We start from the raw sequence: 72,089 nt of genomic DNA, 5'->3' as shown, positions 1-72,089 counted from the left end.
AAAGGGTAATATTGGTAAATTAATTATGTGATTGTAATACGTGGCGAAAGCCCTTTATGATCTGAATAATTGATGCATTGATGATTGATTATTATGTTTTACCCTAGAATGTTATTTATTGGTGAACCTATGCCCTAGGTCTTTTATTCATTGATTTTCTCTATTCTTATTCTTGTCTACTTTTATTCTTAGTAGTTTAGTTTCCTTTCACCAATATATTATTTTGTTACTTAATAATTTATATTTCTTTAATTAATTAGGAATAGAAAGACTAGTTTCCCTGTGGATTCGACCCTATTTCCTTATCTTCATTAGTTAGAGGATTTAGGCATTACTTTTGATTGGGTGATATGACTTTGGCCTGTATAAATTTGGCGCCATTGCCAGGAAAACGGTTTTATTTTTATTTTTGATTGTTTTCTGTAATCTAGGTTATTTCTTCTTGTCTCATATTTGCTTTTAGTTCTTTGTTCATGCACAGGTGTTCCAGATCAGGCTATATCCCATTCAATCCTGAGATCGAACGATCTTTCCATAGACAAAAGAATCTTTATAGGAAAATCCTGGCGGGTTCTGGTGATAACAATAATCGCCGAGACCCTCTAACTGATACTAGCAATTCAAAGGTATCTTCAGATCCAGAATCAGAGATGGCGGTACCTAAGAAGCCTAGTGATTATTCACAGCCAAAGCTTACGGATTTTCCACATCTTACTCTCGCTCCGGCTCTTGATGGGGTACAATTCGAGGTTAAACCCCAATTTATCACGATAATAGAAAGGAAGCAATTCAGTGGAGCTAAGGGTGAAGACCCAAATCTTCATATTGCAGATTATTGTCAATATTGTAATTCCATCAGGCAAGCTGGGGTCACACAAGACCAAATAAGGGAGATTCTCTTTCCTTTCTCTTTTTGTGGTAAAGCCAAATTATGGTATAATAGATTGAATAGAACTGCACTTGCTATGACAGACTAAAGACTCTTGTTTTAATTTTTTATAATAAATATTATCCAGCAGAGAGAACAGATGTACTAAGGAGTGTTATTCAGAACTTTTCCCAAGAGGACAATGAATATCTATATGAGGCTTGGAAAAGGTTTAAGGATCTACAGAGAGAATGCCCCCACCATAATCTGGCACAATGGCAGTTGATTCAAGCCTTTTACAATGGGATTGGAAATTCATCTAGAATAATATTGGATTCTGCAGCTAATGGGAGGTTTATGAACCTTAATGTTGATGATGCAGATCAAGTTATTGAAGATATGTCAAAACATAATTCCCAATATGGGAATCCTAGAGGCTTTTCTTGTTGAGGTTTGGTAAGTCCAACTTACCGCGGAAATGACCCCGAACCAAAGAACCACTTGCAATTAATAAAACCATAAAGAAAAAACATAAAGCATAAGAAATAAACATAAAAGGGTGGAATCGTAATTTTAACTTTGACGCGTGCTTCGCCCTCAAAGACGGGATCTTACTTGAAAGCTTTAGACCCTCTCACACGAGAGCCTCCAATGGTATCCACCCACAAAGGACGAACACCGACTTTTTAGGTCCGCTACCTTGGGGTTAGCAAGGTCCGACCAAAACCGGAGTGATTAAATGAGTTCAAAGGTTTTCACAATGGTGATGCCTTTTCAACTCTCACTAAAGCGATTTTCCCAATACCCCAACTTGGGTAAGAGAGTGAAAAATCTCTCCCACCAAAGGGAGAATTTGATTTTTCCATTTTATTTAAAAGCTAAAATAAAATAAATAATCAAACTAGTAATAAATCAATAAGTGGCAAGCTCATGAGAGAGGTTAGGTGAGGACCATTTAAAGGAGGGGGGGGGACCAAAATTGTTCCCTACTCCCTCTCTAAAAACCGCCACCTCATGCCTTAAGCTACCCCTCACAACGCTCCACATGGCACCACACTTGGGCACCAAGGAAACCCAAGGTAGGCTGCCATGTGCGGCTGCCAGCAGGCCCATCACAAGCGTGTGGGCTGCTTGGCGCTGCTGGCCTAGCACGCCCAGCACTTGCTTGTGCAGGCTTCTTGGCGCTGCTGGCCTAGCACGCCCAACACTTGCTTTGTGCGGGTTGCTTGGCGCACTCAGCCAGCAAGCCGCACATAAATGATGCGGGCTGCTAGCTGAGTGCCTTGCACTTTGCGCGCGTTAGCCCAACATAGCTAGCATGATGTGTTAGCACGCACCAGCCAGCCTAGGATCGATTTGGTGCGCATGCTAGCCACCATGCTATACCAAATGCCCCTAGCATTCGGTTTGCTCGGGGCATTCCGATGCTAGGGGTATTTTGGTCTTGTTGATTTATTATTTTCATGTCTCGTCTTTTATTATTTTGACTCGACTTCCGACGCTCGGTTTTGACGCTCTAAGCTTGAATTTGCGACGTCTTAATATTTAATACTCAGGCGACGAATTAATTTCTTCCGAATTAATTCGTCGAGTCGGTTCGTATATTTTCTAGGGTGTGACATGAAGGGTTCAGTCAAGATTAAGTTGTAATATTAATTATACATTAATATTACTGATCGGAAGCGGCCTCCACCCAAGCATTCCGATCACTTGACCTTGCTGAATATGTTATCTTTCTAATAATTCTAAACCCGCTATTAGAATAATACACTTTTTCGAAGGACACCATTCCTTTCAATCTCCTAATTGTCCTTCCAGACAAGTGCGCATTTAGTGTACAATCTTTTTCCTATGTCTCTTAATGTCTCTCATGAACTATACGTTAAGATTATTATGTCATCCTTATTACGTCCAGAAGTGTTTCTCGATTCTAAGTCCGACCGTCAATAAAAAGATGATTTCTAAAATCCATCCGAGCACGGCCATGCATTTTACAGTCTCGCTCTACGAGAGACCTTGTATACAACAAAGACATCTTCCCTATTTTAGTAGGGGGACATTCCCAGTCTTGTAATGTAGCTCCTCTTACTGAGAGTACCTAGCCGCCCGAGTGTTGCCGTTATAATCTCCTATTACGGCAGACGATTGACAACATCAAAACGGACTAGTACTCAAACAAGAGAACTCACGATACTCATGGTTAAGGAAATAGGTTTCGATAGCCATAATGAGAAGTATACTTATGACGATTTTCAATCTCTTAATGTATTCTCATAGGTCAATCCAGTATGGTTCTAAACCAATACATGTGCAAATTATTTATGACAATCATGTCATCGTAGCACAAGCAACAGTGTTATAAATCAAACTACACACTAATCTCAATTGGTCATTAATCGTCCATCGTTTAAATGACCTCGATTAGGGACTATTTTCGATTATAATATTCAATGTTCACTTAATAGGTGTTTCCTTATCAAGACTGGTCTTGATACTCTATTTTGAATATTTCAAGAATCGAATGGACTCATTATTTAATCCTAAACCACAATTAAATAGCAAAAGGAGTAATAAAATATTGCATGAAATTTATATTACTTCAAAACTTGAATGATTTTTCTTAGTGTCTTACATTAAGAGTTCAAAATTTAACTAAAACACTGAACAGGGAAATCAAAGCCAGTCTCCTACATGCCTGATTCCCATTGCCTCAATGTGCTTGTTGTGCTTCACTTGAGGCAAAGGTTTAATAAGTGGATTGGCTACGTTGTCATCCTTTCCAACTTTGCAAATTCTAATTTCACTTTCTGATTTCCATTCTGGAATCATGTGAAACCGCCGTTTGACATGTTTGACTTTCTGATGTTCCCTTGGCTCTCTGGCCTGAGCAATAGCTCCGTTGTTGTCACAATAGAGAGCTATTAGACCCTTTATGGAGGGTACAACATCAAGTTCACCAATGAACTTACGAACCCAAACAACCTCCTTAGCCGCTTCAGCAGCTACTAAGTACTCGGCTTCAGTCATAGAATCTGCAGTTGTACTCTGCTTGGCACTTTTTCAATTGAACGCTCCTTCATTCAGACAGAACACATATCCAGATTGCGATTTGAAATCCTCTATGTATGTCTGAAAGCTTGTGTCGGTATAACCTTCAACAATTAATTCTTCTGAACCACCATATACCAGAAATTTATCCTTGTTCCTTTTCAGGTACTTTAGGATATTCTTGGCCGCAGTCCAATGGGCCTCTCCTAGATCTGATTGGTAACGGCTCGTAGCACTCAAGGCATACGATACACTGGCCTAGTAAATATCATGGCATACATGATTGATCCAATAAGCAAAGCATATGGAATCAGATTCATTTTTTCCCGCTCATCAGTTGTCTGTGGACACTACTTCTTGCTCAGGGTTATGCATGTGACATTGGCAAGTGACCTCTTTTGGCCCCTTCCATGCCAAATCGAGCAAGTACCTTATCAATATAAGTACATTGACTTAATTCAATCATCCTTTTTTATCTATCCCTATAGATCTTGATGCCTAGTATGTACTGAACCTCTCCTAAGTCTTTCATTGTGAAGCATTTTCCAAGCCAGGCCTTTACAGACTCTAACAACAAAATGCTGTTTCTAATGAGCAATATGTCATCGACATATAAGACTAAGAAGGCGATGTCACTCCCACAGACCTTCTTGTAAACACAAGATTCATCTGGATTTTTGATAAAACCAAACTTACCAATGGCTTCATTGAATCTCATATTCCAACTTATGCTAGCTTGTTTTAGTCCATAAATAGACTTCTTAAGCTTACAAACCTTCCCAGCATTGTCTTGGTCGACAAAACCTTCTGGCTGTGTCATGTACACAGTTTCTTCCAAAATACCATTTAAGAAGGCGGTTTTGATGTCCATATGCCATATTTCATAGTTGTAATATGTAGCAATCTCTAGGAGGATCCGAACGGATTTAAGCATTGCGACTGGTGAAAAGGTTTCATCGTAATCAATACCATGAACTTGTCTATAACCTTTTGCCACCAATCTAGCTTTGTAAATGAATACATTTCCATCTTTGTCGGTTTTCATCTTAAAAATTCATTTGCATCCGATAGGTGTATAACCTTCGGGTAAGTCAACCAAGTCCCATACTTGATTTTCAAACATGGAATCCATTTTAGATCTCATGGCCTCATGCCATTTAGCAGATTCGGTGCTTGCCATCGCTAGCTTGTAGGTTGCCGGTTCATCTCCATCCATAATCAGGATGTCCTCTGATATCCCGGTTAACACTAAACCAAGATATCTATCTGGTTGAGATCTCCGCCTCTGAGACCTACGTAGGGTAATGGATTGAGAATTTTCATTGTCAGTTTGACTTTGCACATTTTGATCATTTTGACCTGCGTCAACAGATGCTGTTTGAGCACTTTGACTGTCATTCTTATTTTGTTGCTCATCCTCACGAACTTTGTTGAGTTCGATTTTCCTCCCACTTGTCATTTTGGAAAGGTGTTCCTTCTCCAAAAAGACACTATCCCGAGCAACAAACACTTTGTTCTCCGATTTGTTGTAGAAGTAATACCCTTTGGTTTCTTTTGGGTAGCCCATAAAGTAAACCTTGTCAGATTTGGGATGAAGTTTGTCAAAGATCACTTTCTTGACATATGCTTTGCATCCCCATATCTTTAGAAAAGACAACCTAGGAGGTTTCTTTGTCCATAATTCAAATGGAGTCTTTTCTACAGCTTTTGATGGTGCATGGTTCAGTGTTAGTGTCGCAGTTAGAAGTTCCTGTCCCCAGAAAGAAATAGGAAGATCACTAAGACCCATTGTTGATCGTACCATGTCCAACAAGGTTCGATTTCTCCTTTCGGATACTCCTTTCCATTGAAGAGTTCTCGGAGGTGTTAATTCTGAAAGTATACCTTTTTATTTCAGATGGTCATCGAATTCTTGGCTCAAGTATTCACCACCTCGATCCGATCGAAGGGCTTTAATTTTCTTGCCAAGTTGATTTTCAACTTCACTCTGAAATTATTTGAACTTTTCAAATGATTCAGATTTATGTGACATTAGGTAGACATAACAATATCCACTATAGTCATCTGTGAAGGTGATAAAATATCGGTGTCCATTTCTTGTGGTTGAGCTCATTGGTCCACACACATCAGTGTGTATTAGACCTAATAAGTCTCCGGCCCTTTCTCGTAGCTTGGAGAATGGATGTTTAATCATCTTGCCTAATAAACATCCCTCGCAATTCTCTAACGATTTTAAATCGAATGAGTTAAGAACACCTTCTTGTAGAAGTCTTTTGATGCGTTTGATGTTAATGTGGCCAAGACGACAATGCCACAAGTAAGTTTTGCTTGACTCCATGGTCTTAGCTCTTTTGGTATTATTATTCACATTATAAACTTATTTGTCCTGATCAAGCACATAATGACCATTTTCAGAATGTGCAATACCATATAAAACATTATCGAGATAAAACGAACATTCATTGCCTTTTACTTGAAATTCAAAACCCTTGGCGTCCAACGCCGAAATTGAAATGGTGTTTTTGGTAATGTTGGGAACATAATAAACATTATCTAGTTCCAAAACAAGCCCAGTGGGCAAAGAAAAATTGAGAGTTCCTACGGATACGACACTAATTTTAGCTCTATTGCCGACCCGGAGTTCAAACTCTCCTTTCTCTAGCCTTCTAGTGTTCCTTAGTCCCTGAGAATTGGAACAAAGGTGTGAGACACATCCGGTATCTAATACCCATGATGCTAAGCTAGTGAAGTTAAAGTCTATAACGAATATACCTGATTCAGATGCAACGGTTCCGTTCTTCTTATCTTCCTTAAACTTGAAGCAATCTCTATTCCAATGTCCCTTCTTCTTACATTAGAAGCATTCGGAATCAGATTTAGAAGATGCTACCTTCTTCCTCTCTTTGTTATCCATGGTAGCTTTAGGCTAGGAGGAAAGGTTTTCTTCTTGCCCTTCCCCTTCAAGCATTTCTTCTTTTTGCCTGAGAATTTGAACAGCTTGCCCTTTTTGATCATGAGCATATCATGCTTCCCCTCATCCTTGAGCGTTTTCTCTGCTTTCTTTAACATACCATGAAGCTCGGTGAGGGTTTTCTCCATGCTGTTCATGTTATAGTTCATCTTGAACTGATCATAGCCTTTGTGCAGCGAGTGGGGAATGATGTCAATTGCCATATCGGTTGAATACCCTGCATCAAGCCTTCCCATGTTCTCAAACAATCCTATCATTTTGAGTACACGTGGGATGACTGGATCTCCTTTCTTGAGATTTCTCTCAAGGATCTGCCTGTGAGTTTCAAACCTTTCGGTTCGGGCCTGCTCTTGAAACATATTTTGCAATTCAGAAATGATCTCAAAAGCTCTCTCCTTCTCAAAGAAAGTCTTTTGAAGCTCTAGAGACATTGTGGCCAACATGATGCATTTGACATCTCGATTGGCACTTTGCCATCGATTTAGGGAAGCCTGAGTCACCTCCTCATTGGGAGCCTCGGGAATTTCCTTATCAAGGACATATTCCTTTTGCTCTTGCATGTGAACAATACTCAAGTTCCTTTTCCAATCAAGAAAATTTGTTCCACTCAACTTCTCCTTGTCGAGAATTGAGCATAATGAGAATTGGTTGTTTGAGTTATTTGAAGACTTGATTCTACAATTGAAAGAATTTTAATGAAAAACCATTCATGAAATTTATATAAGATTGAATTCATGCATTTTAATCAAACTTATTTAAAACGTCGTATTCACACATTTATAGTTGTCCCCAATTTGGTGAGAATAAGTCAATTCCAAGATCCTCCCAATATTGAAAAACATAAATATAGATGCATTTGGAAACTAGCATGACCCCTTGAGATCTTCAAATCTTCAGAAGGTCTTCATTTGCAACTTCATGGCTATGTCTTCCAAGAAACTCCATCTTCAAGACTTGACCATAATTAAATGCAACTACTAGTATCTACGATTAGGACTAATCTAAGTATTAAGGTACATAAATACTCAACGGTACGCAGACCATATTTAGATTTACAAAAAATACATTACGGATCGCAGTCCGTATTTTCTATTCTAATCGGGCCCCACTAGTTTCCATTTCATAAAACCTGTGAGAGAATATACATTGCATTCATCCATTCACTATTTGTGAATGGCCCATGCATTTTACAACGGTAAACAAGTAACAATGCAAAAACACGCGTGAACTAGTAACTAATCTAGGTGGTTAATCCAATTAACACGCCTAATTAAAACTAGTCAAAGTTGTTTTAACCGGTTATGTAAATAAGCGCATTTTAATATTTGAAGCTCCCACTAAATTCCGCATCTAACTTAATTAATCCAATTAATTAAGCCGGTAATTCCCAAAAAATTGTCAAAATATATTTTTCCAATGCCGCTCAAAACCGAGGCCTAGCCTCCAAAATTTATTAAAATAATTGAAACAAATTAGATTAATAAAATAATTAAAACGACAATTTTTAAGCAAAATTACGTAGTCCAAAGTGTATAAGTGCCTAGCACTAAGACACGTAGTGCTCACATTATGCACAACCGTTAGATGCTCAATGAACGTGGGAGTGGGCCCGATGTCGCTAAGCGTTACACCGTCCGCATCAGCGAACTTTCACACATAAAAAACGTGGCCCTTGATGGCCATGTTGAACGAATTCATTGCAGTACATTACTTCGCGAGTAACGTCTACGCATACCCCTAAATACATAATACATGCACCAAGTTTAAACGATGAACCATGTGCTCGTGCCCCGCATCACCGCGCCACAACAGCCCCAAGTGCATGCAACACAGCACACACGCACGCACATGGCATCGTGTTGCTGTGCTGCTTGTGCTGCTGCTGCTATGCGGCCGCGCGCACCAGCCACACAATGGCTGCACGCATAGGGCATTGTAGCCCCTTGGCAGCCACATGCGGGCTGCTATGCAGCCCGGCTAGCCAAGGGTATTCATGCCTTGTTTTGCGTGCCATTAGCATCAGGATTTGATCCCCAAAAAAGATTTTTTTGCGTGACTTTCGAAATTAATTCTAAATTAATTTTAGTACTAATTTTAATGAGCAAAATTAAAATTTAAATAAGTCTAACTCAAATAAAATTTTTAAAGTACATGCAACCAAAATAATTGCCAAGAACCATTCTTTAATTAAATTGGTTTAACTTGGTGCAATAAAAATAATAGGGCAAATACTCACTATTAATTTAATTAATTTAAATTAACTTTGAGTTTTGACAAAATAAAAGAAATTTGGAAAAATTAACATAAACCCAATAAAGATTCAAACTTTAATACTTGTGAATCCTTGAAAAATTATATCTTCCAAAATGAAGATAAACAATTTTTCTATAACAAAGTTTCAAACTTTATGATTCCAATCATCTAAAAAATGATTAAATCAATAAAGTTTAACACAAAATTCATGGAATTTAGTAATCTAAAGTTTCAATCACTTAACATAATTAAAGATTGAATCTTTAATACTTGGAAGCCTCAAAGAACAACGATTTCACGCTTAATGCAATTAGTTTGCAATTATGTGAAAAATAAAATCAAGCATTCAAGCACAAATTACTACAAAGTAACCATGCTTAAAGAGGTTTAAAATTGCATATAAAATATGTATCGAACCAATTACATTACCACCATAAATATGCAATTACTTTTCAAGGTTAGAAAGACTTCAATTATTTCGTAAAAAACGAAAAAAACCCTCGAAAATAGCATTTCTGGTCGTTTTTTGGCTAACAACCGCATCCTAGATGGATAAAACCATTTCTAGAACACATTTCCACCCAAAATTCACTATTTTTGAGTCGAAATCTGGGTTCGGGGCTGAAGGTAGCTTAAATACGAGGTTAAAATAGATAATACGAGCTGCTAATCTCATTAGCAACTTAAACCAGAAAAATAAGCCATAAAAATCACCAAGAAAAAATATTATGATTTAAAAAATAAACGAGCGTGGCTCCGATACCGCTGTTGGGGTTTGGTAAGTCCTACTTACCGTGGAAACGACCCCGACCCAAAGAACCACTCGCAATTAATAACACCATAAAGTAAAAACATAAAGCATTACAAATAAACATAAAAGGGTAGAATCGTAATTTTACCTTTGACGCGTGCTTCGCCCTCAAAGACGGGCTCTTACTTGAAAGCTTTAGCCCCGCTCACACGAGAATCTCCAACGGTATCCAACCACAAAGGACGAACACCGACTTTTTAGGTCTGCTACCTTGGGGTTAGCAAGGTCCGACCAAAACCCGAGTGATTAAGTGAGTTCAAAGGTTTTAATAATGGTGATGCCTTTTTCAACTCTCACTCAAGTGATTTTCTCAATACCCCAACTTGGGTATTTACAGGGAAATCAAGAGAGTGAAAAAGCTCTCCCACCAATGTGGGAGAATTTGATTTTTCCATTTTATTTTAAAGCTAAAATAAAATAAATAATCAAACTAGTAATAAATCAACAAGTGGCACGCTCATGAGAGAGGTTAGGTGAGGACCATTTGGAGGAGGGGGGACCAAACTTGCTCCCCACTCCCTCTCAAAAAACTGCCACCTCATGCCTCAAGCTACCCCTCACAACGCTCCACATGGCACCGCACTTGGGCACCAAGGCAACCCAAGGTGGGCTGCCATGTGCGGCTGCCAGCAGACCCAGCACAAGCGTGTGGGCTGTTTGGCGCTGCTGGCCTAACACGCCCAGCACTTGCTTGTGCGAGCTGCTTAGCGCACTGAACCAGCAAGCCGCGCATCAATGATGCGGGCTGCTAGCTGAGTGACTTGCACCTTGCGCGCGTTGGCCCAGCATAGCTAGCATGCTGTGCTAGCACGGTGCGCTAGCACGCACCTGCCAGCCTAGGCTCGGCTTGGTGCGCATGCTAGCCACCATGCTACACCAAATGCCCCTAGCATTCGGTTTGCTCGAGGCATTCCGATGCTAGGGGTATTTTGGTCTTGTTGATTTATTATTTTCGTGTCTCGTCTTTTATTATTTTGACTCGACTTCCGACGCTCGGTTTCGACGCTTTAAGCTCGAATTTTTGATGTCTAAATATTTAATACTCAGGCGACGAATTTATTTCTTTCGATTTCATTCGTCGAGTCGGTTCGTATATTTGCTAGGGTGTGACCCGAAGGGTTCAGTCAAGATTAAGTTGTAATATTAATTATACATTAATATTACTGGTCGGAAGCGGCCTCCACCCAGGCATTCCGATCACTTGACCTTGCTGAATATATTAGCTTGCTAATAATTTTGAACCCGCTATCAAAATAATACACTTGTTCGAAGGACACCATTCCTTTCATTTCTAATAAAGGGAAACATAGTGTCGACTCTGTATCCTTTTTACAAGCTCAATTAACCTCTATTTGCCAGAAATAAGATAATCTTAGTACTGCAAATGGAGCTAATGTTTTTGCAATTAATAATAATGCTAATGAGGCTTTCTGTGAAAATTGTGGAATTGTAGGTCATTGGGAGTAAGATTGCAGGAGTTTTGTGGAACAAATCAATGCCTTTCAAGCTTATATATAGAATGATCCATACTCCAATATCTACAATCCTGGGTACCGGAATCATCCATATCTTTCCTACCGGAGCACCAATGTTCAAAATCCTCCACCTCCACAAGAATCACAGGCGCCACAACAAACTCAACAGAAATATTACCACCCCAATGTTGGCCAGAAGAACCAACCACAACAACCCTCCTCATCTTCCGACCCTACTTTGGCATAAATTAGAGCGATGCTGGCTAGTATGCAGAAGCACATAGAGAGTAGAGATGCCAAAATTGATTCGATCATAGCACATAAAAAATTGTAGATAATCAAATTGCGCAGATTTCTGCTACTCCACAAGCCCGTCAATAGGGGGCCCTGCCAGCACAGCCAACCAGGCCTACGGATCAAGCTTATGCAATTACTCTAAGGAGTGGTTCATACTATGAAGGGCCCCCTATGCCCAGAGATGATGAACCTGTTTTAATGAATAATGCTAATCTTGATTCTTTTAAACCTGACAATGTGGCTAATAGCCCTGCAAGGCTAAAGAGTAGTACTAATATTTCCGATAATACATTGCAAGGTACGACCTCATGGAAGGCAACAACTCCAGATAAGAGAAGTAATGCTCCAAAGCCAGTTATCAAACTTCCATTCCCCAATCGTCAATTTAAAACAAATTTGGATAATTAGTTTGGTAAGTTTCTGGAGATGGTTAAAGATTTGCAGGTAACAGTTCCCTTCACTGAATTAATTACACAAATTCCTGCATATGCGAAATTCATGAAGGAAATATTAACTAGAAAAAGGTCTATTAGTGAGGTAGAGACAGTCGCTTTCACTGCAGAATGTAGTGCCGTTCTACAAAATAAATCTCCACCTAAATTGAAAGATCCGGGTAGTTTTTCTATCCCTTGTCATATTGGAAATCTAATGATTGATAATGCATTATGTGATTTGAGTGCTAGAGTTAGTTTTATGCCATTGTCTGTGTGTCCAAGCTAAATATGAGTAAATTAAAAGCTACTAATATTACTCTACAAATGGCCGATCGTTCTTTTAAATACCCCTTAGGTGTTTTAGAGGATGTTCCTGTTAGAGCAGGTAAATTTTATATACCTGTTGATTTTGTTGTTCTTGATATGGCTGAGGATATGAAAACCCCAATTTTTTTATGTAGACCGTTCCTTAATACTGCAAGAGTAATTATAGATGTGAAATGTGGCAAATTGACACTATCAGTAGGGGACGATAAAATTACTTTTAATCTGAATAATACCCCTAAAAGTCCAATGACAGAGGAGAAGTGTTTTAGTGTTAATGTGGTTCATAATTATTCTAACAAGCCCTAAGCTCTTGTAAAAGATCCCTTAGAGGCGGTATCTTGTGTTGCATCTTCTACAGATGAGATAGACAAATGGCAACATGAAGTTGATGCAATAGAAAGAGCCCTCTACACTGTCGGTCCTGGCTTTGAAGATGAGAAAGTGGAAATAAACAAGCAAGTTGTAGAAATTGAGCCTACAGTAAGTGTTCCGCCAGATCGAGTTGCAATTGCTCAATCTAGTGATAATTTGAAGCAACCACCGATCGAAAAGGGGTCTTTAGTGTGTCGTATTAAAGAACCCCCAGTCCAACTAAAGGAGGATCCACCAGATAAGGTGAATTGGCGTTGCACAAGGTATGTCAGGAAGCCGCGTCATGGCCTAGACACCTCTCGACCAGTTGAGAAACCACCCGGCCAAACGTTAGGCCAAGGGTCCTAGTTTTTATACTTGGTAAGAAGGTTGTGCGGGACCTAGATAAACCAGCGGTTTGCAGGAGGCAACCCGTATTTTCTTGCTTTCTAGACTAGTTTTTCTTTCATTTTCATGTGAGAGGAGACAAGAGGGAGTTTAATGAGTTTTTGTACAGGTTAAAGGAAAAGAGTTGGTTAAAATTTTAAGAAAAGAGGAAAAATACTCCCGTACTAAAGTTGTCTGAGGCCCGACCGGGCAAAGCACCACCCGATCGGGCGCGAGACTAAGTGTTCAAATTCAAGAATTTTCGCCGATCGGGCGATGGGCGCCCGACCGGGCGCGAGAATTGACAAATCATGGAGTTTTTTACCGCCCGATCGGGCGACGAGCGCCCGACCAGGCGCGAGAGTTAAAGAAAAATTGAACGAGTTTCCGCCCGATCAGGCGAACCGCGCCCGAGTGGGCGCTGTAGACACCTAAAATTTTCTCCCCAAAACCAAACCCGATGATGAATAACCTTTCACCGCCATTATTGGTCGGGTTGAGTATTTAATCTTTGAGTGCTTAAATCCATATTTCCATTTCATAAACCAATCTAAATTCTAGCCCATTTCCCCAAACCATAACTTATTTTCCTCTTTTCGTGCCTTTTAACCCAAAATAATTCATTTCGTGCTCCTTTAAAATTATTCATTTCATGTCCTTTTTATAAAAACGTTTAATCCTTTTTATTTTGGTCCATAATCTAGGTCTAATGATTTAATAATTAGATGGGTTTTGAAAAGAACTTTCTAACGATATATTATAAGCCCAAATCCGAGTTATAACGAATAAGTTATGGCCAAAATATTAAATTGAGTGCAAACCGAACCTAAGCCCACCTTACCTACGACCCAATGATCATGTGGAGGGTCCAAAGGATTTATCAAATTCCTAAACCAATTAGGATTAATTGGAAGCTTCTATAAGTTTCCAAAATATTTTAATTATTGTTTTTGAAAAGATAAGATTAAAAAGTTTTAAATTGAATAAAACTCCTCTTTTTTAAAGTCCTAATTCTATTCAAATTGAAAGATGTTCAAACATAGTCAGATATTATTTTCGTGCCTCATAGTTTTTATCCAAATTTTATATGGTTATATAACCCTTGAAATTATCTTTCCAATGATATTATTATAATATCAATTCCGAGCTACAACGGAAAAGATATGAATAAAATATCAAACTTTATCCAAAACTAAAGTCGTCTCACTATTTTGTCCATATCTTTTATTCTACAAAATATTTTAATCTGATTCTAATTGAGTTAAAAATTATACTTGAAGAGCTTTCCAAAGATATCTTATTTATCTTATTCCGATTTCTAGATCAAAAGATATGATAAAATCAAAAACTGCAAACACTGCTGTCTATTGAGTTTTATTCCGATTTAATTCAGATCTTATCTTGTTTTTTCGACCCTTCTTTTTTCTCTATATATAGAGGTCATATCTCCTCTTTTCAATCATGAACAAGCTATATCATCAAATAATTCTCTTCTCTCCCTTTAGCCTAAACACTAGCCACCTTATTCTTCCACTATTCCTTCCTTTAAGCACTCTAAGGAGTCCATACAATGCCTGAAGTTCTATACTTTAACCAAGGCGTGAAATGTATAAATAACTGAGGGTTTGGAACAAATCAACTCTACATTTATTTAATTTAATTTTAATTTTCTTTATAATTTTTAATTGAAGTTACTAACAGTTTATTCATGATGTAGCAATCTAAAGGAACATACGGAATGTGAGTAATTAATCAATTTAATTACTCTTATTTTATTTTAATATTTCTAGTATCATGATTAGGATTTTTATTTGATTTGGCTAACACTATTATTGTTGAATTGCTTCCAATATTAATGTTTGTTCTATTATTTATTATTATGATCACCATATCGCATGTTTAAAGGGAATATGTAATTGAAAATCACGCCTAATAAGATAATTTGGACGATCGGTTTAGGTTTCTTTTTAATCTTGTTGTTTAATCAAGTGATCACGATATTTTAGAATTATGTGTTGCATTAATATTCAACCAATTTAGCTTAATAATAGTTTGGAGCAAGTTGAATATTTTGTCTGTATGCCTTTGAGATTGCAGGAATCACTTTTCACTATAAGAATCGAGTTGAGGCCAAATACGGGCGAATGTGACTCCATGACTCACTTCGTACCATCATCCCTGATCCTCCTTTCGTGGTTCCGAACCATTAGGAGTTAGTAATCTCATGGATTATGAATGGGGTGTAACCTTCACGGGTTAATCGTTGTTGCCTATCATTGTCCCTTATTCGTGGTTGCCTTTTATGATACGTGAACGGTTAACAAGTTCCTTAAAAATTTGTTGGCGGCTCCCTACTTTGCTTTGTCCCTAATCGTAATGTAAATTCCCACTTCCTATGATTGCCAAGCATATTCACACATGCTTTAACGTAGTCGCACTGCGAGCGACGCCTACAATTTGGCGACTCCATTGGGGAGGATTCTTGGTTATTTATCGATTTGAGTGATCGGTATTTAATTGAGGTGAGTGGATGAGACTTGAAAGATTCTTGAATTGTATTCCTACGATTTAATTAGCATTGTCACATATGCATATGCTTTTTAGGCTACCTATTTTGCCACAATAGTATGTGTTCTACTTATGTGGCTAGTCAGGGGAATTTATGCTCTATCAAACCGAAAACGCTCATGTCAATAAGGGTTCATCCGAGTTTTTAAATCCACCTGAACCATGGTTTCGAGTTCGATTTGATCACGAACTCGCGAAGCCGCCCGTTGGCATACACCCTCAAGGGAGGCTTCCTTGCTAACGCGTCCAAACTCTTAACCATGGTACCCTTTGACACCCAAAAGCTTGACCATAGTGGAATATCTTTAGGTTGCAAACTTTATTGCATCATGCTTGACGATGTGTTTATATGTACATTTTTTTATTGACTTTTTTTTAATTTTTTTTTCTCTTATCAAACCCTTTTTATATTTTTTTAAGATTCAAATCATAGATTTTTTTTTTAAAAAAAAATTTAAGTCAACCCGGATTTTTATCCTCGTATCCTGTACAAGAGTCAACTTGTTTTGGTCATATACGGAGTTCTAGAAAGAGTTACGTGTCGTGAAACCTATGGATCTGTAGCCCCGGTTTTATCTTTCATTTGGAGTTGGTTCCGTCTCAATCAGAGTCACAGATCAAAAGGTATAACCGATATACTACAGCCTGTCCAGTTTAGGTGTCTTTTTAGCGTCAACTTTCTTCTTCTTTTTATTTATTTATTTATTTTTTATATTTTTATATCTTTTTGTGTCAAGCTAGTTTTAGCCAAGTCCTTTAATCCGTGCCTACTCATATAATTTAGGATTATATATTTTTTTAATTTATTTTTTTTATACCCATGAGTCTTAACTCTTCTAGAATTCTAGTCCTCTCCCTAGTTTCTTGTGATCGATTTTTGAGCTAACCTTAACATGTGTTCTTTGTCTTTGATTGTGGTTGATCTTATTTATGACTAACGATTTCCAATGGACCGTTTTCACCTAGTAAATAGCATAAACATTAAAATTGGACAAAATTAATCAAGTTAGTTTGTCTTTTAGTCTTCCGTGCTATTTGGTCATTGGGTCTTTTATTTTTCACAACGTCCTCATGTCTAGTCATGAGATCATACCACGAGTCTTAATAAACTCACCTAATCACACATGTTGAGTCATTGCACACACTTTGTCTTCGAGTAATGCACTATATTGTTTATGATCGTATATTAGGACCTTGCATACGTCGTTTCCATTGTAATAGGAATGAGTGGAGTCTTTCCCATCAGTTTTTAAAATTCTTTCATACACTCTTCCTTTCTAATCCGAGTACCAAGCGGCAAGAAATAATTCATAAGAAACCATGAAGACGAGGCACAAGACAAGTTCCCATATAAGATTTCATGCTTTTTTTCCTTTCGTTTCAACCCTTTTCCCTCAATAAGTCTAGCATAGGTTCTCCTTATCCTTATGTATATATGTCATGTTCCATCAATGAGCATTTCTTTTCTTTGCATTCTATCATGTCATACGCCAAAAAAAAAAGAAAAAAAATAATTGCCGAACTAAACACAAGGTACGCCAATGATTTGAGGCACCTTTCCAACCCTATCATTGATTCAAAAGAATGAAAAAAAAAACAAAAAGCAAAAAAAAAAAAAAGAAATGAAAATAAACTTCAAAATTTTCAAATTCACAATTACACATCTTGGGGATTCTCTCGGGTCTTGAGCCTTGTACCCTTTTCTTCTTTAAACTATCAACTTAACCATATTACAACCCTTCAAAGACCTCTTTGAGGTGTACATATACTTAACGGATACGTAGGCAACCTCACATCGAGGTGCAACCACATTCATGTTCATATTTATATTCATATGCATGTTTGATCGAGTTAAAGAATATCCCATGCTTACCCCTTTCCATCTACAGCTAGACTTGCAGACTTGAACCCATATCATTTAGCCTACCCAGCCTAAAGAGTCATCATCTTTGACTATTTTCACATATATTTCTATCAACATAACCTTTGCAGCCAGCCTTAGTATCACATTCACACACTTCACTCACACATCCATATCCATATCATCCTTCCCTTTAAGAGCCCTTTTTCATGAAATCTTGTTTCAACACTGTGCATGCTTCATCATCTTTCAAGACAACATTCATTGTATACTTTCTTAGCTTCCTAACGTGAGCAAAATTCATTGTTTCATGCATCGCATATCGTACTTAGCTCCTTGACCTAAGCAACATTCATTATGTAATACTCAATAATCACTTCATGTATATACGTGCTTAGCTTCCAAACCTAAGTGATGTTCAAGATCGTTTCTTTACACCATATATGATTATTAACTCCATGACCTAAGTTTATTCATCTATCGTTTCACATGATGTGATTGTCTTTAGCCTCCTAGCCTAAGGACATGCATCATGCATACATTATTTTCAAGACAAGCAATTCAATCTGTACGATTTATTTCTTCTTTCTCAGCAAGGAAGTTAAAAAATTCTTCCCTTTTTCATGTCTTTTCTTTTAAGGAAGTTCAAAAAACTTTTTCAAAATTTTCTCATCGAGGGAAGTTCGAAAACAAAACTTCATTTTTCACGTCTTTCTTTTTCGGGAGAAAGTCGGTACCCTCCACTAGTATCATGACAAAAATGATGGAAAATTTTTGTTTTTGCATTTTCGGTTGCTTGTGTCTGCACACACACACTCAAACTATACACACACAATCACAAGTCATACTCATGTCATGTCATGTCGTGTCAAGTCAAACTTGGTAAATTCAGTTGGTTAAGTCAATCATAGTCTATACGAGTCCCTTGGCAAATTTTATTTTGCAGGTCTCTATTACAGCCTACGTTCGAGGAAAAGCGGACCATCTACAATCCACGTCCTGGGACAAGCGAACCATCTACAACCCACATCCGGGGACAATCGGACCATCTACATCCTACGTCCGGGGACAAGCGGGCCATTTACAGCCCACGTTCGGGGACAAGCGAACCAACTACAACCCACATTCGGGGACAATCGAACCACCATCATTTCATGACACGAGGTTCTCGATACACAAACACTTGCAATCTCATCATCTGTCAACTTTCCTCAAGCATGGAAAGTATTATCCGGTGGATTCCTTCAAGCATAGAAAATCGCCAAATTCATATGTCGACTTTCCTCAAGCATGGAAAATATCATCCGGTAGATTTCTTCAAGCATAGAAAGCTACCAAACTCGTCAGTTGGCTTTCCTTAGGCATGAAAAGCATTTCAAAAAACGTCATCCGATGGATTCCTTCAATCATAGGAAGCTACCAAACTCATTTGTCACCGATACACTAGTGTCAGATACGCGTTCTATCCCTTTACTCGATATTTTATCTGTGGAATTAACATTTTTCTGCAGGTATCGGCGTACAAAGAGTGATTTAGGATCGTAGCACGTCTTAAATCATTCTCTATACCTATCAAATACTTTGACTATCATTTTCAAAACTGACGTTTCTGCAAACTCATTCAAAGTGGGGGCTTCTATAGACACCTAAAAATGTCTCCCCAAACAAAACCCGATGATGAACAACCTTCCGCTTCAATCCATATTTCCATTTCATAAACCAACCAAACTTCTAGCCCATTTCCCCAAACCATAACTTATTTTCCTCTTTTCGTGCCTTTAAACCCAAAATAATTCATTTCGTGTCCTTTAAAATCATTCATTTTGTGTCCTTTTTATAAAAATGTTTAATCCAGTTTATTTTGGTCCATAATATGGGTCAAATGATTTAATAAATGGATGGGGTTTGAAAATATATTTCCAACGATATATTATAAGCCCAAATCCGAGTTATAACGAATAAGTTATGGCCAAAATATTAAATTGAGCCCAAACCGAACCTAAGCCCACCTTACCTACAACCCAATGATCATGTGGAGGGTCCAAATGATTTAATCCAATTCCTAAACCAATTAGGATTAATTGGAAGATTCTATAAGTTTCCAAAATATCTTAATCATCGTTTTCGAAAAGATAAGATTAAAGAGTTTGAAATTGAATAAAACTCCTCTTTTTAATGTCCTAATTATATTCAAATTGAAAGATGTTCAAAGATAGTCAGATATTATTATCGTGACTCATAGTTTTTTTCAGAAATTTTATATGGTTGGATAGCCCTCTAAATTATCTTTCCAAAATATATTATAATATCAATTCCGAGCTATAACGAAAAAGATATGAATAAAATATAAAATTGTATCCAAAACTAAACTCGTCTCACTATTTCGTCCATATCTTTTATTCTAAAAAATATTTTAATCTGATTCTAATTGAGTTAAAAACAATACTTGAAGAGATTTCCAACGACATCTTATTTATCTAATTCCGATTTCTGGATCAAAAGATATGATAAAAATCAAAACTGCAAAAACTGCTATCTATCGAGTTTTATTCCGATTTAATTCAGATCTTATCTTGTTTTTTCGACCCTTCTTTTTTCTCTATAAATAGAGGTCATATCTCCTCTGTTTCAATCATGAACAAGATTGATCATCAAATAATTCTCTTCTCCCTCTTTAGCCTAAACACTAGCCACCTTATTCTTCCACTATTCCTTCCTTTAAGCACTCCAAGGAGCCCATACAATACCTGAAGTTCTATACTTTAACCAAGGTGTGAAAGGTATAAATAACCGTGGATTCAGACCAAATAAACTCTACATTTATTTAATTTAATTTTCATTTGCTTTATATTTTTTAATTGAAGTTACTAATAGTTTATTCATGATGTAGCAATCTAAAGGAATGTGCGGAATGTGAGTAATTAATCAATTTAATTACTCTCATTTTTTTTAATATTGCTAGTATCATGATTAGGATTTTTATTTGATTTGACTAACAATATTATTGTTGAATTGCTTCCTACATTAATGTTTGTTCTATTATTTATTATTATGATCACCATATCGCATGTTTAAAGGGAATATGTAATTGAAAATCACGCCTAATAAGATAATTTGGACGACCGGTGAAGGTTCCTTTTTAATCTTGTTGGTCAATCAAGTGATCACGATATTTTAGAATTATGTGTTGCATTAATATTCAACCAATTTAGCTTAATAATAGTTTGGAGCAAATTGAATATTTCGTTTGTATGCCTTTGAGATTGTAGAAAACACTTTTCACTATAAGAATCGAGTAAAGGCCAATACGGACGAATGTGACTCCATGAATCACTTCGTACCATCATCCCCGATCCTCCTTTCGTGGTTCCGAACCATATGGAGTTAGTAATCTCATGGATTATGAATGAGGTGTAACCTTCTTGGGTCAATCGTTGTTGCCTATCGTTATCCCTCATTCGTGGTTGCCTTTTATGATCCGTGAACGGTTTACAAGTTCCTTAAAAACTTGTTGGCGGCTCCCTACTTTTCTTTGTCCCTAATCGTAATGTCAATTTCCACTTTCTATGATTGCTAAGAATATTCACACATGCTTTAACGTAGGCGCACTTTGAATAACGCCTACTGGCGGGAGAGGAGTTTAATTTCTTGAATTTAGATCACCTGACCGGGCGCAGATACCTGCACCCGTGTTTTCTTCTTATTCCTTCCTTCTTTTCTCATTTCTTTCTCTTTCTAAAACCTTAAACTCTCTAACTTCTCTCTAAGATCTCTCCTCCATTCCTCATCCAAATTCAATAATTTTTACATATTTGTAACCCTCTCTTCATCCTCTACATTCCCATACCAAAATCCCCAAATTCTAATCAGGAAAAAATCTTACCCATTTTTGAAATATGGCATCAAAGAGGTTGAGGTCAATTCTAGGGAGGAGTTCTAGCTTAAGTTAACAATACGATCCGGTGTTGCAACTTCCACAATGGCCGACCATAAGAATTGCTACCCCGGAGCAAAGAGAACGAGTAGAGCAACTCTACGGGCGTGAGGTAATCCCTTCCCGGTGGTTACACCGCCCTACTCTTGAATCATATGGTTTGTTTGATTATTTGAAACGTTTTTTGAACAATTTAGGGATGAGAAAATTTGTAGATATGCACTTACCTAATTATCGTGAATTAGCATGTGAATTCCTGTCTTCTTTGTCAGTTGCAAATAGCAAAAATGGTCCGAAATTAATGTTTAGGTTAAATCTTGAATTACCCTACCAATGGCATGAGAATTATAAAATGGAAGATATTTATCATGTTTTGACTGGTTTTCCAGCGCCTAGCGCCCAACATGCTACTGCCAGACCCATCCATCACCCTGTACCTAAAATCTGGCAAAGGTTTGCAGGTGTTTGATTTTTGGGTAGGAATGAGCCGCACAATGCCCAAACCAATGAATTAGCCGTAATTGGACACTATGTATTTGGGTACGGTAAGCTAAACATTACTAGATACATCATCTTCCACCTCAGTAGACATGCCTCGGCTAGTGACCATGCTAGTACCCCGATTCGTCTAGGAGGCCTCATCACCAGAATAACAATTAAGAAGGCCGGGTTTGTTGAGAGTGGACCTCACGGTCTCACTAATTGTGGACTAGATACCTACATGACTGCTAGGTACCTAGAGGAATTGAGTTGGGTACGGTTGGATAGCCAGAGAGTCCCCCATGGGTGCATTAGGACAGGGACGGAACAACCATTGCCTTTCTTTCCCCTGCCTAATCCTGAGTTGACCGCTTTTCCCCCAAGACAAGAGTCTTACACGTATGAACTATTAGTTTCCCTCGCTAGGGGGCAAGCACCACTAGTCCCATCACCTGTTCCACTACCCCAGCCTGAGCCCAAGGTAGTTCTTTCACCACCTCGCATGTCTCATGCAGCACCACCTCCTCCTCATAGCGACTCTGAGACAGTTTGGGATCATCAGAGTATAGGTCAGGCCATAGGATGTATAGAGCATTCACATGGCGACCTTAGGAGGATGGTGTAAGGAGGGAGATCCCATCGTAAGGGGTACCCTCCTTAAATGCCCTTGGCCACTTAAAAGCCTAGGACATTACACTTGTTAGGGTGTACTAGGATTTGAATTCCTGACTATTTGGGGGACCTTGAATTAGAATTGATTCTATCATCACGATTTTTTTTGTAAGAATCAAGTAGGAGTCGCCAATGAGTTTTAGGAAAAACTCATAAACCTCGTTCATGTCTTTCTTCCATGTGGAGTTCATGGAATAATTAGCACAAATCATAAGTTTACCAATGCCCAAATTGGTCTATAAACTGGAAATGAGTTCGGTAGCGAGGGTACTAAGATAACGTTCCTTTTAGAGGGGAATCTTCATCCTAGCCCTAGTACGGCCTCTACTAGCTCTTCCTTTATCACAATTTCATCACCAAACAATATGTGCAACGCGATACCTTAAACTATTTTAGTTGATTTTATTTACAAACATTAATTCACGTAGGAATTACATTGCAAAGTCATTATTCTTATTTAATTAAATTCGTGGAATAACAATAAATAAACAAGATTCGCCTTGGCTTAGGTGATCAACCAACAATTATTTAATTCAATTCTAGTCTTTATTTAACGCAAGATACTATGTGGAATTGATTAATTAATTATTTTAAAGGTGATCAACCAACACTAATTAATTAATTAAAGTCCTTTTAAACAAGAAAATAAAGGTGATTTAACTAAGTGCTCGGGAATTTACCACTTCTCTTTGCTAGATCTCCGTTTAGAACACTTATGGACACCTTCTTATTGGGGAACCTCCACCGTAGAAACAAAGTATGGAAAGGGTGAGTGTTTAGGACAAGAGGGCTAGGTTGCACAAGTTATTTCGCCAGAGTTTTTAGGTTAAGTTTTTGTCTGTTAAAGTCTCGGTTTAAGCTCGTTTTTATAGAGAATGATTAGGTTTTAGGGTTTCGAGCAATCTACCGCATCAGGTGTTTTAATTGATTTATTGATATTATGATATAGAAATCATGTTTAGATTGTTATTTTGATTCCTAAGTATCATGTTAGGATGCTTGATGTGTTGAATGACAATAATGATTCCTAGTATCATGTTTAGGGAAAACGTTATAATATCAAATATGCTTATTATGATTCCTGCGATGCTTCCTATGTTCTTTTCTAATATTCATCTTAGTATCATGCTAGGGCTAAAGATTTAATCTTTGTTGTTTAGTGACATGCTAGGGTTTGTTATTAATCTTGTTTGCATCATGCCTAGGATCTTGCTATTGCTATTATGCTTTAACATGATTAATATATTATGATGATTATTATTATGTTGCTTGTTATTGTTATTGCTTGATCACGCCTTTTATGATTGTTTAAAGGGAATTTGGTACTTGTTATCACGCTTAATAAGATAATTAATAATCTTGTTTAGGGTTAATTTGATTATAATTCAAGTGATCGCCAATAAAAGTTTTATGTGTGCATTAATATTCAACCAACATAGATAATCAGGTTTAGGGTAATCCTATTGATTGCATATTAGTCAGAAAGCGCACATAAATACGATCAGAATAAAGTAGAGGCCTATTATTAGGGCAGGTTCAATCTCTTTTAGGTTGGATTTGTACCTTCATCCCCGAACTACCAGTCATGTTTCCAAACCTATTGGAGTTGACGATTTCCTGGATCTTTAAGGGGTGCTACCTTCACCTCGTGAACGGTTTACAAGTTCCTTAAACTTATTGGCGATTCTTTTGCTCTATCTTCTTTCCCTTTGGACGCCACCGTATTTTAGTGTATGATCACAGTGGGTTCAAGCTAGGGGTAATGCTTGAAATATTCCCTATAGTGTTTGGCGACTCTACTGGGGAGGATTTCTATTTTAATTCATGAAGTTTATATCGGCAATGATTTAGAATGAGTGGATGAGATTCGAAAAGTTCTAAATATTTCTTGTGCGTAATTTTGATTAACATTTTTGTCATATGCATAAAAGAAATTTCATTAAAAAGAACATCAGTAATGAGTTAAAACATAGGATTTTTACACATAGGAAATTTGAGGAATATCTTTCACAACTAGGATCGAAATCATGTTGCGCGAAACTGGAAAATTTTATCGAGTACAGAAAGCTGCTGAGGCATTTAGGAACTAGCTTCAGAAAACAGAGTCTAGAGCCGATGATTTGACTCTGGCGCCAGGCGACATCTTCTGTCGCCAGGCGCCAGAGCCAAATCGCAGTGCCTACCTTTATTCGTTGGCGCCAAGTTCTTCCAATACCAAGCCGAATATGCGTTCTAATTTTGACCAGTTTTTAGCACTGTTTGCTCGATCCTACTTCCTGATTGAGTTTTTCTCACTTTTCTAAAACCCATATGTGTTCTACATATGGACATAACCCTGTGTTCCATCTACATGATTGAACTCTCTGTGCAACAAAGGGTACATCCGAGAATGTTGAATTCACCAAACCATGAAAGCGAGTTTTTCTTAACTCGCGGTGTCCCATCCACTCGCGCTAACCCTTCAAGGTTAGGCTTCCGAATGGTGCATCCGGACAATTAACCATGGACCCTCTTTGACTAACCCATATCCCGAACTTTAGAGAACTAGAGCCATGGTTAGGTTGCAAACTCATTGCATCATACTATGCCTACTTGACTAATTGTGCATTATTTGTTGTGCATACTCTTTGTGTCTTTCCTAACCGTTTGTTTGACTTGTGTTTAAGATTAAATAAACTGCTTAATGGCTAAAAGGATTTTGATTAATTAATTAATTAATTTTGAGTAATTAAGGTCTAATAATTTAATCCGAATTGACCTAGTACGACTTTAGGCATACCCTGTAGAGTAATAATACCGAAAGCAGTCCCAGATCAACGTTCCAGCAATGGCGCCAAGATTTGGACTGCAGCGCCACTCTGTGGAGTGCAGCGCCTGGCGATAGTTCTGCCGTCTGGCGCTACACTACAAAGAGAGGCGCCAGTCCTGTCGTTTTGACGACAGTTCGATATGTTGCTCGAGTCATCCACTTTGTGTCTAATTGAACAGTTTGCTAATCAATTCGATTAATTTTTTTATTAATAATAATGCCTCTTTGAGTCCTTAATTGAGTCTAGTCACATAGTCTAACCACGTGGTCTTACACAAGAGTCTTAATATGTCACCTACACTCATTACACTCATTAGTCTTAGCACATACATTGAGCATATGTCACCATGACCATGTCTTAAGTTCATGCATGAGTCAGTTTTTTCCGTCATTTGAGTTGGGGGTACAGTCTATTCCTAATTTCTTCTTATCTCTCCATCTACATCATCTTTCTTCACATCACAACATTCATTCTTTCTACCTTCTTACATCCATTGCATGTTGAATAGAGTTTGAGTAAAATAATTAACAGTCGATATCCCTAATTTTCCTTTCCGCATTACTTGGTCAAGGAGAGAAGGGCGATTAATCAAGGACAACCTCTTTGTTCAAGTCTTACTTTTTAATAAAACGATTCGTCAAAAGAGGAAAGCTAAGAAGATAATGGCAAGTCAAGAAGAAGTCAATGAACTTAGGAATAATTTGACTAATGTAACTAAGACATTGAAGGCTCTAACCTTCAAAATCAATGACCCTGTGAAGCATCAACAAATGGACCTTATGCAAGAAAGCTTGAGCAAGCTATATAATGATTACAAGTTTAAGGGCATTAGTTCGCAAGGGTTCTTTGTGGACAAGGAGCTTCTTCCACAGACGTTCAATGCTAATGACATCCCAAATTTCAAGGCAACAGATAATCCTTATCTTCACTTAAGAGCCTTTGAAACTATAATGAACATTAAGGGGATTTAGAGGAAATTCTTTCATTCCTTGTTTTCCTTGTATCTTGAAACCGTTAGCCAACAATGGTTCTTCTCCCTTGACAAAGAAAAAACCTCTACCTGGGAATCGATAGTAAAAGCTTTCATTGATAGTTACAAGTGTAATATTCAAGTCGAAATCGATTATAGACAACTCGAGATGCTAAGAGAAAAAGAGAATGAAGGCTTTACTTCTTTCTTCAATAAGTGGAGGGAAACTTCCGCTAAGATGATTAAGGTGCCCTCCGAAAAAGAATATGTGACGATGTTCATCAAAAACTTACAAGAAAAGTATTCAAAGCATATAAAATATCAATACAACTTGAATACTTTCAAAGCTCTTTATGACATCGGAATCGAGATATAAGACAACCTCGCAAAGAAAAAAGCTACTAAGAATAGTAACCACGGTGGTTGGAAGGGAAAGAAGAACGACAATCCTTCTTCTTCCGAAAATGCCCACTCTAGTAACAATGTTAGTACCCATGATCTCAATGAAGTTTTAGCCATGGATAACCAAGGACCTAAGAAGCAACTAAGGAAAGACTTCATCCCCATTGTGATGAGCTACGATACTGCCTTCGATCGACTCCATGCTAAGGGACTCCTTACTCCTACTGGACCTATTCAAGATCCCGCACCTGAAAAGAGATTGCCTAGTTGGAATCCAGATGCACACTGCAAGTACCATCAAGGTAGGGGTCATGCTACTGAGAGCTGTTGGAAGGTAAAGGAGGCTATCCAACATTTGATCGATAATAAAAAACTTCCCATACCTCCAGCTAACAAGGAGAGCGAATGATGATAAAGCAAACAACACAAGACAAGAGGCGAGCTTCAACGACAAGATTTCGTGACCTCCTCCTTTTCTGTTTCTTCTATTTACCCTTTCCCCAATAAGTCTAGCATATGCACCTTTCTTTTCCCTTAGATTAATTTTTTAGATTCTTTCTTTTTCTCTTTTAATAAAATGAGCATTTATTTCCTTACATATGATCATTGACATGAACATGTCTTCGATATGAACACATCTCAGATTGCGTCTCTTGTCGAGTGCTCGGTACCGTGCCTGAGAAACATGAATGCCAAGTGAGTGACAGATCGCATGATCGGGATTGCCCACACTTATAAAAAAATAAAATAAATAAAGAGTTGAAAAAGAGTAGAAAGCCTCAAGCATAAAAATATAAAGATTCAAAAGCAAGGTTGCACACCTTGGGGGCTTACCTAGGGTCTTGAGCCTTTTATCCCCTTATTCTTCAACCTTTAGCCTAACCATGTTACAACCCTTAAAAAAATACCTTTTTGAGGTATACACACACTTGTGCGAGGTTTGGCTAGAGCTACGTTCGGCCTGATTCCTAACGGATACGTAGGCAACCTCACATCAAGGTGCGGTCGTAATAAAAATGCATTCATATTCACATTCACACACCCACACCATGATAATATAAAGGGATCCCCTATGCTCATTCCTATCAACTTAGAGCTAGACTTGGGGGCTTGATCCTTATATCATTAGCATACCCAGCCTAAGAGTCACCACCATTTGACTCTTCTTGAAATAATATTTTCCCACACACTTAGCCTTTACGGCCTAACTTTAGTGTCACTATCACACACATCACGAATACATGACCAAATATACTTCCCTTAGGAACCCTTTGTCATGAAATCTTAACACAACGTTGAAGCATGCCTTGTCACTCATCAATCATGATCATCATTGCATTGAAGTATGAAGTGCTTAGCCTCCGTGCCTAAGTTACCTACATACTTTCATTATTGAGTCAACTAGGATAGCCTAGGATGAATTAACCTTTGCACCTTGGGAGACAACATTAAACGCATATACTTTACTAAGCTCATTCATCATGCACCTTCAAAAACTTCGCTTCTTTCTTTTTTTGGAGAAAGTCGGTACCCTCCACAAAAATGACGGAAATTTTTTTTTTTTTTGCATTTTCGAGTCGCACGATCACATTACGAGTCATGTACACATCGAGTGATGTCGTGTCATATTACCTTGATTTGAGTCTAACACATGTGTCAAACACTTCGAGTCGGGTCAACCTCGAGTCAATCACATCGAGTCAAGTTTATACCTTGAGTCATGTCAAGTCAATGAGTCAAGCAACACTAAACCTTAGGTCAACCCTAAGATAATTAAAGAGATGAGCAAAGTCTTATAGTTAAAGATATAAATGCTGGTACATCCCAGCAAGCAAGAATGCTCTCGGATTTTGTTTGAAAAACCGCGAATACGCTACATGAGATTCTTCCAAGATAAGAGAAGTTACCTAGATTACTAAATTAGAGAAGAGGAGCTTTAATTTACAAAAGATTTAAGCGGATTTGGTTGAAAGGAAATCACCAAATTGAAAGTTCGAAGCGAAACCGAGCAACGGCGGCGGCAAGAGCTGAATAGGGAAGTCCCGATTCCAGCGCTAGACTACAACATCTAGGGTCTGGCAATATATTTCAGCGCCTGGCGCTAGATCCCAGCGTCTGGCGATAGAGCCAATTCTTGGCGCTAGAGATATTTCAGCAGCGACAGAGCTCTCAGCCACTCATAATGGTTATTTCGATCTCATACAACAATTTTGGGTTCCTTGGTACGCCAGTTAGCCCATATAAGGAATTTGACATGATTTAGTAATCGGCTTGATTACAATTGCATAAAGTGATCGACTTGATGAAAGATCGTCTCACTTAGCTTAAAGCGCCTAAACATTGGCTCATTGCAAAGACACCAACATAATGGTTCATACAAGGCATATGCACCAACATACTGGTTTCAGAAGCACCGACATACAGGTTCACAATTCAAAGCACCGACATACTGGTTTACAAGTGGTAGAAGCGCCGACGCACTAGCTAAAGGAAAATTCAAGCAGCATTAAGGATCGACAAGCGTTGGTCTTCGGTAGTTTTCTTTGGAATATTATCCCAACAACTGAGGATGACTTCAAGAGAGGTTATCATCGACGAAATTTGCTAAGATTGTGGAAGTTGTCACCAAGATTTGAGAAGATAGCATGAGATGGGCAGTCTTCGACGACATTCGCTAAGATTGTGGACGTTGTCACCAAGATTTGAGAAGATAGCACGAGATGGGCGGTTTTCGATTACATTCGCTAAGATTCTAGAGGTTGTCACCAAGATTTGAGAAGATAGCACGAGATGGGCGGTCTTTGACGAAATTCGCTAAGATTTGGAGGTTGTCACCAAGATTTGAGAAGATAGCACGAGATGGGCGGTCTTCGACGACATTCGCTAAGATTGTGGAGGCTATCACCAAGATTTAAAAAGATAGCACGAGATGGGCGGTCTTCAACGGCATTCACTAAGATTGTGGAGGTTGTCACCACGATTTAAGAAGGTAGCACGAGATGGGAGGTCTTCGACGACATTCGCTAAGATTGTGGAGGTTGTCACCAAGATTTGAGAAGATAGCACGAGATGGGCGGTCTTCGACAATATTCGCTAAGATTTTGGAGGTTGTCACCAAGATTTGAGAAGATAGCACGAGATGGGCGCTCTTTGACGGCATTCGCCAAGATTTTGGAGATTGTAACCAAGATTTAAGAAGATAGCACGAGATGGGCGGTCTTCGATGGCATTCGCCAAGATTGTGGAGGTTGTAACCAAGATTTTCTATGATAGGGAAGGTTGTCACTATGATTCAAGAAAAGGCACGAGATGTAGCAGCATTGATCGACGTCGTTCCCCAGATTGCGGAGATCGTCAAAACAAACAACAAGATGGCGTTCCCTAGATTGTGGAGGGTTGTCACAAACAAATACAACAATGCAACAACAACAAATCGATTACTTTCAGAGACTTGTGCTCGATGGTGCAAGATACGCGTTTTTGTACTCTTTTATCTGTTTAACTAAAGCTAGTTTTACAGGTATTGGCGTTACAAGAGTAGTTTAGGATCGTAGAAAGTTCTGAATCATTCTCTGTCCCTATCGATACTTTGACTTTTGTTTTTGAAACTTGCGTTTCTCCAAACTCAGTCAAAGTGGGGGCTTTTGTAGACACCCATTTGTGTCTCTCAAAAAACCAAACCCGGTGATGAATGCCTTTCACGTTGAATCATAATCGAATGAAGTAAAAGTGTGGAAAGTCTAGTGTTGCGGCTAGTTTTTAATTCTTTTCTTTCTCTCTGTTTTTGAAAACCTATTTTAAGAAAACAGCCAATCCCGTTTGGTTTAATCCATAGAAATGTTCCAATAATGGTTTAGTTGGGTTGGGTTCGAAAAAAGCTTTCTAACGATATATTATAAGCCCAATTTCGATGAATAATGATGAAGTTATGGCCAAATTACTAAACTGGACCCGGTTTGATATGTATGTGCGGCCCAATGATCTAGAGGAGGGCCTAATATTGATTTATCATTCCTAATGCAATTAGAATTGGTTTTAGTCTTCTAGATTCTTCTAGAAGGTTGTTTTCATTCCTAATTTAATTAGCATTGATTAATTAACTTTGGTAGACTTTTTAGAGTTTTAATAAGAATAAAAGAAGTGTTTTTAAGGAAAATACGATTTTACCTTTCTGTATGCCTAAATTTTATCAAAATTAAGACAACGCGTGAAGCTGGTTTCTAGCACCTGACGGCATGATTAGCTGTTTCTAGCGCCTGGCGCTAATGTCTGGCGACTAGTGCCAATAGTGTTTTATTCTCTTCGAAACTTTGATTCGTTTTTCTATCCATTTGGCTGATTTTCTCTATAAACAGCCTCCTAAAACTCTCTAGTTTTCAATCACCAACTCTCATCAAGAATCTCTTGATTACTCTCTCTCTCTCTTTTCTAAACTAGCCTTCTCTCATACAAAATTCCGCATTCACAAGATCTAGAAACACCAAGCCAAGTTCGAAGTTGCCTTTGCCCTAGACGTGAAAGGTTTTAATTTATGAGGGTTTGGTCCCAAATCTCTATTTCAATTTTTTAATTTAATTGTTTGATTTTATTATTTTTCTTAAAGTTACTAACGCGTGTATTTTGTTATTAGAAAGAGGTACGAGGCATCCAAGTAAGTGCTTTAATTGATTTATTGATATTATGATAAAGAAATCATGTTTAGATTGTTATTTTGATTCCTAGTATCATGTTAGGATGCGTGATGTTTTGAATGACAATAATGATTCCTAGTATCATGTTTAGGGAAAAGGTTATATGATCAAATATGCTTATTATGATTCCTGCGATGCTTCCTATGTTCTTTCCTAATATTCATGTTAGTATCATGTTAGGGCTAAAGCTTTAATCTTTGTTGTTTAGTGACATGCTAGGAGTTGTTATTAATCTTGTTAGTATCATTCTTAGGATCTTGCTATTGCTATTATGCTTTAACATGATTAATTTATTATGATGATTATTATTATGTTGCTTGATATTTATTGTTATTGCTTAATCACGCCTTTTATGCCTGTTTAAAGGGAATTTGGTACTTATAATCACGCTTAATAAGATAATTAATAATCTTGTTTAGGGTTAATTTGATTATAATTCAAGTGATTGCCAATAATAGTTTTATTGTGCATTTATATTCAACCAACATAGATAAACAGGTTTAGGGTAATCCTATTGATTGCATGTTAGTCAGAAAGCGCACATGAATACGATCAGAATAAAGTAGAGGCCTATTATTAATTTATTAGGGAAGGTTCAATCTCTTTTAGGTTGGATTTGTACCTTCATCCCCGAACTACCAGTCATGGTTCCAGACCTATTGGAGTTGACGATCTCCTGGATCATTAAGGGGAGTAACCTTCACCCTGTGAATGGTTTACAAGTTCCTAAAACTTGTTGGTGACTCTTTTTCTCTAGCTTCCTTCCCTTTGGACGCCACCATGCTTAAGCCGTCATTTTAATCATGATTATATTAATTATTATTATTATGATAATTATTATTATGATAATTATTATTATGATAATTATTATAATGATGATTATTATTTTGATTTATTACGTTGCTTGATTTTTATTGTTATTGCTTGATCACGCCTTTTATGCATGTTTAAAGGGAATTTGTACTTGTAATCAAGCTTAATAAGATAATTAATAATCTTGTTTATGGTTAATTTGATTATAATTCAAGTGATCGCCAATAATAGATTTATTTATGAAATAATATTCAACCAACATAGATAAACAGGTTTAGGGTAAACCTAATGATTGTATGTTAGTAAGAATGCGCACATGAAGACAATCAGAATAAAGTAGAGGCCTATTATTAGGGCAGGTTCAATCTCTTTTAGGTTGGATTTGTACCTTCATCCCCGAACTACCAGTCATGGTTCCAGACCTTTTGGAGTTTACGATCTCCTGGATTGTTAAGGGGTGTAACCTTCACCTCGTGAACGGTTTACAAGTTCCTAAAACATGTTGGCGACTCTTTTGCTCTATCTTCTTTCCCTTTGGACGCCACTGTACTTACGTGTATGATCACAATGGGGATTAAGCTAGGGGTAATGCTTGAAATATTCCCTACATTGGGCTGAGTGAAATTTTACGCAACACCTACGCCGTACGATACGCTATTTGCATTTTTACGCTGCATGAAAACACCTTCCTTTTTGCTTCGGACGTGAAAAAAGAAGAAAACCCGGACATTTGTAACGTCAGTATAGTAAAATGACAAACCTGTCTAAGGGTGCTTTTACATAAAGCACCTCCACGGAACGTCTTAAGGCACTCTTACGAAAACGTTCAAAACGTATGCTTAGGGAAGGCACAAAGCACGGTGTGCATGCAAGAATGATGTAAAAAACTAACAAAGAAGAAAACAAACTACAATATGCAAAGCAATTTAAAAAGATTTTGATAAGTTGGGCGCCATTACGTCTAATAACGAGCAAAAACCATTAAAAGAATGATCAAACGGATTAAAATCTGGATACCGGTTATTTTAGTGACCATTATCCGCGTGCAACTCAGTAGGTCGCGCTGGCCAGACACGCGCATCTTTCTGAGTTGCGCTGGTCTTTCACACGCAACTAATTTAGTTGCGTGCGACATTTTAAGTCAGCAAAAAGAGAATCGCTGAGCGCGATTTTTTATTCGCTTTCTCTCTCCTTCCTTCACGATTTTCGCTTCTTTCTCTTTCTAAAGAGCTCGGATTTTCTTGTTTTTCAAAGCTAAAGGAAGTAGATCTCATCCCTTATTTATATTTGCCATAATTCGTTCATTCTTGGCTGAATTTGGGCTATTTTCGAACCGTTAAACCCTAAATTTTGAATTTGGGGGTTTTTGGTTCGACTAGTTTTCATGAATTTGTTTCTTTGTTGTTGTAACATGTTTAAGAAATATATTGCAACAAATTTCATGTGAAGTGATAAAGTATTGATCTTGTATGAGCATGTCAAGCATATATGTGTTTTTTTTTTGTTCTAATTTTGACTTTGTGCTTGAACTTTATTTCTCTTTTGTTTTGCTCACATGGATTATACTTGTTAATTTTAATGTAAATTGAAGTGATGTTTCAAAAAAAAAATGTAAATTGAAGTGTTTAGAACAACAATTATGCATTATAATTATAAATGAAATTTTGAACTTTTATAATAGCATGAATTTGTTCTTGCGACTCATGTTTATTTTTTCATGCGTAAGTTTCAAAATTGGTTTTATCAAGGATAAAAATAACCGACGGTTATTATTATTCACTTATAAAATTATGATCTCAAGATTTGCACAAAACTAGTTAGTTTAGGGAATTCTTGAAAACATCATCGAACTAGAGTAGTTTGGCTATACTTCAGGATTTTGAGCCCCCATTTTATGTTATCGATTATTGTAGCCCCCAATGTTGGGTGACTTCGATGACTTTTTTGTTTTTAATAATTAGACCTTTTTATGTTGCTTCAAATGGGTCTAGAAATCCTGTGTTTCGTCTTATTATGATAACAACTAGGATCTTGGAAACGATTAAACTAGTGTGTTTAAATCGTTTTTTGACCAATCATAGTTTTAACAAAGAAATTTGTTAAGTCTAATAATATTGGTCATTCATTAGAACAAGTAAGAGGAAAAAATGAAATGTTGTTCAAATTTTTTCGTCTATTCTTGCTACTTTTGAATTCTTTCTTTTGAAATCGAATTTCTTTCACTATTTTGAAGCTCGAGAAAGTAGATGTTATCCCCCTTGCGAAATCTAATGCGTGGAACAACGGATAATAATGAAGAATCCTTAATTTAGAATTTAGGAGTCTTTGTTTACATTCTGACACATGAAATAATGTGTCTTGATACAATTTTCATGATGAATGATTGAGTTATAAACTTTTCGTATGAGAAAGTGTGTTTTATGTATCATGATTTTGTTTCTTTTGCTCTATACCAGTCATACTCTCTAACCTCTAGAGTAAATTGAAGTATTGGAACAACAATTATGCACTAAGAATAGTTTCTGAAGTTGAACTTGAAAATGGCTTGAGTATGTAACATACTTAATGGCCAAGTTTAGTTGCAAACTTAGTTTTCAAAGGAACAACATGATTATTAAAACATTGTGATACGTTTGAAAATTGTAAGGCTCGAGATCTACGTAAACCCTTTATAGTTAGGCGATTCTCGAAAGTAGCTCGAATGGAATGAATATCTTATTTTAATTTTTTGTTCATATTGGAGCCCCTATGTGTCGGGTTATGTGCATTCTTGCTATTTCACAAGTCTTGGAGCCCCCAATTTGGGGTAGTTCTAATGACTTGCTATCATTTAGGTCATTCATATGATACTGAGATGGACCTATGTATATGTCCTATTTTGTTTTGAGATATTTAGGACAATGACATGGCTTTCACATTTTAGTTAAAGTCATGTTCAAGAAAGCAAGTTAGTTCTTTGCTTGTTTATAAACCAAAATAATTGTATTTAAGGTTTAGTATATCATACCTAATGTCTAAATGTTTATAAAAATCATTGTGGTGATTTTATTTTCAAAGTTGATTTAGAACATCAAATATTTTCTTTGTTCTTATCAATCTTTGATTTTGGTCTAGTAGGTGGTTTGTTTACCATCCCTTAGCCAATGTTCGCAGGAGAACTAAGCGAGAATAAGTTCGAGTCATGAAGAAGTCGAATTTTAATTCATTCCTTTTGGAAAAATACACGTATTATCCAAACAATTATAGAGAATATGAACATTACTTATTTGAGTTAACAAAAATTCAGAAAGGAAATTTTGAATACTATTTTTTATTAGAAACATGTTGTTTCGAACTAGGATTCAAAATTGGAAAAGGGATCCAATAATTATATTATTTTCAAAACTGGACCCAAAATGGAAAGAAAAGTCTAGCTCGTAATTGTGTGTGACTTTTTTGTCCAAGATTGATGAAGGTAAGTTGTAATTTGCAACTTATTTCAACAAAGATGTGAAAATGTGAGCAAAATTTTGTATATCCAATTTTGTCATCTCTCCCTTTTTTAGTGTTTGTCATCATTGTCATACTTTGATAATTGAAAGTGAAGTTCTTCCAATTAAAAAGTATCGTAGTTTGAAAATGAATATTTACCCAACTTAGGTTTGATGGAGTGTTAGAATAATTTATAAAATCATTCGAATCACTTTCCAAAATATGGTCTTATTTCAAAATGAAAGTTGAGATGAGACCTATATTTTTGTAGCCCCCAAGTGTAACCTTAGGTGGATTTTGAAATTGATGTATACACATGCTAGGGGATGTTTCTCATGTTTATCTGAAGCCCCAAGGTTTGTATTTTTAATTTGTTGAATATTGCATATGTTTATCATGAATTGTTTTATCAAGTATCATAATTAATTATCTTAGTCAAATAATAGGAGGTGGTATCTTCCCTTTGTCATTTAAAGTTATTAAGATGGTCCGTAATAAGCTTTACATGACATTGATTTCGCAGCATAAATAGCATGTTCAAATCTGTAAGAAGTGGGGATGTCCTGGCTTTTTTTAAGCCCCCAATTTGAGGCAAAGAGCGAAAAAAAATATACTGTTTTAGTATTTTAGATGCCAAATGGGAGGGATCATCCCGACTTACCCCCTTAAAAAATAAATGAATAAAAAAGGCGGATTTATATAAAAAAGAAGGGGAATCCAACTTTCCCATAGAAGAATAAAGAAAGACAATTAGACATGTTTTCAAAAAGTAAGGATTATTGACATAATATTTGAATCATCGTGATGACTTGGCAGTGAGGTATACGTGTGATAGCGATAACGATCATTTTTTTTCATGTAGCGATCATGTTCAATCAATATTCCTCGCTTAGAGAAGATGGAGATATCCCACGTAAGCGGAAATTTTAGTTGCTCATGACAAGTGAAAAGACCAATTCTCAAGAGTTGTAAAAGACATCTAAAGTTGAATCGAGGCTGTCGACATATCAAATCAATTTTTTGTATTAACTCTTTTTCTTTATAGGCAATGTATATAGAACCTGAATTATCTTGGTAATAAATAGCCCTATTATTTAAAGAAAATAAGATGATTGTTTGTTTTTTTAAAGTGATAACCATCTCATTTTTCTCTGGCAAAAGATATGGAAAACATCGAATTTAGTTTGATTCGATTGCTTTACTAACATGATGTCATCAAGCCAATGGCTATCAAATCATCCAAATCATTTGATTTTTTTTAATTTTTTTAATTTTTTTTATGATTTTGTAATCATAACTCAACACTTCATGCATTTTATACATGGGCATGACTACTCAATAGTAGGTCCATATGTGCAAAGGCCTAAGGTTTGCCATATTTTCATGGAATGATGATTTTGGTACATGGTTATGGTCTACCTTAAGGAGGGCCTTTCCAAGGTTGTAACGTGGCTAGGCTTGGGGTTATGAAGAATGGATAGGCTCAAGTATACTCCCAAAATCCCTTACTTTTGGTGCTTATTAAATTAAAACATTTTTGCTTTGTGTGGCAATGTCCTACATTAGGTGCCTTTTCCTTGTCCTCTCTTTTTTTTTCTTTCTCTTTTTTTTTTTTTTTTTTACAAGTTTTGTTTTGGGTTTAGAACGATTTCTTTCTTTCCTTTGCATTGGATCTTTCCTTTTGGGTTTAGACTAACTTTGTGCCCCCCTCTTATGTTTCGTTCCCCCAATTTCCTATTTGTATCTCTTTGCACCATTTCCATCCAAAGGTTCAGAGTAATGTAGGTTGAATAATTAAGGCTCAATTGACGAGGCTCAAAAGGAGTGCCAAAATATGGATTTTTTTCTAAGGTTAAGAACATGGGATTATCTTTGTGGAGTTTCAAGTTTCCTCCTGTGTTGGTGAAATCATCATATCCTTTCTTTGTGGGCCAAAGATGGGCCTCTTTTCATTCGATAGATCTATTAAGCCAAAGCTTATCAAGATTCTTAGAGTTTTGAGTATGTATGCCTTTTGATATTGCCTATTTGTATTTATACATTTAATTCGAGCCAATAACAATAAAAAGATTGAAAAGAGCACAAGATAGACGTACTTGAAAATATATTTTTTATCCATTAATTAATGAGAGTACAAAATAAGTAGATTCGACAGCATGAATCTCTTATATTAGTCTTAAAAAGGAAAGAAACAAAACAAGACCTAGGGTGCTACATCTTAAATTGTTGACAATTTCTTGAGATCGCGTCTTCGAGCTTTGCCTGTTTCCGACGTAGGTGAAATCCTCTCTAAAAATCAAGTCCATCTATATGATTCATGGTTTAATTTATCAAAACCCTTTCAATTAATATTCCCACAGCATAGACTTTTTGAAATGTGTCTAAACCAAGGTATTGTAAATGGCACTTGTATGGTGGAGACAAATTGTCTATGAACTTTGGGAAGTTCATGATCCGGAGGTCTTTGTGGAATAAGAGCAACCTTTGATCGCCACCTGGAAAAGAAGTCAATGAAGCCTTCTTCTTCCCTTAGCTTAAGAAATTTGAGATCGCGCAAGGTAGTTGTGAGCTCGATGTTATTTCCATATTAGGTTAAAAACGCTTTTACAACGTCACTCCAAATGGAATTTTGTTTTGCATCGAAGTTATAAAACCATTATCTAGCAGTTAGGTCCAACGAAAGAGGAAAAGTACATGGATATAGGCTTGGCTCAACCCCTTTCATTGCCATAATTCCAATAAAGCTCATTAAGTGAGTCCTAGGATTGTCTGTAACCTTAAAGGTTGGCAAATCCGTAGTCAAGAACTTTTCTGGGGAGGTCTTGCCACTAGGTTGTGGTGCAAGCTCATAATTGATGTACTTTTTTCCTTTGTTAGCTCGAAGGACAAGTTTCTCCGAGGCCTCTACTCTTTTGGCTCTTGCTTTTTCTTGCAGAATGTTTTCTTTTTCTTTTTCAGCTTTTATTTAGCCTTTTCTGCTTTTTTTTATGAGCCTTCATTTGGGCTTCTTCTTCTCGTAGGGCCTTTAGGTTTTAGAGTTCTTCTCTAAGTTTCTCCAATGCTGCTTTTGTCACCCATGATTGGACTAGTATGCGAATGTGGAAGATGATCTAGTAATGTGTGTCATGAGAAATTGACCGTGTTCACTTAAACCTTTTCTGCCAAGCATTCAAACAATGAGTCAAAGTCAAAATGATCGTTTTATTTCTCACCTTTTTTTTTTTTTTTTTTTTTTTTTTTTTTTTATAATCCTTGTAATACGAATTCACTTTAAGCAAGTCAAAATGTCAAGATGATTTGTGTTGACTTCAACAAAGTAATCATCTAAGGATTTTACTTTAAATGAATGGTTTTCGAAAAAGGTAGAAGAGAAAGTCAAGAAAGTTGGTTGACAATGCACATCAAATTTTAGGAATATTAATCAACCCAAACATACTCCTTTAAATGATCAAATATACTATGGTATTTGTTGATCACTTAGATTGCAATAGAGATCTATATCATTCTTTAAAGGATAATATTTTACTATTTGCTTAAGAAGAGTGATGGCCTCCGAATGTAAAATCCAAGAAATGATTAAATCATTTTCTCAGTTTTATCATTCATTTTTTTTTCTCTTTTTTTTTTTGAGAATAATATTTTTTTTTTGTATCATACTCTTTTTTTTATTATTATTATTTTTAAGAACGACATTTCTTTTTTTTTCGTTCTATTTCTCTCTCTTTTTTTTGTGTGAGGCAATCATCCCAAGTAAAGTTCTCGGGATTTTCTTTTTAAACTATAGAAGAGGTAAATAAATTATACTCTTAAATCAAGGTTGACCAATTACAACTAAAAAAATGATGAACACGGAAATAGGCACGTTTAAGAATAAACATATTGATGACGTCCTATTAAGAGATGCAAACTTCTAATGGCGAATCTCATAAGAAGTAATGTCATTAGCTTGATTATAAAGTACGTAAACGAATCATCATAATAAAAAATAGTATCGAGCGCAATTTTCCGTCTTGCACTATGGTGGAAAGTGCAACTTCAAGAGTAGCATCTGCCACATGCGTTTTTTGTTTTTTTTTTTCGAAAACGCAAAAGGAACGGTAAAAAAAAACAATTTTTTTTTTTCAAAAACTCAAAAGGAACGATAAAAAACATTTTTTTTTTTCGAATTTTTTTTTTTTGAAAAAAAAAACGAAAACGACGATCAAAGTAAAGGTAACTAAGTTAGATAATGTTGTTAGCCAAAGAGATATTTTTAGCACCTACTTAACGATTAACCTTGAAGTGGTAATATCGTTTTCTCCGTATGATATTGCTCGTAATGAGTCAAAGTCAACGTTGAACAGTGGGCGCTCGCATGACACAGAGTTGCGCGGAGGTGCCGCGCGCAACTTCAGAACTTGCGCCTGGAGGCCAGGGCGCACGCAACTTTGACAGTTGCACGTGCCACCTGGTAGGTTCGACATTTTTTTTTTTTTGCCAAAACGCAAAAAGAACAATAATTTTTATTTTATTTTATTTTTTGTTTATTTTTTTTTTTGCGAAAATGCAAAAAAGAACGATAATTTTATATTTTTTTTTTATTTTTTTTGTCGATCCATAATGTTTGCGAAGTTTTTTATTACATCTCTAGGTAACAAGTTGGAATTAGTTAGATTAGACACGAAGCACATATTCATGTAGTCACATAAGCACATAAAAGGAACCGTCAAAGCATACAATGTCATTCTAAGGACAAGGCTTGGGTGTCCAAAGGTACCATACCTTAAGAAACGACGCATAAATCAGTCACTCAACGTGTTGACCTATTATATCGCCCTCCCAACATTTTGTTGGTGATATGGGTGGGATGATTGTTATTGATTTTGGGATAGATGCCTTGTGTTGGCGACCCCTAGTCAATGAGCAAATCCCCAATGGTTTAAGTGTGTTATGTTTATGCATGATGCAATGTTGCTTGTTCGGTTTTTACTCTTGTGCAAAAGGAAGATATTATGCGTTCAAGTCTCGCTCTCTAATTAGAGATTATCCAAGTTAATTCTCGTTACAACCCATAGGAAGCCTAGTGTTGGACACCTTGGACCTTAACTACGAATTAATCATGTAACCTCTAAGTGCCCAGTTGAGTTGCCACTGTAAGGAGTGTGATCCCATCGTAAGGGGTACTCTCCTTAAATGCCCTTGGCCACTTAAAAGCCTAGGACTTTACACTTGTTAGGGTGTAGTAGGATTTCAATTCCTGACTGTTTGGAGGACCGTGAATTAGAATTGATTATATCATCACGCTTTTTTGTAAGAAACAAGTAGGAGTCGCCAATGAGTTATAGGAAAAACTCATAAACCTCGTTCATGTCTTTCTTCCATGTGGAGTTCATGGAATAATTAGCACAAATCATAAGTTTACCCATGCCCAAATTGGTCTATAAACCAGAAATGAGTTCGGGAGCGAGGGTACTAAGATAACGTTCCTTTTAGAGGGGAATCATCATCCTAGCTCTAGTACAACCTCTACTAGCTCTTCCTTTTTCACAATTTCATCACCAAACAATATATGCAACGCGATACCCAAAACTATTTTAGTTGATTTTATTTACAAACATTAATTCACGTAGGAATTACATTGCAAAGTCATTATTCTTATTTAATTAAATTCGTGGAAGAACAATAAATAAACAAGATTCGCATTGGCTTAAGTGATCAACCAACAATTATTTAATTCAATTCTAGTGTTTATTTAACGCAAGATACTATGTGGAATTGATTAATTAATTATTTTAAAGGTGATCAAACAGCACTAATTAATTAATTAAAGTCCTTTTAAAAAGAAAATAAAGGTGATTTAACTAAGTGCTCGGGAATTTACCACTTCTCTTTGCTGGATCTCAGTTTAGAACACTTATGGACACCTTCTTGTTGGGGAACCTCCACCGTAGTAACAAAGTATTGAAAGGGTGAGTGTTTAGGACAAGAGGGCTAGGTTGCACAAGTTATTTCGCCAGAGTTTTTAGGTTAATTTTCAGTATGTTGAAGCCTCGATTTAAGCTCGTATTTATAGAGAATGATTAGGTGTTCGAGCAATCTTCCGCAGCAGGTGTCGCGCGCAACAGATGAAGTTGTGCGCGGCAACCCAGCGCAAGTTATAGAGTTGCGCTGCTATGTGCAGCGCATTTATTGGTCTTGCGCGCGGCTTTATGGTAAGATTCGATTTTATATTTTCCGTATAATTTTCGAATAATTACAAATCTTCCGCAGCGCAACTCTGAAAGTTGCGCTGGGTATCGCGCGCAACTGTAATAGTAGCGCACGACAGCCCAACACTACTTTGTGAGATGCGTGCGGCTTTTTCTGCGGCGGCACTAAGTTTTAACCTACGCGCTTTTAAATCAGTCATTATTAGGGTTTAAGCATGGGCTTAAGCTAATTATGATCGGGTTTAGTTAATTGAACCTTTGTTTTGGCTTTTTTCTTTAATTTGGGCTAGTCTTTTGTGTTTTCTGGCTTAACCAGTTATCCATAAGTATTCTTCACTTTGATCCAACACGAAGATGGCTTTATTTATCGTCATTGCACTTCCTGTCGGGACAAGAGGCCAAAAGTAGATGTCTACAAATGGTAAGCTCCCTTGACCAGCGATTAGGATACCTTGAGAGAAACTAGAGTAGAGCCTTGTATCCTATGTATGATGATTATGCTCGTCGGGGCAATATTCCCGACGATGCTATTTACCCTGATTGGTTACAGCCCCCACCCCAGGGGGACGATAGAGATCCCATCACCCGTGGTATTTATACTGACTATTCATCTTTCTACGGGTACGGCCTGGACATACCTTTTGGGGGACTGGGTGGGGGGGGTTTCAGCCTAACTATTTTGGTGGTAGCTCTTCTAGTGCAGGTGGTAGCGGTGGAGGTTTCGGCTCCATGGATGAGGATGATGAGGATTAGCCAGCTAGGCTAGTTCCCGAGCTAATGAGGACATTGTCCAATTCTGGCTTGGGGGAGATTTTGGATTAGGTATCTTTCTTTTTTCCCTTTCTTTTGTTTTTGGTGTGTTTTCTTAGATTAGATTTATTGCTTTCTAGGATAGTTTTATTGCTTTCTTATTTGAAAAATACAAAAAAATTGAAAAATAAAAAAAAATCCAAAAATACGTTCCAATGAATTGTAAATCATGCTTCCCTGTGCCCCTAAATCATGCTTCCCTGTACCCCATGTTTGAAAAATATTATTTTGTTTCTTGGTATATGATGATAAGTAATGTGGATTTGTTGATCACGATTTGAAGTTTGATTGCTTAGATGTCCTAACATGCGTCAATTTTGCCCAACTGCTTGTGAATAGAGTGCTTGACTAGTTGATTTGGTTAGGAATTGTGTGATAGTTCCTGGTATGTTTATGAATTTGAGTATTTGTTTGCAACTATTAGTAATGTTTATATGACTCATTATTATGCACATTGTGGAGGACGTAGGCATTTGTTCTTTTAGGTAGCCTTCAGATGATTTTAGAAATATTTGTTCCCTTCTTGCTACCTGTAGGGAATAATTTCAAGCTTTAAATCCCACTAGCTTGAACCCCACTGTGATCATACACTAAAGTACGGTGGCGTCCAAAAGGGAAGAAGATGGAGCAAAAGAGTCGCCAACAAGTTTTAGGAACTTGTAAACCGTTCATAGGATGAAGGTTACACCCCTTAACGATCCAAGAGATCGTCAACTCCATAAGGTCTAGAACCAAATAAGGGTTAAGGTTTAAGGAACAAATCCAACCTAAAAGAGATCGAACCTACCCTAATAATAGGCCTCTACTTTATTCTGATCGTATTAATGTGCGCTTTTTAATTAACACGCAATCAATAGGATTACCCTAAACCTGTTTATCTATGTTGGTTGAATATTAATGCACAAACAAACCTATTATTGGCGATCACTTGAATTATAATCACATTAACCCTAACAAGATTATTAAATATCTTATTAAGCGTGATTACAAGTACAAATTCCCTTTAAACAGGCAATGAAGGTGATCAAGCAATAAATATAAATCAAGCAACAAAGAATAAATAATCATAACAATAATTATAATCGTTATAATAATAATAATATTCATAATCATCGTAAATTATAACAGTTATAATCATAATCATGTTCATGTTAATATTAAAGCATAATAAATATAGCAAGATCCTAGGCATGATACTAACAAGATTAATAACAAACCCTAACATGTCACTAAGCAATAAAAATCAAATCTTTAACCCTAACATGATACTAAAAATCATAAACATTAGGAAAAGAATAGGAAGCATCATAACAATCATATTTAATATTAAAATTAACCTAGACATGACACTAGGAATCATAATAACAATTTAAACATGATTTCTACATCATAATATCAATAAATCAATTAAAGTACTTACTTTGATGCTTCGTACCTCTTTCTAAAAACAAAATACACACTTTAGTAACTTCAAGGAAAAATAATAATCAAACAATTAAATTAAATAATTGAAAGAGAGATTTGGGACCAAACCCTCAGAAATTAAAACCTTTCATGTCTAGGGCCAATTTCGAATATGGCTAGGTGTTTCTAGATCTAATGAATGCGGAATTTTGTATGAAAACAAAGTAAGAAGAAAGAATTGAATGAAAGAATGCTAAAGAATTAATGATTGTTGATGAAAGCTTGCGAATGAATTCAATTCGTCCATGAAAACGGAGTTTTTGATACGATATTTATAGAGAAAATCAGCCAAAAAAGATAATTTAACAAAACAGAGTCTGATGCTCAGGAAACAAGGTTGGCGCCAACCTTGGCTAGCTGACGCCAGGCACCAATGGCTAGCGTCTGGCGCCAAGCCTGGTTCCTGGCGCCAAGGCGTGGGGTTGGACGCCAGGCTTGATTTTAATACGTTTTCGAAAATCCGATAAATTTACCGTACTGGAGGATAAAATAATATAATTCCTTCGAAAATGCTATTTGATTTTGATTAAAACTCTAAAAAGTCAACAAAGTCAACTTATCAATGCTAATTGAATTAGGAATGAAAAGAACATTCTAGAAGATTCTAGAAGACTAAAACCTTTCCTAATTGCATTAGGAATGATAAATCATATTAGGCCCTCCCCTAGATCATTGGGCCGCACATAAGGCTTAAACCGGGCCCAGTTTGGTAAATTGGCCATAACTTCCTCAATATTCATCGGAATTGGACTTATAATATATCATTGGAAAGGTCTTTGCAAGCCCCATCCAACTACACTACTATTAGACCCATATCATGGACCAACCAAACTGGATTGGCTGTTTTCTAAAAATAAAGTTTTAAAAACAGAGAGAAGAGAAAAGAAATTAAAACTTTCCGCAACACTAGACCTTTCCACACTTTCGTTTCATTCGATTATGATTCGACGTGAAAGGTACTCATCACTGGGTTGGTTTTGGGGAGACACAAATGGGTGTCTACAGAAGCCCCCACTATGACTGAGTTTGGAGAAACGCAAGTTTCGAAAACAAAAGTCAAAGTATCGATAGGGACGGAGAATGATTCAGAACGTTCTGCGATTCTAAATCAATTTTGTAACGCCGATACCTGCAAAACTAGCGTTTGTTAAACAAATAGAAGAGTTAAGAAACGCATATCTTCCACATTCGAGCACACGTCTCTGAAAGTAACCGATTATTTTGATGACCTCCTGCAAGCTAGAGAATGTCATCTCGCTTGAAAACTGCTACGCCGGTAACTGCTTCCAAATTAGAAGATTTATTCGCCTGAAACGATCCTCCTCTGCATTGATAATATTCCACGTCCAAGGGAATATCATCGAAGATTATTTCTCTCGAAATAATCCCCATCCGCATTGATAATATTCCACGTCCAAGGGAGTACTATCGAAGATTATTTCTCTTGAAACAATCCTCATTCGCAATATGATCATGTTCCATGCCTAAGGGAATATGATCGAAGACAACTTCACCCGAAATTACCTTCAGTTGTTTGTGACAACTTTCCGCAAGCTAGGGAATGCCACTTTGCTGCTTTGACGTTCTGAACAAAGAGCTTCTTTTTTCCGCTGTGATAGTCTTCGAAAAGATCACTACTTTTTAATATTTTCTATGCCAGTAAGTCGTCGCTTTGCTGCTTGTGAACCAGTATGTCGGTGCTTTTGCTGTGATGACAATCCTCTTTTCTTTGGGAATAGTTGCCAACACAACTTTTGTACGATGTATGACAATCCGATTTAGGGAAAGTTGTCAATGCCACGTAACAATCCATCCTTGGAAATGTTTCCACGATGAAGCGACAATCCGTATCTCAGAAAATTTTCCAAAATCCAATTCTTGGGAAAAGTTTCCAATGCTTCGTAAGAATCTTTCATAAGAACTTTGCTACGATCGACAATCCACATCTTGGAATATAACTCTTGAAAGAAATCCATCTTGGAAATTTGCCAACGCTTATGTGACAATCCTTTTAGGAAATTATTGCCACAATTGACAATCTGCGTCTTGGAACATTTGCAAAAAAGAGTCGACCGACAATCCACTTCGGGAAAATTTGCCACTTACTAAAATGAATGACAATCCACGTTGAGGAACCTTTTCCGAAATTTATGATGAATAGAGACCTACAACAATCCTTTGGGAAATATTTCCATAGGGAATTGGGTGTATGACAATCCAATCTTGGAAAACTTGCCAACGAGCCGATGAATGTATGACAATCCGAACTTGGAAAAACTTGCCAATAAAGAAGGAGCACGACAATCCATGCTTGGAAACTTTTCCAGAGATGACAATCCTATCTTGGAAAAATTGTCGTTTAAGAAGAATGCGCGACAATCCATATTTGGAAATATTGTCGTTTAAGTGCTTGCTTTTGAACCGATTGTAATGAGCCAGTGTTTTAGGCGCTTAAGCTAAGTGAGACGACTTTTTGTCAGGTCAATCACTTACTACGATTGTAATCGAGCCGACTACTAATCATGTCAAATTTCTTATAGGGGCTAACTGGCGTACCAAGGAACCCGAAATTGCTGCATGAGGTCGAAATCACCTTTTTGAGAGGCTTCGAGCTCTGTCGCTGCTGAAATATCTCTAAAGCCAATAATTGGAGTAGAGTCTTCCCTATTCTGCTGCACGTGTATTTATTTTAGACTATAGAACTTTGCCAATCTTTTTAATTTTCTTAGGGTTGACCTAAGGCTTAATGTTGCTTGACTCATCGACTTGACACGACTCAAGATATAAACTTGACTCGATATGTTTGACTGACTCGAGGTTGACTCGACTCGAAGTGTAATGACACATGTGTTAGACTCAAATCAATGTGATATGGCACGACATGACTCAATGTGTACATGACTCGTGTGTGCATTGTAATGTGATCTTGCGACTCGAAAAAATGCAAAAAAGCAAAAATTTTCCGTCAATTTTGTGGAGGGTACCGACTTTCTCCCGAAAAAGAAAGACGTGAAAAAGAAAATCAAAATTTTGAAGATGCATGTTGAATGAGCTTAATCAAATGTTTTTTTGATACTATCTCTCATGGTTCAAGGATTAATCCATCCTAGGCTATCTCAACTGTTGACTCAATGATGAAAGCATTTAGGTAACTTAGGCACGGAGACTAAGCACTTCATACTTCTATGTAATGACAACTATGATTGATGAGTGATGTTGATATGACAAAGCATGCTTCAACGTTGTGATTTCATGACAAAGGGTTCCTAGGGGAAGTATTTGGTCATGTATCTGTGTGATAGTGACACTAAAGCTAGGCCGCAAGAGCTAAGTCTGTGAAAAGATATTATTTGTTAACAGAGTCAAATGGTGGTGACTCTTAGGCAAGGTAAGCTAATGATGTAGGGATCAAGCCCCCAAGTCTAGCTCTAAATGAATAGGGATGAGCATAGGGAATCCCTTGATATGATCATGGTGTGAGTGTGTTAATGTGAATGTAAATGGATGTTTATTACGGCCACACCTCGATGTGAGGTTGCCTATGTATCCGTTAGGAATCAGGCCGAACGTAGCTCTAGCCGAACCTTGCACAAGTGTGTATACCTCAAAAAGGTCTTTTAAGGGTTGTAACTTGGTTAGGCTAAAGGTTATAGAAAAAAGGGATAAAGGCTCAAGACCCTAGATAAGCCCCCAAGGTGTGCAACCTTGCTTTTGAATATTTGTATTTTCATGCTTGAGGTTTTCTACTCTTTTTTAGCTCTTTCTTTTGCTTTAGCATTTATTTCATATTTATAATTGTGAGCAATCTCGATCATGCGGTCTATCACTCACTTGGCATTCATGTTTCTCAGGCACGGTACCGAGCACTCGATAAGAGACGCAATCTGAGACGTGTTCTTATCGAAGATATTTTCATATCAAAAACATTGGAACACTTGCCCTTTTGTACACTTTTATTTATTTTTTTGCTTTTGCTTATTTTTTCTATTTATTTTGATCTTTTTTAAATCACTCAAGCTTTTTAGAATTGCATACGTTGCACACCATCCCATCCCAAGGTTAGGTAGATGTAGGTTGAAAAAAGAAGGGTCTATCGTTAGACGAGGCTCAAAGTGGTTTATGAAAAAAGGATCGCATATTTGAAGGGTGAAAGGTGACATGATGTGGCTACAAGGGGTGCCTCAAATCATTGGTATACCTTGTGCCTAGCTCGACATGGATTTTTTTTTTATTTATTTTTTATTTTTTTTGCAATGCAATGTGATGATCATATGCAAGGAAATAAATGCTCATTTTTATTAAAAGAAAATAAATAAAGCATCTACAAAAACTAATCTAAGGGAAAATAAAGGTGCCTATGCTAGACTTATTAGGGAAAGGAAAAAATGAAAAAGAAATAGAAAAAAAGGTCATGAAATCTTGTCATTGCATTTCGCCTCTTGTCTTGTGTTGTTCGCTTCATCATCACCCGGTCTTCTCGATAGCTAGAGGCAATGGGATCTTGTTTGCTTCTATGAGATCTTGAATGAGGTTTTGAAACCTGTAGCATTCATCAGTGGTATGACCGTTTCCTCGATGGTACTTGCAATAGGAATTTGGATTCCATCTTGAAGATCGATTTTTTGGTGTTGGATCCTCGGTAGGGCCAATAGGTTTGATTAATCCTCGATCATAGAGACGATCGAAAGCAGCATTGTAGGTCATTCCAATGGGTGTGAACTCTCGGTTGGGTTTCCTTTTAGATCTTTGATTGTCTACGGCTAAGACATCATTATGGTAAAAGGTACTAACATTATTACTAGAGTGGGCGTTTTCGGAAGAAGAAGGATTGTCGCTCGTCTTTCCTTTCTAGCCACCATGGTTACTATTGTTAGTAGATTTTTTCTTTGCGAGGTCATCTTCGATTTCAATTCCGATGTCATAAACGGCCTTGAAAGTATTCAAGTTGTGTTGATATTTTAAATGCTTTGAATACTTCTCTTGAAGGTTCTTAATAAACATCCTCACAGACTCCTTTTCGGTGGGGACCTCAATCATCTTAGCGGAAGTTTCCCTCCATTTATTAAAGAAAGAAGTAAAGCCTTCATTCTCTTTTTGTCTTAGCATCTCAAGTTGTCTATGCTCGGTTTCAACTTGGATATTGCACTTGTACTTATCAACGAAAGCGTTTACTATCGATTCCGAGGTAGAGGTTTTCTCCTTGTCAAGGGAGAAGTACCATTGTTGGCAAACGATTTCAAGAGATAGTGAGAACAGAGAGGGAAAAACCTTCTTATCGATACCCTTAATACTCATTATGGTTTCAAAAGCTCTTAGATGAAAGTAAGGATTATCTATTGCCTTGAATTTTGGGATGTCAGTGGCGTTGAACTTATATGGAAGAAGTTCCATGTCCAGCGAGACCCCTTGCGAACTTGTTCCCTGAAATTTATAGTCACTAGATAGCTTGCTTAGACTCTCTTGCATGAGGTTCATCTGTTGTTGCTTCACGGGGTCATCAACCCTAAGTGCGAGAAGTTTCAGTGTCCTAGTCACGGTAGCCAGTTGGTTCTTAAGATCATTGACTTCTTCTTGAGTTGCCATTATCTTCTTAGCCTTCCTCTTTTGACGAATCGGTTTATCAAAAAGCGAGACCTGAATAAAGAGGTTGTCCTTGATTAATCACCCTTCTCTCCTTGACCAAGTACTGTGGAAAAGGAATTTGGGGATAATTATTGTTAATTATTTGACTCAAACTCTATTCAATCATGCAATGGATGGAGGAAGTAAAGAAAGATTGGAATAGAACGTACCCCCAACTCAAATGACGGAAAGACCAACTCATGCATGAACCTAAGACACGGTGACACATACTTAAAGTGTGTGCTAAGACTTTTGAGTGTAGGTGACATGTTGAGACTCGTGTTATGACCATGTGGCTAGACTATGTGACTAAGACTCGATTAATGACTCGACAAGGTGTTATTAACAGCGAAAATTAACCGAATTAATTAGCAAAATGGTTAATTAGACACTAGGTGATGACTCGACCAATAATCCGAACTGTCGGCCAAGCGACAGGACTGGCGTCACACTGTGGATCTTGGCGCCAGACGACAGAGGTGTTGTTAGGCGCTACACTCCATCATGTGGCGCTACAGCTCAGACCTTGGCGCCAGTATTGGAGCTTCGGTCTGGGACTGTTTTCGGTATTATTAGTCAACTGGGGTTAGCCTAAAGTCGTACTAGGTCAATTCCGATTAAGATATTAGACTTTATTGACTTAAATTAAATAATTAATGAATTAATTAATTAATTAGGCAAAGTTCATTAAGTTATTAATTTCTTTATTCTTAACACAAATCAACAAACAGTTAAGAGAAACATAGAATATATATGCAAAACAAATAATGCACAATTAGTCAAGTAGGCACAATATGATGCAATGCGTTCGCAACCTAACCATGGCTCTAGTTCACTAAAGTTCGGGATATAGTTAAGTCAATAGAGGGTCCATGGTTAATTGTCCGGATGCACAGCGCGGAAGCCTAACCGTGAAGGGTTGGCGCGAGTGGATGGGACACCGCGAGTTTTAGAAAAAACTCGCTTCCATGGTTTGGTGAATTCAACAATCTAGGATGTACCCTTTGTTGCACGGAACGTTCAATCGGGTAGATGGAGCATGAATTCCCATAGGGTTATGTCCATATGTAGAACACATATGGGTTTCAGAAAAGTGAGAAAAAAATTCAATCAGGAAGTAGAATTGAGCAAACAATACGAAAAACCGGTCGAAATTAGAACGCATATTTCTGGCTCGGTATTGGGGGAAATTGGCGCCAACAATCAGTGACTGGCGCCAAATTTTAACTGTAGCGCCTGGCGCCAATGCTGGCGTCTGGCGCTACGGCTAAATGTCTGGCGCCAAGCTCTGGCCCCTGACGCTACTTCCCACATGCCTCAGCAGCTTTCTGTGCTCGATAAAATCTTACAGTTTCGCGTGGTGTTATTTCAGTCCTAGTTGTGAAAGACATTCCTCAAATTTCCTACATGTAAAATCCTATGTTTTTGACTCATTACGGATGGTCTTTCCAATGAGATCCTTTTTATGCATATGACAATAATGTTAATCAAAATTACGCACATGAAATACTTATAACTTTTCGAGTCTCATCCACTCATTCTAAATCATTGTCGAAACAAATTCAGGAATTAAAATAGAAATCCTCCCCAGCGGAGTCGCCAAAAACTGTAGGGAATAATTTAAAGCTTTAAATCCCACTAGCTTGAACCCCACTGTGATCATACACTAAAGTACGGTGGCGTCCAAAAGGGAAGAAGATAGAGCAAAAGAGTCGCCAACAAGTTTTAGGAACTTGTAAACCCTTCATAGGATGAAGGTTACACCCCTTAACGATCCAAGAGATCGTCAACTCCATAAGGTCTAGAACCAAATAAGGGTTCGGGGATGAAGGTACAAATACAACCTAAAAGAGATCGAACCTGCCCTAATAATAGGCCTCTACTTTATTCTGATCGTATTAATGTGCGCTTTTTAATTAACATGCAATCAATAGGATTACCCTAAACCTGTTTATCTATGTTGGTTGAATATTAATTCACAAACAAACCTATTATTGGTGATCACTTGAATTATAATCACATTAACCCTAACAAGATTATTAAATATCTTATTAAGCGTGATTACAAGTACAAATTCCCTTTAAACAGGCAATGAAGGTGATCAAGCAATAAATATAAATCAAGCAACACAGAATAAACAATCATAACAATAATTATAATCGTTATAATAATAATTAATATTCATAATCATCATAAATTATAACAATTATAATCATAATCATGTTCATGTTAATATTAAAGCATAATAAAGATAGCAAGATCCTAGGCATGATACTAACAAGATTAATAACAAACCCTAGCATGTCACTAAGCAATAAAAATCAAATCTTTAACCCTAACATGATACTAACAATCATAAACATTAGGAAGAGAATAGGAAGCATCCTAACAATCATATTTAATATTAAAATTAACCTAGACATGACACTAGGAATCATAATAACAATTTAAACATGATTTCTACATCATAATATCAATAAATCAATTAAAGTACTTACTTTGATGCTTCGTACCTCTTTCTAATAACAAATACACACGTTAGTAACTTCAAGGAAAAATAATAATCAAACAATTAAATTAAATAATTGAAAGAGAGATTTGGGACAAAACTCTCAGAAAATAAAACCTTTCACGTCTAGGGCGAAGGCAACTTCGAATATGGCTAGGTGTTTCTTGATCTAATGAATGCGGAATTTTGTATGAAAACAAAGTAAGAAGAAAGAATTGAATGAAAGAATGCTAAAGAATTAATGATTTTTGAAGAAAGCTTGCGAATGAATTCAATTCGTCCATGAAAACGGAGTTTTTGATACGATATTTATAGAGAAAATCAGCCAAAAAAGATAATTTAACAAAACAGAGTTTGACGCTCAGGAAACAAGTTCCATGAAAAACAGAGTCTGATATTTATAGAGAAAATCAGCCAAAAAAGATAATTTGTCCATGAAAATGGCTAGCGTCTGGCGCCAAGCCTGGTTCCTGGCGCCAAGGCCTGGGGTTGGACGCCAGTCTTGATTTTAACGCGTTTTAAAAAATCCGATAAATTTACCGTACTGGAGGATAAAATAATATTATTCCTTCGAAAATGCTATTTGATTTTTATTAAAACTCTGAAAAGTCAACAAAGTCAACTTATCAATGCTAATTGAATTAGGAATGAAAAGAACCTTCTAGATATTCTAGAAAACTAAAACCATTCCTAATTGCATTAGGAATGATAAATCATATTAGGCCCTCCCCTAGATCATTGGGCCGCACATAAGGCTCAAATCGGGCCTAGTTTGGTAAATAGGCCATAACTTCCTCAATATTTATCAGAATATCATTGGAAAGGTCTTTGCAAGCCCTATCCAACTACACTACTATTGAACCCATATCATGGACCAACCAAACTGGATGGGCTGTTTTCTAAAATTAAAGTTTTAAAAACAGAGAGAAGAGAAAAGAAATTAAAACTTTCCGCAACACTAGACCTTTCCACACTTTTGTTTCATTCGATTATGGTTCGACGTGAAAGGTACTCATCACTGGATTTGGTTTTGGGGAGATACAAATGGATGTCTACACTACCCATGTTGTTGCCTTGACTTTTTGTTGTTTATTAGCCACGTTACAAGCCATATTTGCCCCATTGGTTACTAGTCCTAAGCTTGGCTTGGGGGAGCTATTAGTGAGTGAGGCGAGGGAGTTTATAGTGTTCTTTTTATTTGCACAATTTGGGTGGGCTTTGGGAAGTTATGATGTTCTTGATCATAGTTTATTTTTGATGAGTTTGAAATTAAGTTGATTTTTCTTGAAAAAATAAAGTATGATGGTATGAAAAAAAGGAGAAGTTTGAAAAAAAAAGTCAAAAAAATAAGTGAACTTCAATGAAAAAATAAAGTTCAAGTGTTCTATGTGAAGGTTGGCCAAAAGAAAGAAAGACAAAAATAGAGTTTCAATGAAAAAAATCAAGTTTGAAGAGTTAAAGTTTGTTATTCGCTCAAGTGTTACATTTTTATATCTTCATGAGTAAAATTTGTAAGTGTTGGATTTTTGTTTATGTTGTATTTTGTGAACATTTGTTGGAGTTGAGTATGTTGGAGATGATTGGTCATCATTTATTTTTGACCTTAGTGTTATTAGGATTTGCTCCCTTGAGCATTGTTTTTCTCTCACATTTTCCCAAATATGTCCTACCCTTTACCTTAGCCTTACATTACAAGCTTTAAAGACCTTCCGACCGTTGTGCATAGAGTTGTATGAATGTGAAAGTGTTGTTTATCAATGCAAGTTATGATTTGACATATTTCAAGTCGACTAGTAGGTTGAGTGTATATCTTTTTAAACACACGATAGTGTGAGTTGGGAGGGCATTGTTCACGTTAAAGGGGTTGGTTGGAGAGCGATCAATTACATCTTTTACTCGCCACATAAATGAGAGTTGAGTGTGTAAGCACTAGTCTTGAATTCTATATGCTCTTGTGGTTTGCTCTATTTGACAATTGTTAGGGAGGAAGAATAATTAGATGGATGAGATTGGTTGATGTTGAAGCATGTTTATTAGATTTACCTTGAATTGTTTGTGCTTGATTTTTACTTTTTGGGGTGAAGCATATTTATTTATTCATTGATGATATCTTTGCTTAAGGACAAGCAAAGGTTTGGCTTGAGGGAGTTTGATGTGTCTAATTTATATAGTGTTTTTCCCCCATCCCTTGGTCATAATTAGTAGTGTTTTTGGATCTTTATGAGCCACTTTTATTACTAATTGGTGTTTTCTAGTGTTTTTTGTAGATTTGGTTGACTTTTGTAGGGATTTTCACTTTTGGAGAATTTTCCCGAGATATTATGGAGTATCTACGAGCATTGGAGGAGCACGACCAGTTTTTGTAGCCCAAGGCCGGTTAGAGTCATTGAACCGGTGATTAAGGGCTTAACACTCGAAATTCTAAGGCATTTGGACAGAGTATTCAAGACCCGAAGAGGAAATTTGGATTGGGCCGAAGAATCGAAGTCCAAAATGTGCCTGTAGACACCCATTTATGTCTCCCCAAAACCAAACCCAATGATGAGTACCTTTAGCGTCGAATCATAATCGAATGAAGTGAAAGTGTGGAAAGTAAAGTGTTGCGGATAGTTTTTATTTCTTTTCTTTCTCTTTGTTTTTGAAAACCTATTTTAAGAAAACAGCCAATCTTGTTTAGTTTGTTCCATAACAAGGGTCCAATAATGGTGTAGTTGGATGGGGCTTGAAAAGAGCTTTCCAACGATATATAATAAGCCCAATTTCGATGAATAATGAGGAAGTTATGACCAAATTACTAAACTGGGCCCGGTTTAATATTTATATCCGGCCCAATGATCTAGAGGAGGACCTAATATGAATTTATCATTCCTAATGCAATTAGAATTGATTTTAGTCTTCTAGATTCTTCAAGAAGGTTCTTTTCATTCCTAATTCAATTAGCATTGATAAATTGACTTTGGTTGACTTTTTGGAGTTTTAATCAGAATAAAAGAGTGTTTTTAAGGAAAATATGATTTTTCCCTTTTGTACGGCTATATTTTATCAAAACTAAGAAAACGCGTGAAATTAAAGATTAGCGCCTGAGGACAGGGATTAGCGCCTGGCGCTAACCTGTTTTATTCTCGTCGAAACTTTGATTTGTTTTTCTATCCGTCCGGCTGATTTTATCTATAAATAGCCTCCTAAAATCTTCGTTTTCAATCATCAACTCTCTTGTTTTCTAATTCTCTCTCTTCAAGAATCTCTCTCTCTCTCTCTCTCTCTCTCTTTCTAAACCAACCCTTTTGCATACAAAATTCTACATCCACAAGACCAAGAAACACCTTGCCAAGTTCGAAGTTGCCTTCGTCCTAGACGTGAAAGGTTTTAATTTAGGAGAGTTTGGTCCCAAATCTCTCTTTTATTTATTTAATTTAATTGTTTATATTTTCCTTGAAGTTACTAACGCGTGTATTTTGTTATTAGAAAGAGGTACGAGGCCTCCAAGTAAGTGCTTTAATTGTTTTCATTGTTATTATGATACAGAAATCATGATTAGTTTGTTATTATGATTCCTAGTGTCATGTTATGGCGTTTTGATCTTCCTAGTATCATGTTTAGGGTAAAAGTTATAATATCATATATGCTTATTATGATTTCTGTGATGCTTGCTATGCTCTTCCTAATATTCATGTTAGTATCATGTTATGGTTAAAGCTTCGATTTTTATTGTTTAGTGATATGCTAGGGTGTGTTATTAATATTGTTAGTATCATGCCACTAACAAATTTAAAAATTCATCAAATGTCATCGCACTTTTCAGAATTCACCAAATGCCAATCACAAACAGTAAAATGTCATGTCGTGCCATTAATGAGGTCTGGACGTTAACAGTCTGTTACTAGGATTCTTAATTCACAAAAAGCCATTTACAAATTAGTAATTTTCATGAAATGTCATTACTTTTGTAAATTATTTCACAGTAACCCTCTAATCAAATGAGTACTAACGGCTAGTTTATTTGAACATTTTTGAAATATTGTTGGGGTAAAATAGCCGTTGCACCCACTTTGTTGTATAAATATGAGACTTAGAACACACATTGCATCCCTTTACATGCATAATCATGAGTTTGTTATCAAACACATTCTCCTCCACATACGAGTATGCATATGTAAGAGTTCCAAACAAGTTTTGCGGTTGTGGTCGGAAATACGCAATTAGAAGTTCGGAGTCAACATCAAATCCTCAAAGGCTTTATTACAAGTGCGACTCGTGTAATAGTTTCAAATGGTGTAAAGTCCTCAAGCCGAAAGAAGCTCAAAGTAGGGGAAATTGTTATGATAGGGATGGATCGGGACATAGCGATGTGTATGATGAATTGAAGCAATTGAAGAAGAAAGTGAGGCAGCAACAAAAAGTTCTCAATTCTATTATAAAAGTAGGAGTTGTTATCTGTGTAATAATTGTGATTGTAATGATGAAGTGAACAACAATGTAATTGCAATGAGAGTAAATAAAGTGTTAATTTAAACATTTCTATTATAATTATTCATGTTGCAATCATGTTCATCCAAAAAATTATGGCTACTGTTTTCTGTTCATCTCAAAATAAAATGCCCTTGCTGACATAATTCATAATTTTTCACAAAAAAGAAAACACTTAGGTACAACACACAGTGGAATATTAATGTTCAAAAATGTGGATTTCATTAACAAATATGATGTGCATTCAAAAGGGCAGGGATGTGGAGTTTATGTAGCTTTCTTTGATCTCTTCTCGGTCTTTGAAGTGCTTGCTTCAGCCTTTGCATTGTTGTTGATTGCTGCAGTTGTTGCTTCAGCCTGCTCAGTCTTGTTATTTTCTGCACTTGTTGTTTCAGCGGTTGCACTCTTTTTCTTTGCTGCAGATGTCTTCATGTCGTGGCTCAATTCTTTGCATAGGCAGCACTTGACTGTACTATGTCTCTTTCCCTTTCTTGCTTTATTTGCCCCTCTTATTCTCTGTTTCTTGGGTCTGCCTGCTGATATTTTCACTAAGGGTGGTAGTATGTCAGGGAGGTTGAATGAAGGCCACTGAGTATGGTCAGGCATTGGGTTCATATGCTCTCCATAAGTGTTTTTGTATGCCCTCCCTTTGAAATAAGGTGATACAAAATCTGTAGCCTGCAGCCTTTGGTGGTAAATCACCCTGAACACATGCTTACATGGGATCCCTGAATGTTTCCACTTCCCACAACCACAAGTTCCCGCCCCTAGTTTGATGGGATAGTACACATGTGCATCTCTCACCTCAAACTCATCACCCCCACATGCTGTAGCATAGCAGAACCTGGACTCATCTGATCTTGTTTGCAAGATCTTTGTTGCATACTCAGTGAGTTCCCCATCCCCCATTAAAGTTGCTTTACCAAACCTTGAAGCCATCCTTTTCATGCACCATTTCCTTATAGCTGCAAAATTAAAACCAGTTACACACAGCTAGGTTGAAATGGCATTTGCAAAGTGATAAAACATGAGAAAATGCTTGTTTAACCTTCAAGAAGCTTTAACACAGGTAGATCTCTGTATGGCTTGGTGCAAGAGTTGAATGATTCAACAAAATTTGTTGTGTTATGGTCACAATAGACAACTGGGTCAAACTTATGCCTTGATCAAACTTCAGTGGTACTCTCCAAATATAGAACATCATTTGGATTGTAGGGATGAATCTTCTCCATTGCTTTGTTGAAAACAAATGGACTGTAAGCATCATCAGCAACCTAAAACAGTTTGTGAAATGCTGTTTTACTAAAGCCTTTTGTTTTGCAGTTGCTGTACTAGTGTTGACAGCATATTCTTCAATTAGCTCTGGAAAATGTCTCCATAATTGCTGCATCAACTCCCTGCAAAACCATATATCAAGTGAGGAAACAGTACTGTAAAGTAATAAAAAAAAAGAAAAAAAGTGTATGTTAAAGAGACTGATTTACCTTCATCCTGTCAGAAAGAAATGTCCAATAATCTCTGTTGCATCCCTCTTTCTCAAAGAGGCACTTTAAATTCCTCATAAAATAACCCCAAGTCTCAACACTCTCTTTACTGACTATGCCATAAGCAAACGAAAACATCTCATTGTTCCCATCAATTCCAACAGCTGTTAGTGGTGTCCCTTTATAATATCCACTAAGATGGGCCCCATCAATGCCAATGATTGGCTTACAGCCTCTCAAAAAACCTCTAACTTGTGCAGCAAAAGAAAATAAGCATGATTTGTTCCTAGGTTGGACCTTTGCAGGTACTTGTGTCCATGTCACTAGTGCATAACTCCCTGGATTGGTCTGCTTGACCATTTCACCATATCTTGGAAAAAGATTGTAGGCCTCTCCAAATCCACCATGAATGAGCTCCTTGGCAATTGCTTTCACCTTGTAAAATAACCTTTTCTTCACTTGAATTTTGTACCTTTCCATACAGATTCTTTGCAGAGACTCAACTGGAATGTCTGGATTGGCTTGAATATCTGATTGCATAAGTCTGCAAAGCCAATCACAGCCAACAATTGGATTTATCTCAAGCCTGCCACAAGTTGCATGCTTCCCTGTCAATGTCTTGATTGCCCAGCTCACTTTGTCAGCCATGGTTGATGCATGGATTCTCCAGTTGCAACCATCTATAGCACATCTTGATATAAACCTGGTAGGGTCACTCTTTTAAACAAAAACTCCAAAACCTTCTTGTACACAAAAATCCTTAAACACTTCGTAGAATGACTCTTTATCTGCAAAAATCAACCATGGCTCCAGTTTAATGCTTCCAAATTCACAATCACTTCAAACCTTGCCATTCTTGTATGTCTTATCCATTGCTTGGGTCTCATCAAGGTAATCTTCAAATTTTTTGGGTGGGATGTCATCATACAGACATTGTACTTCTTCCTCATCTTCTATGAAGTCAGCAAGATCCAAATTATCATCATATTGTTTACTGCCAGATTGAATGTAATCTGAATCCTCACTGTCATCATCATCAGAGCTCTCATCCTCACTACTTTCAACCCCAACTGGTGGCTTTTTGTGTCTTTCAGATCTCCTTAAGCTCACACCTTCATCATTACTCCCCCCAGCAACCCTTTTCCACAGCTTTTTTTGGTTCTAAATCCCGGTGGCCTTGATCTACCAATTTTTTTAGGTTTCTCAGGCATAGTAGTAGCTGGTTCTGATGTTTGATTGACATTAGTTTGAGCTGGAACTGATTCTGCCTGAGGAACAGGTTCTGATCTTGTTTGTGGTGGAGGTCACTCTACTTGGTGAGCTGAAAGAGGTGGTGATCTTGGTTGTGGTCCAGGTGAATGTGGTGCTTCAGGTGAATGAGGTGGTGAGTCAGTTTGAAAATTTTTGTTGTCAGTTTGAGGTGGTGAGGTTGTTTGAGGCGGTGATGTTGTTTGAGGTGGTGAGGTGGTTTGAGGTGGTGAGGTGGTTTGAGGTGGTGAGGTGGTTTGAGGTGGTGGCTTTTTTTTGGGTGTTCTCTTCCTTTTCCTTGGGGTCATATTCTTCCTCACACCTGAGGTTTTGGGTTGGTTGAGAGGAGAAGTTGGTTGACAGTGTTTAGGTGGGGTAGATGGTTGAGTATTTTACTCAGGCCCAGGCTGAGATTTCCCAGGAAAAACCTCATCGGCTAATGGAGTCTCAAACACTCTTACATACTCATCCTCACCCCCATCCACATTAGCAACAGGAACCTCAACTGCAACTGTAAAAGGTTCCAGTTCCTCTAACTCTCTCTTAGCCTGGGCCTTTTCAGCTTCTAACCTAGCCTTCTCAGCCATGGCCTTAATAGATTAGGACTTTCTCAGCCAGCCAATTAGCCCCAGCATCCTTAAACACTAGACTCGGACTTTCTTTTTCCTCTAAATAGATTACTATTGTTTCCTTTTGTCCAAACCACTCCCACATTTTCAGCATATCCCTATCAGAACACAACTCCAACTTCCTATTAGTTCTAGGTGGTAGTACATACAAACTAAAGTACTTTGGAAGGATCACATTTTGCTTAACAGAGTCCTCAAACATAAACTCATACAAGTCCATTAAACTTGTCCTGTCAGTATCATCAACCAATACATCAAACCCTAGATCTCTATAATGGACATCAAGCCACACTTTATTCATCCTATAAACAACAAATTACAGACACATTACTATACTGAACATCAACATATATGATTCATATCAACACATATGATTCATATCAACAACCACATACCAAACCCTAACATACCATTACACAAAATTGCGAAATATGGAATTCAAAGACCTCACAATCACAAAACATAACAATGTCAAATCAATACCAACAAATAACAATTTTAATATGAAATTTAACATTAATTCACAAAGTCAATTCAAGTAATCACATTTAACATGAACGTTTCAAAAAACCCTAACCCTAACTCAATTTTCGCAAAAATTGCCAGATTCAAAACGCGGATGGAAAAGCGAAAGAGCAGTTATTACCTTGATTGCTATGTCGAACACCCCAAACTCAAATTCAAGAGCTTTTTGCTTCTACTTCCTCCCCTACTTGTCACAGGTCTACTGGTTCGCGCAACTTCAATCGCAAAAAAAGATTCAATTATTAGGAGTGTTTTGTTCAAGTGTTAACGAAAGCTTCTAGTTTGATATGGATTTGAAAGTTTGAATGAGGGTGAAAGTTTGAAGAACAGAGAAGAAGAATGATGAAGTTTTTTTTTATCTAAATTGAAGAAGTTAGAGAGTCAATGAGCATTCACGCGCCATTAACCCCAAATAAGGGTATAATGGTCATTACGCAATAACGGACTGTTAACGTCCAGACCTCATTAATGGCACGACATGACAATTTACTGTTTGTGAGTGGCATTTGGTGAATTCTGTAAAGTGCAATGGCATTTGATGAATTTTTAAATTTGTTAGTGGCATTTGGTGAAATAGCCGTTATTTTAATCATGATTATTTTAATTATTATTATTATGATAATTATTATTATGATAATTATTATTATGATGATTATTATTTTGATTTATTATGTTGCTTGATTTTTATTGTTATTGCTTGATCACGCCTTTTATGCATGTTTAAAAGGAATTTGTACTTGTAATCTCGCTTAATAAGATAATTAATAATCTTGTTTATGGTTAATTTGATTATAATTCAAGTGATCGCCAATAATAGATTTATTTGTGAATTAATATTCAACCAACATAGATAAACAGGTTTAGGGTAAACCTAATGATTATATGTTAGTCAGAATGCGCACATGAAGACGATCAGAATAAAGTAGAGGCCTATTGTTAGGGCAGGTTTAATCTCTTTTAGGTTGGATTTGTACTCTCATCCCCGAACTACCAGTCATGGTTCCAGACCTATTGGAGTTGACAATCTCCTGGATCGTTAAGGGGTGTAACCTTCATCTCGTGAACGGTTTACAAGTTCCTAAAACTTGTTGGTGAATCTTTTGCTCTATCTTCTTTCCCTTTGGACGCCACCATACTTTCTTGTATGATCACAGTGGGGTCAAGCTAGGGATAATGCTTGAAATATTCCCTACATTTTTTGGCGATAATATAGAATGAGTGGATGAGACTCGAAAAGTTCTAAGTATTTCATGTGCCTAATTTTGATTAACATTATTGTCATATGCATAAAAAAGATCTCATTGGAAAGACCTATGTAATGAGTTAAAACATAGGATATTTACACGTAGGAAATTTGAGGAATATCTTTCACAACTAGGATCTAAATAATGTTGTGCGAAACTAGAAAATTTTATCGAGCACAGAAAGCTGGTGAGGCATGTAGGAACTAGTGTCAGAAAATAGAGTCTAGCGCACTAATTTGACTCTGGCGCCAGGCGACAGCTTCAGTCGCTAGGCGCTAAAGCCAAATTGTGGCCCGGCCTCTGTTCGCTGGCGCCTAGTTCTTCCAATACCGAGCCAGAAATATGCGTTCTAATTTTCACTAGTTTTTAGCACTATTTGTTCGATCCTACTTCTTGATTGAGTTTTTCTCACTTTTTGGAAACCCATATGTGTTCTACATATGGACATAACCCTCTGGGAATTTATGCTCCATCTACCTGATTGAACGCTCCGAACAACAAAGGGTATATCAGAGAATGTTGAATTCACCAAACCATGGAAGCGAGTTTTTGTTTAAATTTGCGGTTTCCCATCCATTCGCGCCAACCCTTCACGGTTAGGCTTCTGCGCGGTGCATTAGGAAAATTAACCATGGACCCTCTTTGACTAACCCAAACTCATTGCATCATGTTGTGCATACTTGACTAATTGTGCATTATTTGTTGTGCTACTCTATGTGTTTTTCCTAACCGTTTGTTTGACTTGTGTTAAGACTAAAAAACTGATTAATGACTAAAAGAACTTTTCATAATTAATTAATTAATTAATTACTTTGAGTATTTAAAGTCTAATAATTTAATCAGTTGACTTAGTACGACTTTAGGCATACCCTGTAGAGTAATAATACCGAAAGAAGTTCCAGATCGATGTTCCATCAATGGCGCTGAGATTTAAACTGTAGCGCTACTCTGTGGATCGTAACGCTTGGCGACAGTCCTTTCGTCTGGCGCTACACTGCAAAGAGAGGCGCCAGTCTTGTCGTTTTGGCGACAGTTTGGTTTATTGTTCGAGTCATCACTTTGTGTTTAATTGAATAGTTTGCTAATTAATTCGATTAATTCTACTAATGATAATACCTTGTCAAGTCATTAATCGAGTCTACGCACTAAGTCCCATGGTCTTACACAAGAGTCAAAGCATGTCACTTGCACTCACTATATAAAGCACACACTAATATGTATACACACTTTAACTATATCTAAGAGAGTCTTGTATGCGCGTATTATCCGTCATTTTTTTAGGGGGGTAATTTGGATAGTAATCCTCCAATTAAACCGCTTGATTGAACCCTATACTTAATTCCCAAAAATATATCCCTTATTTTCGCCAAATATATTTTTGCTTTTTTCTTTTCCAAAACCCGTAAAGTCATAGTCAATTTGAGTCAAGTCAAAAAACACAATGGTTTAATTTACAGCGCGTGGTCAAGAAAGGAAGGGTGTTTGATCAAAGACAACCTTTTTATTCAAGTTCAACTACTCGAAAAACTAATCGCTCGAAAAAGAAAGCTAAGAAGATAATGGCAACTCAAGAGGAAGTTACTGAACTCAAGAACCAACTGATTACTGTGACTGAGGCGTTGAAGGTTTTAACCCTCAAAATCGATGATCCTGTGAAGCAACAACAGATGGACCTCATGCAAGAAAATTTGAGCAAGCTGTCTAGTGACTACAAGTTTCAAGGCATTAGCTCACAAGGGGTCTCGGTGGACAAGGATCTTCTTTCGCAGAAGTTCATTGCCAATGACATCCTGAAATTCAAAGCAACTGACAACCCTTACTTTCAATTAAGAGCTTTTGAAACAATAATGAGCATCAAGGGTATTGACAAGAAGGTATTTCCCTCTATGTTTTCTGTATCTCTTAAAACCGTTTGCCAACAATGGTTCTTCTCTCTTAAGAAAGAAATAGCCTCTACTTTGGAGTCCATAGTAAACACTTTCATTGATAGGTACTGTAGAGAATATTTCAAGCATTACCCCCAGCTTGAACCCCACTGTGATCATACACTAAAGTACGGTGGCGTCCAAAGGGAAAGAAGATAGAGAAAAAGAGTCGCCAACAAGTTGTAGGAACTTGTAAACCGTTCACGAGGTGAAGGTTACACCACTTAACGATCCAGGAGATCGTCAACTCCAATAGGTCTTGAACCATGACTGATGGTTCGGGGATGAAGGTACAAATCCAACCTAAAAGAGGTTGAACCTGCCCTTATAATAGGCCTGTACTTTATTCCGATCGTATTCATGTGCGCTTTCTGACTAACATGCAATCAATAGAATTAACCCTAAACATGTTTATCTATGTTGGTTGAATATTAATGCACAAACAAAACTATTATTGGAAATCACTTGGATTATAATCAAATTAACCCTAAACAAGATTATTAATTATCTTATTAAGCGTGATTACAAATACAAATTCCCTTCAAACATGCATAAAGGCGTGATCAAGCAATAACAATAAATATTATCAAGCAACATAATAAATAATCATAATAAATTATTATAAAAATTATAATCATCATGTTAAAGCATAATAATAACAAGATCTTAGGCATGATAAATAAGATTAATAACAAACCCTAGCACGTCACTAAACATTAAAACTCAAATCTTTTGACCTAACATGATAATAATAATCATAAATATTAGGAAGAACATAAAAGGCATCATACTTTTAATCATACTTGATATTAAAGTTACCGTAAACATGATACTAAGAAGATCAAAACGCCTTAACATAACATTAGGAATCATAATAACAATCTAAGCATGATTTCTACATAATAACATCAATAAAAACCATTAAAGTACTTACTTGGATGCCTCGTATCTCTTTCTAATAACAAAATACACACGTTAGTAACTTCATGGAAAATAATAAATAAAACAATTAAATTAAATAATTGAAATAAAGATTTGGAACCAAACCCTCATAAATTAAAACCTTTCACGTCTAGGGCGAAGGCAACTTCGAATATGGCTAGGTGTATCTAGGTCTTGTGAATGCGGAATTTTGTATTTGAGAAAAGGCTAGTTTAGAAAAGAGAGAGAAGTTTATATATCAAGAATTTCTTGATAAGAGTTGATGAAACGAGAGAATTGGTAAATGAAAACAAAATTTTTAGAAGGCTATTTATAGAGAAAATCGGCTAAAAAGATATAAAATCAAAACAGAGTTCTGACGTAAAAAACGAGGTTAGCGCTAGGCGCTGACATTAGAGCCAAGCGCTAACGCTAGCGCCGGGTGAAAGGAATGGTGTCTTTCGAACAAGTGTATTATTCTGATAGCGGGTTCAGAATTATTAGAAAGCTAATATATTCAGTAAGGTCAAGTGATCGGAATACCTGGGTGGAGGCCGCTTCCGATCAGTAATATTAATATAATTAATATTACAGCTTAATCTTGACTGAACCCTTTGGGTCACACCCAAGCAAAATATACGAACCAACTCGACGAATTAATTCGGAAGAAATTAATTCATCGCCCGAGTGTTAAACATTTAGACGTCGGAATTTTGAGTTTGGAGCGTCGAAATCGAGCGTCGGAGAATCTCAAGCGTCGGAGGATTTGGCGAGACGAGAAAATGCATCAAGTAACAAGTAAAATCCGAGCCACGCAAAAGGCTAAGAATAAATGCCCAATAGGAGCATGCCACGTGGCAGCACACATTGCCGCCACGTTGGGAGCCGCCAAGTGGCAGCAGCCACATTGGCAGCCACCTAGTGGCAGCCACCAAGTGGCAGCGTGCCACGTGGCAGCGCCATGGTGGTGGCGCGCCACGGTGGCAACACATGTGGCTATGGCCGTGGACCCGGGTTGATGGGTCATGGACACGGGCCAAAATAAAATGGGCCAACGGAACCCAACTTCGGGCTCAAGGTTGGGTGACACATGGTTAGTTCACATTGCATGTGAAATGCCTTGGGGACCAAGTGAGAAAGTGGTCCACACCTAACCATGTGACACTTGTCACTTGTTCCTTTGTTTATTTAACTAAGGGTTGAATTCCCCAATCTTTCCATGTGGTATCTTTTTGTGAAAAGTCCCACATTGAAACATGAGTGAAATTTACAAGGCATATTTCCTTATAAATAGTCATGGAATGACTTGAGAATTCTTTTCTTGAGTGAGAGTTAAAAAGAGCATTCCGTAATTTTGCGAAAACTCTTAAACTCATATAACACTCGGGTTTTGGTCGGACCTCGCTAACCCCCAGGTAGTAGACCTTAAAGTTGTGTTCGCCTTTTTGTGGGTGGATACCGTCGGAGGCGCGACGCTTGACGTGCTCGTAGCTTTCAAGTAAGAGCCCCGGTTTTTTGGCGAAGCTCGCTTCGAGGGTAAGATTCGTAATCTTTTCTTTGTGATTATTTATTTATACTTTATGATTTTAATTATTGCGAGTGGTTCCTCGGGTAGGGGTTTGTTTCCGCGGTGAGCCAGACTCACTAAACCCCAACAGCTATAAAGTTCTTAAAGATTTGCACAAATGACTAATGTTACACTAAACAATGTGTCGAAGCTAAGAAAGGACGCCATATTTAGTTATGGATAGAAATAACTTCTAAAAGTCTTTTCAAGTATATGTCTAAGGCTCTTAGTCTCAATGGGAGTTCACTAGCTCAGTGGGAGCAAAGTGGCTCAGTGGGAGCTAGGTGACTCAGTGGGAGCTGAATGGCTCAATAAAGACTAAGATAGCTCAAGTAGGAGCTAACTGTTTGTTTCACAACGAACTTTTACCCAAAGACAATATACATGTCTCTTTGTAAGCATTCAAGTGAGACTACGGGTATTACCTCCACATCCCAATTGAGAACAAAAAAAAAATTTGTTGCTCTAAGTCGTGTCTTTCTGGAAAGTAACATGTTTCCAAAACGACAAGTGGGAGGAAAATGAACTCGATGACCATCGATCTTAGCAACAAACTAGAACTGAGAATCTCGGAAGACCTTAAAGGACTTCGTGATAATGCTTGATCAAGAATACTCAAAAGGACTTTACAAGTGTCTTAAAAGAGAATTCATTACTCACAAAACATTAAAGATGTTGGAGTAAGATCAACATAATAAAAGGGCTTTGAAAGCGCCTTAAAACTCAGTGTTTGATGCCCCGTATAGGTATAGAATTCACCAAAGTCTTGGATTGAATCCTATAAACTTTTTATTAAGTTAGAAACAAACCTAAGACTTACAAGCATACTACTTACTATTAGATAGTAAAGGAATAATGTCTTGTAAGATAGCTACGACAAATCCAAATTCCGAATAATGGTTAAAAGCCATGAAAATCCGAAATAGACTCCATGGTTGAAAATCATGTTTGAAACTTGATTAATTTGCATGAAAGGTGAAAGACCCATCGATTGCAAATAAGTTTTCAAGGAGAAAACTAAAAAATGTGGAAATGTATATGCATACATAGCTAGATTGGTTGTAAAGGATATAATTAATATCAAGGAGTTGATTTTAAAATCCCATTCACCAATCGGAATGCTCAAGTCTTTTCGTGATTGATCTAGCAAAATTGCACATATGAAATATGGCAAAATAGATACAAAAACCGCCTACCCAAAATAGGATTTTGGAAGTGACTATGGAATAGTCGAAGGGTTTTGAAAATCTAAATAATGCTAGATTTGAAAGCAAACACATGGAATCCGTCATGGGATTAAAGGAAGCATTGCATGAAGGAATTGGAACGTGTTTTCTCATAAAGTTAATAAGAGGATTGACTTATGGAGAAACATAAAAAATTCTAATGAACAAGAAGTTTAGTGGGAGCAAAAGTAATGGTCCAACAAGAAGTTTACGAACTTTATTGTGAAACAACCATCAAATGCTAGATGTTTAGATTTGAAAGTATTTTCGACAATGGACCGAGCTAAGACGATACTTAGTACATGTTGGGAATTAAGTTCTATGGTATAGACTTAATTAAATGTTTAAATGAGTAAAAGAAATTACCATGTTAAACATGAAAGACTTTGAAAGGCTTTCGACCCATATGTATGAAGCTAAGTAAATGTTTGAACTAAGTATAAGCTAGGCTAAGTACTAAATCAAACAAGAAAGACTCGAGTAAGAGACTTTCAATCATATCATACAGCGAACAATTTGTCAAGACTCAGTGTAACTGTATGAGCTAAATGTCACATGGATGGAATAAAATTGAGAATCATTCTAGAATTAAATCCATCATGTAAGGCTATGATATGGAATCGTCAGATGACTTACATGCTTAGAGCATGCGAAGTACGTATATAATACCAATCGACATTAATCTAAGTATTAGATCATTAGATTATAGTCAAGAACATCCAAAGAACTTAGATAAGTAGTTGGATGAGTTCTTGACGCATGGAAACAAATATAATTTGAGTTTTGATGTTGCAAGCACAAACCTTAACAAGGATTAGATCCTTAGCAAGGAATCCATTTATAAGCACGAGGCAAGAAGTGTCGTGGCTTAAGAATGGTAACATGGATGTGCATCCATGTATAATGTGCGGGAATGTAAGGAAAATTTCCATGATCACAAGTGATTAGGGTATCCCAAATCGTTGTGAGTCGCTTGGAGTAAAATCCAAGCAAGGCATCATTGGGGAGTCTACTAAAATATATGTTGAGAATATTGTTGCCTTAAAGGCAATAATAAGATAGATGTTAAATGGAAAGGTTCGTTGTTGAACATTAATGATTGTAGGTTGTCAAGTAGAAGGTCTCAAATCATGAAAATGAGTGGGAGCCATTGCTTGGACAATAAATCCTGAATCACATGTAATCCATTAACACTCTCAAAATTTTATCATCTTATTATGGAAATGGTGGATAATGAAGTTGCTAAGGTTTGCAAAGTAATTTTAACTAAACCTTTGCAAAAAGTGAACGACAACATTCATAATTGCATGAAAGAAATCAAGCATATCAAATATGGGTGTGATTTCTATGAATGTTTTATGAAGAGTATTACTCTTTAAACATTTGGGAAAAACCATTTATCATAAGATGAAACATTGTGAAGTTTCATAGTGGAATAAAATATTTCTAAATATTCCACAAAACTATTTAATTGTGGTTTAGAATTAAATAATGAGTCCATTCGATTTTAATAAATATTCAAGATAGGGTATCAAGTCAATGGCTTGGATAAAGAAACACCTATTAAGTGAACATTGAATATTTTAATCGAAAATTATCCCTAATCAAGGTCATATTTATAGCACCGTTTCTTGTGCTATGAGGATATAAATCATTTGCACAAGTATTGGTTTAGAACCATACTTGATCGACCTATGAGGATACTTTAAGAGATTTAAAAATCGTCATAAGTATTTTCTCATTATTACTATCGGAACTCTTTTCCTTTGACCATGAGTAGTGGGAGATCTCTTGTTTGAGTACTTGTCCGCTTTGGTATCCGCCAAACGTCTGCCGTAACTGGAGATTATAAAGACAGATATTGGGTGGGTGAGTCCTCTTAGTAAGAGAAGCTACATTACAAGACTGGAAATGTCCCCCTACTAACAATAGGGAACATGTCTTGTTGTTTACAAGGCCTCTCGAAGAGCGAGACTGTGAAAAATGCATGGCCGTGCTCAGATGGATTTTAGAAATCATCTGCTTATTAACAGTCAAACTCGGATTTTGAGAAACACTTCTGGACGTAACAGAGATGACTAGTAATCTTACTCTGTAGTTTATGAAGAGACATGAAGAGACATAGGATAAGGGTTATACACTAAATGCACACTTGTCCGGAAGGACAAGTGGGAGATTGAAAGGAATGGTGTTCTTCAAACAAGTGTATTATTCTGATAGCGGGTTCAGAATTATTAGAAAGCTAATATATTCAGTAAGGTCAAGTGATCGGAATGCCTGGGTGGAGGCCGCTTCCAATCAGTAATATTAATATAATTAATATTAATATAATTAATATTACAGCTTAATCTTGACTGAACCCTTCGGGTCACAACCAAGAAAAATATACGAACCAACTCGACGAATTAATTCGGAAGAAATTAATTCATCGCCCGAGTGTTAAACATTTAGACGTCGGAATTTCGAGCTTGGAGAATCTCAAATGTCGAGCCAAAATTTAGGATTTGGCGTGACGGGAAAATGCATCAAGTAACAAGTAAAATCCTAGCTACGCAAAAGGCTAAGAATACATGCCCAATAGGAGCATGCCATGTGGAAGCACACATGGCAAATCGCCATGTGGCAGCAAACGTGGCCGTCACGTTGGCAGCCGCCAAGTGGCAGCAGCCACATTGGCAGCCACCTAGTGGCAGCCACCAAGTGGCAGCGTGCCACGTTGGCAGCGTGCCACGTGGCAGCGCCATGGTGGCGACGCACCACGGTGGCAACACATGTGGCTATGGCCATGGACCCGGGTTGATGGGTCATGGACACGGGCCAAAATAAAATGGGCCAACCGAACCCAACTTGGGGCTCAAGGTTGGGTGACACATGGTTAGTTCACATTGCATTTGAAATGCCTTGGGGACCAAGTGAGAAAGTGGTCCACACCTAACCATGTGACACTCGTCACTTGTTCCTTTGTTTATTTAACTAAGGGTTAAATTCCATAATCTTTCCATGTGGGATCTTTTTGTGAATAGTCCCACATTGAAAGATGAGTGAAATTCACAAGGCGTACTTCCTTATAAATAGTCATGGAATGACTTGAGTATTCTTTGCTTGAGTGGGAGTTAAAAAGAGCATTCCATAATTTTGGGAAAACTCTTAAACTCATATAACACTCGGGTTTTGGTCAGACCTCGCTAACCCCCAGGTAGTAGACCTTAAAGTTGTGTTCGCCTTTTTGTGGGTGGATACCGTCAGAGGCGCGGCGCTTGACGTGCTCGTAGCTTTCAAGTAAGAGCCCCGGTTTTTGGGCGAAGCTCGCTTCGAGGGTAAGATTCGTAATCTTTTCTTTGTGATTATTTATTTATACTTTATGATTTTAATTATTGCGAGTGGTTCCTCGGGTAGGGGTTTGTTTCCGCGGTGAGCCAGACTCACTAAACCCCAACACCAGGCGCCAAGCTTAGCGTCAGACGCTAATGCTAGCGTTTGGCGCTAACTAAATTATTGTCGCATTTTCTAAAATCAGACAGAAATTAACTGTACAGGAGGATAAAATTGTATTTTTCTTAAAACATGATTTTATTCTGATTAAAACTCTAAAAAGTCAACAAAAGTCAATTTATCAATGCTAATTGAATTAGGAATGAAAAGAACCTTCTAGAAGAATCTAGAAGACTAAAACAATTCCTAATTGCATTAGGAATGATAAATCTATATTAGGCCCTCCCCCAGATCATTGGGCCGCATATGAGGCTCAAACCAGGCCCAGTTCAGTAATTTGGCCATAACTTCCTCAATATTCATCGAAATTGGGCTTATAATATATCGTTGGAAAGCTCTTTTCAACCTTATCCAATTATACTACTATTGGACCCATATCATGAACCAACCAAAGTGGATTGGCTATTTTCTTAAAATAGGTTTTCAAAAAACAGAGATAGGAGAAAAGAAATTAAAACTATCCGCAACACTAAACTTTCCACACTTTCACTTCATTCGATTATGATTCGACTTGAAAGGTACTCATCACCGGGTTTGGTTTTGGGGAGACACAAATGGGTGTCTACAGAAGCCCTTACTTTAACCGAGTTAGGAGAAACACAAGTTTCGAAAACAAAAGTCAAAGTATCGATAGGGACGGAGAATGATTCAGAACGTTCTGCGATCCTAAATCACTCTTGTAACGCCGATACCTGCAAACTAGCGTTATTTTAACTGATAAAAGAGTTAAGAAACGCGTATCTTGCACCGTCAAGCACACGTCTATGAAGTAACCGATTTTTTGCTGTTTGTTGTTGTTTGTGACAACCTTCCACAATCTAGGAAACGCCATCTTGTTAATTTGATGTTCACTTGTCTCTGAAGAATGGAGTCT

General features: G+C 37.1%; 1 protein-coding gene across 1 annotated transcript; it reads right to left on the bottom strand.

Annotated features, from left to right (window-relative positions):
• Positions 1-58,306: 58,306 nt before the first annotated feature.
• Positions 58,307-59,086, bottom strand: LOC110697778. The gene is made up of 2 exons (XM_021875158.1): positions 58,439-59,086; positions 58,307-58,351 (listed from the first exon to the last, which is right to left on the bottom strand). Exons 1-2 carry the CDS (start codon positions 59,084-59,086, stop codon positions 58,307-58,309), a joined length of 693 nt encoding a protein of 230 aa, XP_021730850.1.
• Between the last annotated feature and the right edge of the window lie 13,003 nt (positions 59,087-72,089).

This window comes from Chenopodium quinoa, unplaced genomic scaffold, assembly GCF_001683475.1.
Source record: "Chenopodium quinoa cultivar QQ74 unplaced genomic scaffold, ASM168347v1, whole genome shotgun sequence".
NCBI classification, from domain to species: domain Eukaryota; kingdom Viridiplantae; phylum Streptophyta; class Magnoliopsida; order Caryophyllales; family Amaranthaceae; genus Chenopodium; species Chenopodium quinoa.
This window is presented reverse-complemented; position numbering and strand designations above follow the sequence as displayed.

Excerpts from the sequence above, each read along its gene's own strand:
- LOC110697778 (XM_021875158.1), bottom strand. The coding sequence starts at position 59,086 with ATGGCTGACAAAGTGAGCTGGGCAATCAAGACATTGACAGGGAAGCAT. Across the intron at positions 58,352-58,438 it reads TTCTTTCTGACAGGATGAAG|GGAGTTGATGCAGCAATTAT; the intron begins GTAAATCAGTCT and ends ATGGTTTTGCAG.